At 42.9% G+C, this 71,482-nt stretch overlaps 3 protein-coding genes across 10 annotated transcripts; 1 reads left to right on the forward strand and 2 right to left on the reverse strand.

Annotated features, from left to right (window-relative positions):
- Positions 1-3,111: 3,111 nt before the first annotated feature.
- On the forward strand, positions 3,112-7,683 carry si:ch211-212d10.1 (granzyme-like protein 2). Its single transcript, XM_021603742.2, has 5 exons — positions 3,112-3,237; positions 5,692-5,854; positions 6,520-6,649; positions 6,869-7,096; positions 7,254-7,683. The coding sequence occupies exons 1-5, from the start codon at positions 3,180-3,182 to the stop codon at positions 7,383-7,385; spliced, it is 711 nt and encodes a 236-aa protein (XP_021459417.2). The 5' UTR covers positions 3,112-3,179; the 3' UTR covers positions 7,386-7,683.
- Positions 7,684-11,482: 3,799 nt separating this feature from the next.
- Positions 11,483-18,216, reverse strand: LOC110524260 (cold-inducible RNA-binding protein B). Of its 4 annotated transcripts, none has more exons than XR_002473567.2 (8): positions 18,092-18,216; positions 17,064-17,178; positions 16,837-16,943; positions 14,886-15,039; positions 14,130-14,220; positions 13,848-13,882; positions 13,046-13,152; positions 11,483-12,510 (listed from the first exon to the last, which is right to left on the reverse strand). XR_002473567.2 is itself a non-coding variant. In XM_021603747.2 (7 exons), exons 2-7 carry the CDS (start codon positions 17,161-17,163, stop codon positions 12,491-12,493), a joined length of 507 nt encoding a protein of 168 aa, XP_021459422.2. In that variant the 5' UTR covers positions 17,164-17,178; positions 18,092-18,215; the 3' UTR covers positions 11,483-12,490. The 4 variants fall into 4 exon arrangements, 2 of the variants coding, with proteins under 2 accessions (XP_021459422.2, XP_021459421.2); XR_002473566.2 differs by having other exon boundaries at positions 14,865-15,039; XM_021603747.2 differs by lacking the exon at positions 13,046-13,152 and having other exon boundaries at positions 18,092-18,215.
- Positions 18,217-19,366: 1,150 nt separating this feature from the next.
- cirbpb (cold inducible RNA binding protein b) lies at positions 19,367-26,938 on the reverse strand. Of its 5 annotated transcripts, none has more exons than XR_002473565.2 (8): positions 26,809-26,938; positions 25,750-25,859; positions 23,871-23,977; positions 23,648-23,783; positions 23,355-23,541; positions 23,127-23,194; positions 20,582-20,649; positions 19,367-19,789 (listed from the first exon to the last, which is right to left on the reverse strand). XR_002473565.2 is itself a non-coding variant. In XM_021603744.2 (7 exons), exons 2-7 carry the CDS (start codon positions 25,847-25,849, stop codon positions 22,679-22,681), a joined length of 612 nt encoding a protein of 203 aa, XP_021459419.2. In that variant the 5' UTR covers positions 25,850-25,859; positions 26,809-26,937; the 3' UTR covers positions 21,727-22,678. The 5 variants fall into 5 exon arrangements, 3 of the variants coding, with proteins under 3 accessions (XP_021459419.2, XP_036833914.1, XP_021459418.2); XR_002473564.2 differs by having other exon boundaries at positions 19,367-19,795; XM_021603744.2 differs by lacking the exons at positions 19,367-19,789; positions 20,582-20,649 and adding an exon at positions 21,727-22,692 and having other exon boundaries at positions 26,809-26,937.
- Between the last annotated feature and the right edge of the window lie 44,544 nt (positions 26,939-71,482).

Below are 71,482 nucleotides of genomic sequence, written 5' to 3' on the forward strand. Positions count from 1 at the left end.
AGAGAAATAATAGAAAAGTAAAACACGTAATAATAAAAGTACTAATAAATTCACAATGAGTAACGATAACTTGGCTGTATACACGGGGTACCAGTACTGTGTTGATGTGCAGGGGTACGAGGTCATTGAGGTAGATATGCAAATATAACTACGAATAAAGTAACAGATAATTAACAGTAGCAGCAGCGTATGCAATGAGTGCAAAAAAGGTCAATGCAGATGGTCCGGGTAGCTATTTGGTTACCTATTTAACTAACTATGTAGCAGTCTTATGGCTTGGGGGTAGAAACTGTTCCATGTCCCGTTGGTTCCAGACTTGGTGCTTCGGTACCGCTTGCCATGCGGTAACAAAGAAAACAGTCTATGAATTGGGTGGCTGGAGTTTTAGAAAAGGTTTAGGGCCTTCCTCTGACACTGCCTGATATAGAGGTCCTGGTGTACTGGGCCGTATGCACTACCGTCTGTAGCGCCTTGTGGTCGGATGCCAAGAAGTTGCGGGGATGCAGCCAGTCAAGATGCTCTCAATGCTGTGGAACTTTTTGAGGATCTGAGGGCCAATGCCCCAAAACAATTTTTTTCGGAGAGGGAAGAGGCGTTGTCGTGCCCTCTTCACGTCTGTGTTGCTGTGTGTGGACCATGTAAGAACTTAATGATGTGGACACAGAGGAAATTGAAGCTCTCGACCGGCTCCACTACAGCCCCGTCGATATGAACGGGAGCGGGCTCAGCCCTCCGTTTCCTGTAGTCCACAATCAGCTCCTTCGTCTTGCTGATATTGAGGGAGAGGTTGTTGTCCTGGCATCACACTGCCAGGTCTCTGACCTCCTCGCTATAGGCTGTCTCATCGTCTTCGGTGATCAACCACCGTCGTGTCGTCGGCACACAGATCCATGTGTTTCTGGGTGTAGCCCTCTTTATAACATGATCATACTACAGAGATAATGCCACATCCACAACTCTACAGTGGGTCAGGAATGAATCCCCTGCCTACCACATATGTGATTTCAATAAGAAATCAAGGAATGTCCGTTTTTTGGTCCTCATTTTAGTGTTGTTGTTTTGTTTTCTTCTTAATAAACATGTAATTTGCAACATGATTTATGGACTTTTTACGACTGTAACTACTTCCCCCCGCTTTCTACCTCAATGGCCAATGGCTAAACCAGGCGGAGCTCAACCCCCGCGGTTCCAATAAAACTGACAGACTGACGGTAAAGGCCTCTCCTGCTGGGCTGCCTCTTTGTCCAGCTCCTCTCTGCCTCCTCCTGTGATTCCCATTACGCCATCGCACAGCTCCCAGAGCCCATTCACTTCTCCCTGCCACTTTTCTCCTCACAAAATTCACTGTTGCACATTATTCCAAACAATTAAAATAAAAAGCTTGTGGCTCAGGTATGAAAGGGAGTATTATTCAGTCTAGACTCTGGAAGGTATGTAATAGACATACCTGGGGCTATGCGGTCAGTTTATTTGCATACCAGAAACAAATGGGTACCCTTTTCAGCCAAGGGAAATAGGTTGTTACCAAATCACATTTTTTTTATGCATTTCTGGTTGGTAGGTTTTATACATCCCATAAAGGTATCTGGAACAACTTAACAGGAGGGTCACTTAGGGAGAAAGGAGGTTCATGTGGTTTGAAAGTATCAGAAAACAGAACTTTGGTTTAGATTTGCATGGCAACCAGAAGCAGCTTCAGCATCCCTGTGTGTGGGTGTGAGAGACAGTACAATAATAGATATGTTCACATGGGTCACAGGGAGAAGAGGAGCCAACTGTTTCATTGCTTTTCTGGCAAATAGTAATACTAGTAATACCCTGCTATTATTATGTTATGAACTAAAATCAACTGAAGCAATTGGAAACAAATTGCACCATGCCAATGGGGAAAATGCAAAATGTGTAAGATTAATGGACATTCCTAAAAGTGATCTAGACTTAAATCCTTGAGGCAGCTCTGATACTTGTGTGACAGTCCGTGGTCCAATCATTGACCCTGAAGTTTAATTCCAATCTAAAATAATTTTCCCACTTGAATAAATGGAACATCCTTCAAATGTTATTTTCAAAGAGAATAACGATGTTGGGCGCTGGTATTTTACGACCGAGGGTACCCATACCTTTCAAGTCAGCTTCTCCTTTACTTTTCCCAAGATACATAATTAACTGCGTTTGATTTATGCCATCCATTAATATTTCTAATAGTGGTATCATTTTATTTGGATTTCTGGTTGGAAGTAGAATGACTGACCGTGATGCTCACTGTTGTCTGTGCATGTTAATATAATATACTGTAAGAGAGTCACTTGATCCTCTTGATTTCTTCCCAAAGGACTCTAATGCCTTCTTCATACCAGACAAATGACCCAGATCAGAAAGCACTTGGTATAAGTAACCCTTATATCAAACCAATCCTATTTCAATACACTCTCTTTTGACTGGGGTTACGTTGAAATAGCGTTACCTCTGGAGCCCGATGGCAGACAAAGAGGCTCTTACAAGAGCCATGACTTTGAACAGGGAATGGGAATCTTCAAAGCTGTCTGCTGCTTCTACCTCAGAGACATTGAATGGTAAATTATGACGGATGTATTTGGATCACAGTCGGCCAAATGGCCTGATTTATGCTAAAGGATGCACCAGTAGACTCAATTATAAGTCAGCCTTGGGTCACACACTAGAAGTGGCTTTTCACATCGTATAAACCTATCAAAACATAAATCATCATCATAGGATATGTGTTCAATGTCACCCACAAGGGTCTTCTCTCGTTACAGCAGACAATAGTTCTCAAAAATAATCCATGTGTCTGTGTTCTTTCCTTTCAGCCCCATGATATTCCCGAAAGACCCCTATAGTCCACAACAACTAGCTATAGTATCACCATTTCAAATATTTATGTCTTGCTTGTAGTGGTTCAGAGGCAGTAGGCTACATGCACAACCAATGTTAAATGAAAGATGCACACAACAGGAAAAATGACAGGCACACAACATAAAAGGGTTTAAGCTCTGTCATTCATCACTCTCAGTGTCAATCGCTCATAATATATGCATAGATGATTAGTTCCTGGTCTGTCTCCCCCAAGGCCTATTTAAAGTTGGAGTGTAGTAAGAGACTGAAGGACATTTCTCACAGGTCTCCAACCACATCAATTGCTCAACTGAACTCCATTCACTATGGGCATTCCACTGAACCTGGGTACTCTGGTCCTAATGCTCATTTTCTACAGCGAAGGTAAAGAAAGCAAATACCTAGACTTTAAATGTATGTATTGATTCAGGCTCTTGATGTACTTTTGCAGTCTACTACTACCAATCCAAACTTGTACTGAAGGGAATTCAAGGAATGTACAGTAAGAAAATGTGTTTGAAAAGTGTTGATAAAAGACAGCTGACTCGCTCGCCTCCATATGTATTTGGACAGAAAGTCAAAATGTTAAATATGGTTCTATACTCCAGCGTTTTGGATTTGAGACAAAATGTTTGGTATGAGGTGAAAGTACAGAATGTCATATTTTAAATAAGGATATTTTCTAACATATCTGTTTTACCATTTAGAAAATAAATGCATGTATCTACAGTTGAGGTTGGAAGTTTACATACACTTAGGTTGGAGTCATTAAAACTTGTTTTACAACAACTCCACAAATGTCTTGTTAACAAACTATAGTTTTGACAAGTAGGTTAGGACATCTACTTTGTGCATGACACAAGCAATTTTTCCAACAATTGTTTACAGACAGATTATTTCACTTATAATTCACTGTATTACAATTCCAGTGGTTCATAAGTTTGCATACACTAAGTAGACTGTGCCTTTAAACAGCTTGGAAAATTCCAGAAAATGATGTCATGGCTTTAGAAGCTTCTGATAGGCTAATTGACATAATTTGAGTAAATTGGAGGTGTACCTGTGGATGTATTTCAAGACCTATCTTCAAACTCAATGCTTCTTTGCTTTTCATTATGGGAAAATCAAAATAAATCAGCCAAGACCTCAGAAAAAAATGGTAGACCTCCGCAAGTGCAAAGTGCAAATCAATCTCAGAACAACAGCAAAGGACCTTCTGAAGATGCTGGAGGAAACAGGTACAAAAGTATCCTTATCCACAGCAAAATGAGTCCTATATCCACATAACCTGAAAGGCCGCTCAGCCAGGAAGAAGCCACTGCTCCAAAACGGCCATAAAAAAGCCAGACTACGGTTTGCAACTGCACATGGGGACAAAGATCGTACTTTTTGGAGAAATGTCCTCTGGTCTGATGAAACAAAAATAGAACTGTTTGGCCATAATGACCATCGTTATGTTTGTAGGAAAAAGGGGGAGGCTTGCAATCCGAAGAACACCATCGCAACCGTGACACATGGGGGTGACAACATCATGTTGTGGGGGTGCTTTGCTGCAGGAGGGACTGGTGCACTTCACAAAATAGATGGCATCATGAGGACGGAAATTGTGGATATATTGAAGCAACATATCAAGACATCAGTCAGGAAGTTAAAGCTAGGTCGCAAATGGGTCTTCCAAATGGACAATGACCCCAAGCATATTTCCAAAGATGTGGCAAAATGGCTTAAGGACAACAAAGTCAAGGTATTGGAGTGGCCATCACAAAGCCCTGACCTCAATCCTATAGATAATGTGTGGGCAGATCTGAAAAAGCGTGTGCGAGCAAGGAGGCCTACAAACCTGACTCAGTTACACCAGCTCTGTCAGGAGGAATGGGTCAAATGTCACCCAACTTATTGTGGGAAGCTTGGGGAAGGCTACCCAAAAAGTTTGACCCAAGTTAAACAATTTAAAGGCAATGCTACCAAATGCTAATTGAGTGTATGTAAACTTCTGACCCACTGAGAATGTGATGAAAGAAATAAAAGCTGAAAGAAATCATTTTCTCTACTATTATTTGGACATTTCACATTCTTAAAATAAAGTGGTGATCCTAACTGACCTAAGACAGGGATTTTTTTACTAGGATTAAATGTCAGGAATTGTGAAACTGAGTTTAAATGTATTTGGCTAAGGTGTATGTAAACCTTTGACTGTATCTAGTACCCCCATCAGTATTTGGACAAATTCACTTATAGTGTATTAAGTAGTTAAAAGTTTGGTAGGTCCCATATTCCTTGCACACAATGACTACATCAAGCTTTTGGCTTTACAACCTTTTTGGATGCTTTTACAGCTTTTACAGTTTTGGTTGTGTTTCGGATTATGTTTTGCTCAACAGGAAGTGAATGGTTAGTAATGTATAGAGTCATTTTGGAGTCACTTTTATTTGAAGTTAGAATAGTTTCTGAACACATCTACATTTATGTAGATGCTACCATGATTATGAGTAATCACAAATTAATTGTGAATGATAAAAAGTTAGAAAGTTACAGAGGGACAAAGATCATGGGGGACTAGATATATAAAGTTCTTTCATTTCTAAATGGTAAAACAGATATGTCTGAAAATACCCTCGAATAAAAGGTGACATTCTGGGCAGTCTCCTCATGTGAAACATTCTATCTTAAATCCAAAATGCTGGAGTATTAGAGCCAAATTTGAAATGTTAGCTTCAATGTCCAATTAGATATGGAGGGGGGTGTACATCAAGTATTGCATAACCTTTATGAGGGTAAGATGAAAAATGCACATCCATCGTTAAATATTGTGGGTCCTGATTTTTGGTGCTGTCACAGTGCATGCAGGGCGCATCTATGGGGGCAAGGAGGCCGTGCCTTACAGTAGACCCTACATGGTCCTCCTGGAGAGGGCTACCACCAACATCCTGAAGCCCAAAAACTGTGCTGGCTTTCTAGTGAGAGAGGACTTTGTGATGACTGCTGCCCACTGCAATGGGAGGTCAGTAATGTCCGCTTATCTAGTGAGAGAATACCAGGGGCAAACATATGGGAAGATATAAGCCATTGTCTGCCCTATAAATCATGCAACTGTTTCTCTTTCCTACCTTATATATGCAGGGAATTAGATTTCAGCCAAAACAAGTGCAAAATTATTGCTAGTCAAACACGGATATTTATTGCAATCCCACCTATTAAAAGGGCATTTTAATAGGCCACCATTTCAATGTCTCTAGGTTTTTCACACCTGAATATTTTTTACTGTTTTTAGGCTAGGGCTATCCTACGCTACCCCATGTTTCACACAGCTCTTCCTAATTTTGCATTTACACATTTTGACATCATGCATTTCTAACGTCCCCTTTGGAGAATTTAGATGTGAAACACAGCTTAGCCCAGGGCTAAGAGCTCCAATAGCCAAACAAAGGTCCAGTATGAAAAACCTACCAATACATTGGATCACGCACCATTAAGATGTATTGCAGACTGTTGAAATGTCAAGCCACATGCTAAACAAAGGGGAGTGCAAGAATATACTGTAGATTGACATGACATAGATTAACATTATGTTTTCAATCAGCCTCTGTGATTAACCCACTACTGCCTGCTGCAGATATGTGTAAGACCACAGTATATTGTATTACATTGTGTCTGTGTATGTTACAGATCCATTAAGGTCAAGCTGGGAGTCCACAACGTGCAACAGGAAAGCGCTCAGGAAATGTTTGTGAAACAGGCATTTCCACATCCACATTATGATAATGAAGAACATGATAATGATATCATGCTACTCAAGGTAAATCTCCTAGCTAGGACCTAAAGTTACACATACTGTTTTTATGTTTAATTGTGCAATGCATGTTGATGTGACTACAATGTCAAAGTATGCAATCTCTTTGTATCAGACATGTCACAACAAATAATAATTATTAGTTTACCACTATTAAGGTAGGTTATAGAACATCTAAGGTTGTAAGTTGTAACATTTGACATCCCCGCTCTTTCTGCCTCCCAGCTGGAGAAGAATGTGCTTGTCACCAACCGTGTGAGACCCATTGGCCTCCCGCAGACAGAAGATGAGGAGGTGCCCAAGGACTGTCTGGTGTCAGGCTGGGGCTTCAATATCAGGGGAGTAAACAAAGGATCCTCTGTGCTACTGGACCTCAACGTGACACTGGTTGCGCGTCAAGTATGCTCAGACAACCATGCGTTCTGCTCTGCAGGACTAAATGGACCTGCTCAGGTAAGTGGCGTCTTAAAGTATGTCATTTTGCAGGGGAAAGAACATGGGAGTAAAGAAAGAAAACAATACTTTCACCTTGATGGATGGCATGAATCATTCCAAGTGAAATGTGCCTGTTCATTTGGTCAGTATCGTGGTCACCATGTGTTATTTCCAGGGAGACTCCGGAAGTCCATTGGTCTGTAACGGTGTGGCCTATGGGGTGGTGTCCTGCTCTATAGACCAACTCTACATTTACACGCGCATCCCTGACTACCTGGACTGGATCACCAACACCATGAATAATTGATACGACACTGACCAGAAACCTATACAGTTTGTTCATTTGTTCACCCAAGTCCCTAGAAGCATGATTATGATACTGCAGAATCTGAATGTGTTTATGATGCTTTCTGATTGATTTAACGGTGCTGGTTAATGTCTGTGTGCCTTCATGCAGTAAGCCAAAGATTGTTAGTATAACCTCCTTGTTCTGTGTTGAAGCCTCTGAATTTCCATCTGTCAAACAATGCTTTCAAGTCCTGTTCTGTGCTGCAGCTGTTTTAAATCTTAAATTGTGAATCGTGGGATTAAATAAGTAGAGAGTTGATGTTATTGAACACATTTATTTTGTGAATATCAATATGAGCAAACTGAGAAGAGGTGCTTTGAACAAGTTGTCCCTTAAACAGTGAGGCAATCACACAATGCTTACTGCATTTTGGAGTAGGCTATATTGAAAATATATGAGCAGTAAAAGACATTGAGCATACCAAAAATCTTAACAAGACTGCCCCCTTGTGCACATCTGAATAACATACAGTCCATGTAAAATACATTAAAGGCCCAGTGCAGTCCAAAACGTGATTTATTGTGTTTTATATCTATTTCCACACTATGAGATTGGAATAATACTGTGAAATTGTGAAAATTATGATAATGCCCTTTTAGTGTGAGAGCTGTTTGAAAAGGCTGCCTGAAATTTCAGCCTGCCTGGTGACATCAGTTAGTTAATAGACCCATAAGAAAGAGTTCCAAACCTCTCTGCCAATAACAGTTCGTTTTCAGTTTTCCCCTCCCCACTCAGACTCCCAGACAGTCCTAGTAAAATTCTTGCTTGAGAAACTGTTATTTGCTAAGATGCTATTTTTGTTATTTTTTGACAATTTTCATTGAAAACAGGTACTTAAAGGGTATCCACCCCAAACCACAAATGCCCATGATTAACAGTGTTAAATAACACTAATATGTGAAAACAATATTTTTGGTGAACAAATGTTTCGTTTTCTCATTATAATAAGCTTGGTAGCAACATGAGAAAATCGGTGTTGAAATCTGTTGAAGCTAAAAAATTGACTACAAAACCCACAATGCAATACTCTCTCTGGGCTGTCTAGGTAGCTAAGCTAGCAAACGTATAATACCAAAGTCAATATCAGCATGTGAATTAACTAGCTAGCTGTAAAATCGCTTAAACTGCACTATCAATTTAGGAGTCTATTTCACCGAATTCAACCTGCAATTATCTCTGACTAGAGCACTGAGGCACAATAAAAATGGACCAGAGCAAGGGCAGATGACGTTGCTATGGCAACAATTGCCTTTCCCATGTTTCCCACAGACACACAAGGCGCATTGCGAGAAGGAAAAACTGAGTTTAATAATTGATTGAGCACATCTAAGCGAAATATACACTTTGTCATAATGATATAAACGGATGGATGTGTTATAGACACATATGCCAATGCCATATATTGGCTGATTTGGCGATCTGGAGTGCAGGTAATTGTTTTAAAAGCTTTATGAAATGTGATAGCATGTTATCCTCTATTTCCAGTGAAGAGAACCATGTATCTATGACGCATTCCTACAAGATTTCCTGATTTCAGTTTTTTTTTTAAATGTGTACTTTTTTGCATTTGTTAATATATATATTTAGATGTTTTATTTATTTTTTACATTTTGAACACATAAAAAAACAAAAATATACAAACAAGAGCACATAAATACATTTAATAAATTTGTCAAACACTTTTATGGTGCATATTGCTTTTTTGCTTTTACATTTACTGATCATTTAAAAAAATATTTAAATTCTATCTTAAATAATGTGAAGAGGGGTTTGTTCTCTGCCCACTTCATTTTATGGATAAAGAATCCTCCATGAAAAATAAACAAATTAACAATGAAAGTTAAATCAGGGTCCATATAATTTGGATCAAAACAAAACATAATATCAGTCTCTCAGATTAACATTAATAGTCGTTCCTTTTCAAATAAAATCTAACTCTCTCCTAAATCTTCTGACATAAGAACAGTCCCAAAATAAATGGTCAAGAGTTTCTGGGTCAGAACCACAAAATACACACTTGTTATCAATAGCTATTTTGAATCTGTGTATAATAAAGGTCTTTACAGGGTAGATTCTATGAATGAGTTTGTAGGATACTTCTTTCACCTTATTAGATGTAATGGAATGCAGCCCTAGGACAAGTGAACTGGAACAAAGTCTTGTTGTCTGGCAAATATAGTATATCTAATAAAATGCCATTTGATACTCCTCAGGAGTAAATGTAACATTGTGTGTTCTCATGAATCCTGGATAATCATATAGAATAAAATCATCATTATTCAATAATTGTTTAACCCAGATAATGTTGTCAAACCAGTTCTGGAAAAACAAAGACTTGTTTTTGTATTTTATGTCTTTATTACTCCAGATTGCATAACTATGTGGGGAACAATTGTGTAGGTACATGAGTTTCCAAGTTAGAAGTACTTGTTTATGAAAGTTTGCAAGCTTAATAGGGATTTTACCCACATCAAAGTTGCATTTGTGTAAAAATTTTAGACCACCAATCTGTTGGAATATTAAATAAGGGATTATATTCCAAATGCAATCCTTATTTTTAAATAGTTTTGTATCCATTTGATCTTAAAGATTATATTAGATGTTTTATAATACACCTGATTTCACAGATGGACCACAAGTTAAATCATGGGGAAAATGTGTATTTTACCCAATGATAGAACATAGGCTTTCACCAAATTGACAGGGGTTTTGTGATTTGTATTTCTGGAGGTGGATTATCCCTTTAATTGTTACCCAGAAATTATTTGATTTTGAGATTTTAAAAAACATATTGGACCTTCAAAACAGTCTGGGATGTATTCCAAGGGCAAAATTAATTGCAATAAATGAAGCAACTTCTCTCGTGACTTGTTTACATAGCCTAACGATAAGATCGCTAATACTGTGGCAAACAGAAGCGATACAACAGAAGAAAAGTCATATATCAATGTGGTTCAATGGAGTATGATAGCATTCCAACCGACCTACAAAATATTGTCCCCGTTATCAGCCCTGGCATGCCAGGCTAGATCTGTTGAATACTGGTGAATCATTGGTTTGATCGGGACCTCAGGTCGACAGAATACTCTTGAGTTCCAGGGTAGTTTTGTCTACACATGGAATAGATTACAGGACAACAGCCCCCTCTGCTGGAATTATTTTATACATGCATGGCCTATAAACCCTCCAACAGTGAAATACTACATTTCACGTGACTTTCCAGAAAATAATTAACTCTTGCCTGGATGTTCCAATAGCCTATTTATTCCTTAGCATGTGAGTACCTTTAAAAATGTATTTATATATATATATATATATATATATATATATATATATATTCACACACACTTCTACCCAGATACTCCTTTCAATAGAATCTCAAGTACTCAGTGGTAAGTTTATTAGGTACACGCATCTAGTACCGGTCATCCAGAACAGCCTGAATTCTTTGGGGCATGGAAACATGCTCAATTGTTATCAAGGGACTTAACGTATGCCAGGAAAACATCCACACCAGCCTGTACCGTTGAGGTCATCTGCTGCAATAGCCCATCAGTGACCAGGACCGACGAGTTGTGTTCCGAGACGCTGTTCTGCGGCATTATTTGCGGCCCTCCTGTTAGCTTGCACGGTTCTGGCCATTCACCTCTCATCATCAAGCTGTTTTCCTCCACAGGACTGCATGTTTTTAGTTTGTCACACCATTCTCAGTAAATCCTAGACATGCGTGAATAGGCCAGATGTTTGAGATACTGGAAACAGCACACCTGGCACCGATGATCATACCACACTCAGGTCACTCGTTTTGCCCATTCTAACTTTCAATTGAACAGTAACTGAATGCCTCGATGCCTGCTTTATATAGCAAGCCGCAGCCACATGACTCACTATATGTAAGAGCGAACCATTTTCGTGAATGGGGTGGTTTACCTAATGAACCAGCCACTGAGTGTATAGCTAGCTATTAAGTCACCTTTTTTTAAAACACTTGCAGATGACTAGATTATGGATATGCCTATGTAATGAAACCTGACCAAACCAGCAACAGATTTATAAATGTTTTTTAAATTTTTTATTTAGGAAAAATACAACCATGAAGATACAGAACGCTTAAAAAAATCTAATACAAAACCAATCTGATGCTATGACGAGAACAGTTGTGAAATCACTATTTGTATCCTCATAGAAAGTATGTTTGTTGAAAAGAGCTTGCAAGTAGTAGAACTGTCCCGCTTCACATTAATTCAGCGCTGTGTGTACTTGAAACCATTGTGTGACTCAGATACACAAAAAAAAAAAACATTCCTTATTTAAAATGTGCAGCTAATAAAATAAAAACCATTCTCAGTAGAAACCAAAATAAATTAGACAAGAACCTGCCATAGACAGGACAGTCAAGCAACAGGTCAGTGCTCCAGAAAACCAATGAGTAAGTTCTCATTTACCGGAACCCACAGCGATCCTAGCAAGCCCAGTCGATTAGAGAACGTCTCTACTCATACTCTCCTCTCTCAGTCAGGAAGAACAGCGCAGACATGGTGGTGATGGTTTCAGACCTTTGTGTGCATTTACCTCATTCAGGCTCATCACCATTATCAGTTGGCAAAACAGTCAATCATAAACAAAATAAGTGCAAGCATTTTTGTACTTTGTTACAAAGCAGAGTTAAAACTACAAAAGCGTTAACATTATCTATCCAAGATATATTCCTTGTCTTTTAGGTTGTGCCTCTTTGCGTGCACGGCCCAAAGTGAGGCAACGGCCTACAGCACGAGCCTTGCTCTTTCGAGCTACCCACAAAAACTGTAAATTAAAAAGTAGTTCTCTGCAGTTTTCAATAACAAATAAGGAGAACCAGAAAGTTAAAAAACAAAAACTTGGAATAGACCAGTGGTGGGAGGCTCGGAGTGCGAGCCAGCCCTCCCCGCACTTATCCAGGACTGCTCTTATCTACATGGTCGGTTTCAGAAGATTTAAAGTGTTGCGGAGCAGCAAGCCCTGGGCTGGGACCAGGCCTTGCCAGGGGCCGTGCCCAGACGACAGACAGTCCGGTCGTCTCCGTCCTACCAGCCGCCCTCGTCACCTGTAGAGGAAGTCGGAAAACACACAGGTTACCATGATTCTGTGGAAGGTATGAGGCTCGTCTTTCGAAAGGGGCCCTGCTGCTACTGAACACTAATCCCTTTTGAAGATACTTAAGATTTGGTAGCAATTTATGCTGGTGTGAACGGCACTGTGACAAAAACATCTGAAGGCAGGCCATCCGAGTATAAACTCATTGTTTCCATTCAGAAAACACAGTCGCTCCACAAAAGCAATATTACCTTGGTATATTCCATGGACAGATTTTTTTTCTGAAGAACTAAACAAAAGCAGACAGATAGGACAACTGACCTCCTACTCTTGCAAATAACAGATTACATCAACCAGAAAGGTGACTGACTCCACTGTGTATGCAGATCCTAGTACTGCAAGGTAAAGAAGAAAAGTAAAATATACCTCTACAAACAAGCTGCTGCAAGACAGAAAAAGCTTATGACAAGAAAAGCAGGAAGTAGAGAGCTAATGCTATAACCCCTGACAGCTCGCGCCAAGACGGTTGCAGACCGAGAGCCTACCTTGGCATTTTGCAGTGCTAAACTGGGGCATCAACATATTGTTTCTTCAGTTCAACATATTTCAACTACAGGAGGCAGCCTCACTGTGCACCAGAGAACAGCACCGCCTGTTCAGAGAAGAGAAAGCCCAGTGGTTAATGACGAAGTCCCAGACTCTCCAACAAGGAGGGAAACAAGTACACTAAGGCCCATCTGCAGACCCTCTCTTCCACTGCTACTCCCTAAAGGAATGGATGCTGAGCTGAAGTGGCATCTTGGGTCTTTCATATACTACATACCTTTAATGAGCACCAATGACTCATTTTACAATACTAACCAGGTAAGGCATTTGTATGTTGGAAATGCCCAGTGAACCCACCACTGGGTTCATTTGCAACCCTTCTTTAAGATGAATTATATGGCGCATATTGTGAAAGACAAAAGTGTAACTTGGGAGGGTGTATTTCTTAATACAGTGAGGCAAGAATGGGAATAGGGAACCCGTTTCTCCATTACATATGACTAAAGGAAAGCTTCATACATTGAGAAAATTACTTATTTCATTACTTTAATGGATATTTTCATCCATCGGTTGGCCCCAACACCAGAGGGGGCGAACCCAGTCCGATTGAAGTCCATCCAGCTGCTATACAGGTCAAGGACCTGCCAAAGCTCTGGTGTCGATTGGCCGAATACATATCTATGGCAGCTTGCAGTGATGTGGCTGTCCAGGCACCGGATTGGCCGCCTATCCTGACTCCCTACACTTGTGTAAGCTTTTAAGAAGCCTCGCCATAGCTATCGTAGCCGTCTCTATACGAACCTCCAGAACGATCTCCGTATCCTCCTCCTTGCGCTCTGTGGGCAGAAGAAGAAATGTACATCAGTAAACAAGAATTGGATGAGCATTTGAGTAGTATCAAATTGAAAAAACGTTATTCCTAAAAAGTGCTTGCTTATTATCAAAAGTGGGCACATAAGCTTCTTGAAATGTGTTAAGATTAATTTATAGAATCTATCCTGTCTTTTCAAATTCCAGCGATTGTCTAACAGGTATGTATATGCAAATATAGCGTCTATGTATCCGAGGTGGTGTATCATTCACCTGTCTTTGTTGTAGTAGCCTCGGTCTGATCCGTATGAGCCACCACTTCTGTTGTCGTAACGTCCACCGCCATATCCCCGCTCCCCACCACCTGTAATAGAACTTGTGGTCAACAGCTGCCTCAAGGTGGACTCAACATGTACGGTATTCATATTATGGTTCAATTAGTTGATAAGAGAATATTGGACACTTTAGTGTTGACATGCTATCACTAGGCTAAGAGATGGTTCAATCAAACCTCTACAGCTACCAGACAACGGCAAGTCACTGCAAAACAAAAACAAGACACGAGGACAACCCACTGGGCACAGGCATCAGTTCAACTTTTAGTTTCGACTTATAGTAGGTTGAGTTGTTAACTGATATAAAATCAACAACAAAAGATTCACCATGTCATTGGATTTTTTATGACAAAATCCAGGCTGATTACTTTTCAAATCCAATCAATTTTCTACATTGATTCAACAATTATTATTTGATGTGGAAACATTAATTCAATCCATTTTTGCCCAGTGGGATAGGAGTGGTTATTAAGGATGAGGGACCAGAGGGGAGGGTCAGAGCACGGGGTGCACACACTGACTACTTCTGGTTAGTTCTGCAAGTCACAGAATCCCAGGCTAGCGAAGGTGTGAGGACATCTTTGTAGGGTTGGGACTGGGGTGTCTGTCAGTCACTCCAAGGCAAACATGGGAGGGAAACTGGACGCTGGAGGATAGAAAACAACAAACTTGCCTCGTGAGAAGCCACGCCCACCTCTTCCACCACCACCACCACCTCTGCCTCCACGGAAAAATCCTCCTCCACCACCTCTGCCACCCGACGAGCCCCCTCGGAATCCGCCCCCGGACCTGCCACCACCGCCAGACTTGCCAGCCTGGTCGACACGGATCTGTCTGCCGTCAAGTGACTGACACAGATAAGGTTGGGTGAGAAGATAATACACCATTAAGATCATCATTGAACAGTCAAAGAGTTGTGTTCCAGGGCAGAGTTTAGGTTATTTATTTATTTCACCTTTATTTAACCAGGTAGGCAAGTTGAGAACAAGTTCTCGTTTACAATAGCGACCTGGCCAAGATAAAGCAAAGCAGTTCGACACATACAACAGAGTTACACATCGAGTAAAACAAAGATACAGTAGAAAAATAAGTATATACACAATGTGAGCAAGTGAGGTGAGATAAGGGAGGTGAAGGCAAAAAAAAGTCCATGGTGGCGAAGTAAATACTATATAGCAAGTAAAACACTGGAATGGTTGATTTGCAATGGAAGAATGTACAAAGTAGAGATAGAAATAATGTGGTGCAAAGGAGCAAAAATAAATAAATACAGTAGGGTGGTTTGGGCTAAATTATAGATGGGCTATGTACAGGTGCAGTAATCTGTGAGCTGCTCTGACAGCTGGTGCTTAAAGCTAGTGAGGGAGACAAGGGTTTCCAATTTCAGAGATTTTTGTAGTTCGTTCCAGTCATTGGCAGCAGAGAACTGGAAGGAGAGGCGGCCAAAGGAAGAATTGGTTTTGGGGGTGACCAGAGAGATACACCTGCTGGAGTGCGTGCTACAGGTGGGTGCTGCTATGGTGACCCGCGAGCTGAGATAAGGGGGGACTTTACCAAGCAGGGTCTTGTAGATGACCTGGAGCCAGTGGGTTTGGCGACAAGTATGAAGCGAGGGCCAGCCAACGAGAGCGTACAGGTCGCAGTGGTGGGTAGTATATGGGGCTTTGGTGACAAAACGGATGGCACTGTGATAGACTGCATCCAATTTATTGATTAAGGTATTAGAGGCTATTTTGTAAAAGACATTGCCAAAGTCAAGGGTTGGTAGGATGGTCAGTTTTACAAGGGTATGTTTGGCAGCATGAGTGAAGGATGCTTTGTTGTGAAATAGGAAGCCAATTCTAGATTTAACTTAGGATTGGAGATGTTTGATGTGAGTCTGGAAGGAGAGTTTACAGTCTAACAAGACACCTAGTTATTTGTAGTTGTCCACATATTCTAAGTCAGAGCCGTCCAGAGTAGTGATGTTGGACAGGGCAGGTAGCAATTGGTTGAAGAAAATGCATTTAGTTTTACTTGTATTTAAGAGCAATTGGAGGCCACAGAAGGAGAGTTGTATGGCATTGAAGCTCACCTGGAGGGTTGTTAAGTGTCCAAAGAAGGGCCAGAAGTATACAGAATGGTGTCGTCTGCGTAGAGGTGGATCAGAGACTCACCAGCAGCAAGACCGACATCATTGATGTATACAGAGAAGGGAGTCGGTCCAAGAATTGAACCCTGTGGCACCCCCATAGAGACTGCCAGAGGCCCGGACAACAGACCCTCCGATTTGACACACTGAACTCTATCAGAGAATTAGTTGGTGAACCAGGCGAGGCAATCATTTGAGAAACCAAGGCTGTCGAGTCTGCCGATGAGGATGTGGTGATTGACAGAGTCGAAAGCCCTGGCCAGGTCAATGAATACGGCTGCACAGTATTGTTTCTTATCAATGGCGGTTAAGATATCGTTTAGGACCATGCGTGGCTGAGGTGCCCATGACCAGCTCTGAAACCAGATTGCTTTAGCGGAGGAGGTATAGTGGGATTCGAAATGGTCGGTAATCTGTTTGTTGACTTGGCTTTCGAAGACCTTAGAAAGGCAGGGTAGGATATAGATCTGTAGCAGTTTGGGTCAAGAGTGTCACCCCCCGTTTAATTTGTCACCTTGCCGTTCATGGCCAGCATAGCATCCTTGGCCTCATCCGGGTTCTCAAAGGTGACGAAACCAAAGCCCCTGGACCTCTGAGTTTCCCTGTCTTTAATTACAACAACTAGACAGAGGAAGAACCATTTTAAAAGTTAGACCATAGACATTCAAACCATTTTCAAATAGCAGACCACATGCCCAAATAAAGAATTACGGTGCACCAGTAATAGTAACAGTTAGTTACCTTCAGATATTTGCCCATATTTGGAGAACACATCTTCTAATGACTGTTCATTAGTGTCAAAGCTCAGGCCACCCACAAAAAGCTTCCCTTCGTCAGACATCCTTCCTTTTAACCACTGTAGAAGGGAATAACAAGTTTATTATGTGGTTCAGATTGTTAACTAGTAGCAGGTTATTTTTGGATTCAAACACCTGTTCATGTTCTATTCTTGCAAATACACGCAGTAATAAAATGTAATTCTATCTAACAGTTGATGGCTTGATTTAATAAAGTATTTAGTATTGCGAAAATAAAATAAATAAAAGTCAGCGAGATCCTAGCAGAGTTTGAGATGGTCGAGCGAGAGAAGCACAAACGCGTATGGGGGTTTACGTAGGAGAGGCCCAAGATCATCCTGCCCCCGGTAACTAGCTAGTTCTGTCGTCTTCCCTTTCCAATAGACCGTAGTTAGAGCGCAACATTACGCTTGCTAGCGAGCTACCTAGCCAATGAAATGTGCGTTCTCACAAAAAGCACGCCTCGCTGGACAAGCGGATGACCGTGGTGCTATTTTGTTTATTTGAATCAGTAAACTAGCCAACTCGTGTATGTACACAATGCAATTCCCGCCCCCATGTGTACTATGCCTAGCTAGATTCAACTGCCTTTGTTCAACATTGTCCAGCTAAACCACAACGGCCTTTACAATAGTGCTATAGTAATGTAATGGAAGCCCCTGGTAGCCAGCCATCACTGCGTCATTGCATCGACTAGTGAGCGCGCTCGCAGAGTAAAATGGTTGGCATTGCCTTACTTTAACGACGAATGCAAGAAAGGGGGACTTTCGCATGCCACCACAATATAATTGTCCATACATTGACTGAATTAAATTTACAATCACGAGAATGTTATCGTAGACTAACTACTAGTTACATATATATATAGCCACGTTCAGACTTCTCGGGTGTCAGACCCTAATTTACCGCGACACCATCTTGTTACTGTCCCCAACTTAAAAGTTTAAACAAAAGGCTATTACAAGCGCTTACCGCCGACAAACACCGTGAGACTCTTCCGACGAACCTGCAGTAGATGGGAACGAATGAGTTGCGGGGCCTCCTGGTTTATGTATTGATGAGACCTTTGCGGTTACGCCCATCTTATTAATATTAAGTAGGTACACGCCATCTGACCCAGCATATCAATTCAACTCGACTTACTTTTAATCAGTCAATGGTCGCGAAATCATGCATGTTAAATTGTAGCATCAACTAGACGGATAAGTAAACTCAAGTATAAATGCCCGTGCCGTGGTCTCATTTAAGTCGATGCCTTTTTTGGGGTCAATATGAAAGTCAAATGATTTAGTTGTTCCCAACATCAACTCCTCTAAATAAAAACTAAGTGTTACATCTTAGTGTCCTGTACTACAGATAAATGTTGACATTAAAGGAATGTCCTATAAACTACTATACCAGAGAAGCAAAAACTTAAATTAATGGACCACTCAGTTAATTTGATGACTTAACACCAAAAAATGTCAGTTATGTATACTGGTAATATAGGTATTTCATGTTGCATCTTGTGACAGTCAGTAGCAGTGCGTGGTTAAAACCACAACCTGTGTTGTGATAAGTGTGTTTACGTGATAACCAGTTAATTCATATGCCTTGCCTAAAGGCTGAGAAGACTGTCGCAGAATAAATTACACTACATCTTTGTTCAATCACAAAACCACAGAGCAACCTGTCCAGTGAAGTCCAGAGCATATTGCATGTACACTAACGCGACCTACAGCATGGTCAAGCAACTTCATTTCAGACAGATTTAGAACGAGTTCAGCAAGACGCAAAGAAAACAGGCACTGCCTCCACTATTCCAGCACCATTTTTATAATCAAAGGACCTCTGCCTAGTCTAATAGTGACAACTAAAATATCAAACAAAAGTTAGTCCAATCAACGTAAGCTAAATGTGGCTGTCCATGGTTCCGATTGGTTCGATTCCGTGTGTTCATGCAAGTAAAAATACGTGTAAATTCACCCTACTTGTAGAGCAACGACAGTGCCATCCTTTACTATGTTGACGAAACAGTCTCACCATGTCATGTAGTACACACTTATTTGTTTGGGCTACCTGGCTAAAATTCTTGCTCTCCTAACTCCCATTCATGGCCAACGTTGGCTAGTTACAGGCAGCAACGTCACTCGTTTGGACCAGACAGCATCAGATAACCTACGCATAGAGGCAGTGTTTAGCTCCCGCGGACGCTTTCTTCTGTAATAGTCGCCTTCTGAGGAATTGAAGAAACAATTTGAAACAGACTAACGTGTTTTGAATTTTATTTCTTGAAGCCTGGCTTCCTTTGGCATCCATGAATACACATCACTGCATACAGCATTTAATTAGCATGCAAAAATGACAGTATTGTGCATGTTAGTACCAGATTTGATTTCCAATCCCATTTTAAGGCTGGTCTTGACAGAGTCAGGGCCACGTTCAGGTGCCAAATGTCTAACAAAGCAGATAGAAATGCCATGAATAAAGCAGACAGGATTCCTTACTATACTTGTCAGAGTAATGTTTGTTCTACATGGCATATTTCCATCGCATCTTTCAAAGACGCTGCATCCTGCTGAATTACACCCCAGGTCCAGTTCAGCTGCTCATCTAATTCAGCCTTCAAGATCTCTCCTGGTAGCGACCTCCCAAGGAGCAGTTTGCCGTTTCAGGGCAAGCCATCCTGTGCTGAATCTGGAATAGAAGCCACAATTAGCATGAGAAGAAACAGTAAAGTGACATGATTGTACATAGCACTGCTATATTTGTAAACCAAGTCAGTTTTACCATGCAGAGTATATGCTACTGCTAATAGTTGAGGCTGGTCCACAAAATGAAAAGTCGGTGCTTCTGAACTACAACTAATGGCAAACGTATTATATTACTATTATTAATAATCTCATAACATGTGGTCCATATACAAAAACATTTAAAACAGCCATTTATTTAAAAGCATATTCTATTATTCAAGGTGATTTATAGATCAGCCAGTCTTGACTAGTCTGCTGCAAGGTTTCTCTTTAATGGGAGTCACCCATTGCCGGATGAATGGCAAGATTCGGTGGTCTGACCTAAAGCCCCTTAAACAGTCCATCTCTTGACAGACGCAACTGTCTGAAAAGTTGACCCGAGGACAATGTAGGTTGTAAACAATTCAATACGCATTCATGCATCCACCAATGGTTGCATGCCACACTGGCGACTGACAGTTAACTGAAACGCAAAATCCAGGCATAGTTCTGGCAGGCATTAGCCACACCTGTGCAGAGGAACACACCCTCCATACTTCAATTCATGTGGGGGCCATAGAGCAGTGATAAAGCCACCTGCCTAAAGGACCGATGAAAGTAGGGTTCCACAACACTGCTTTCACCAATCCATTCACGTCAGATCAGTGATTTCATAATGAAGGGGGAACACAAAACAGGGCCTATGACTTCAGCGGCAAGGCATTCAGTACACATGCCATAGGACACCCACCTAGAAAGCATCGGCAGGAACCAGTTGCAGTCAGGCCTCGAGTTAGTTGTTCACATCCAACGCTTAACCTAATTGTGTAACGAGAAGGGTAATTAGTTTGTAGTACAGTCTGAGGGCAACAATGACAAGGCATGCATTTGCTTATCAATATCAAGCTAGCAAAGAACTACAGATGTGTTGAACAGCATTAACTTTTAGCATTAGACAATATCAAGTTTTGAAAGCTGGACATTTACTAAACTGTACATAGTGATACTTGACAAGAAAAAGGTGAGTCTAGAATTTAAGATGAAGACAACTTTGCAATCACTGGGAGAACAGTACAAAACACTGGTTTCACAGATGGATCAAACTTAGAATATTGTGATTTACACTAGGGATACTTTAGCAATGACTGCTCATGGAATTTGCAAAAGCTCAATGTTGATTTTCAGAGGCTCTAGCAGTCCCCTCGGTCTAATGGGGGACAGGGTGAAACGTTTCTCCAAAAACTGGATACTTTACTGGACGTTCTCATGCAACTCTGGGTATTGAACAGTAACGTCTAGGGCCTGAGGAAGTGACAGCGGTGCTTGGGCAAAGTTGAAGGTAGATAAGATGGACATCAAAATGAGAACTGTTTGAGGGATGCGAACAGGAGAGCAAAAGTCGTTACCTCACATTACTGGCCTATATCCACTTATGAACTAGCCAAGAGAGCAGCATTCACCAGAGAGGATTCACATGTCGGTAGGCACAACACTTCATTCTCCAAGGACTTTGTTGATTTCCAAAACGATAGTAGAGCTCTTGGGCGCAATGAAGCGTTATAAAAGAACCAGTGCCAGCACCAGGATGACATTTCATTTCTATTCTGCTTTCAACACCCCCAGCCCCCCTGTACATTGACTAGCTTCAGCATCAGGGTAGACCCTTTAGCATGTTTTGAGTATTAATTCAGAGGACCTCCCAATATTCCTAAATGAGACTTACACCCAGCCACCCCTTCATAATGAAATCCTGCTTTGCAGAATACCCTTTCCAGCAGACTATGCCATCATTTCACTCAACCCACTTACTAAATCCCTCGCTACCACTCACATTACATAACATTCAGCTGGCTTAGTGAACAGGCTATAGTTCTTTGAAGGCACAATAAATCAGAGCATTTTCAACGGGGTTGTTTAATAGGCTTCATGAAGCCAGGATATACAAAAAAATCTTAGGTGTTGGTTAACAGAACAGAGAGCACATATCCTTGAAGTAACATTGAGAGTGAACGTTCAGTCCATCAGCATATTATGCACATGTTTGCAAAGAGCAAAGTACCTTAGGCCAACTGCAGAAGGCTGCAACTAACACCTAGAATACAGCCCAAAGAGCCGAAGTAGGTTCACCAGTCAAAGTAATTCACTCTTTGGATACCGAGTATTGACAAATCTTTAGCAATATCAAGGTGGTCTGCTGGAAACCAGTGCTCCCACTTAGCATTCCTACCTTGCTACACTAAAGGAATGCATTACAGAACTGAAGGAGCAACATGTCTTTAGAGCACAATCACAGCTTTTCCAGCTTCTAGTGTAAATTTCATAGATTTCATTTTTTCTTTTAAGACCAGATTTCACTACAACTCCAGTTAAAAATGAGATTAAATGGAAACATGTCGCTACTGATATTTGAGTCTTTCGATTGAGCAGGAACATCGTCAAGATTGAATTTGTCTTAGAAGCTATCAGGCTGTGTTGAACAGGTTACGATTCAACAGTAGAAACAGGTTTAATTGCAAACAAAGGCATTTATAAAATTATCAAATTTGATTTTCTCCCAGTGCATTCTCCCTGCAACAGGAGGGCATATTGAGCTTAAGGTACTCAGACCCTTACTGAGCATCAAGGCTTACAGTAATTAAATGCTACAGGATTTCAGTTACTGCCACGAGGACAGAGATCCTGAAGAATACTTTCAACACGATAAAAAAGGACTAAAGATGCTGATTTGTTAAAGAAAACACTAGAACCAGATACCACAAACAGAAAAAAAAAAGTCTTCGAAGAGCGCATCTTTAAAAAAACAGCCAGCGATGGGACGATCTTGCAATCAGGAAGTTTGTTTTTGTTTTTACTCGTGTGTAGCTGAGGACAAGAAGTAGGCACAAGTGTAAAGGCACTGCAGCATTCTGACATTTCTCACAGTAGACTAGAGCCCATTTATATTTTGTGCCACAGTTATCATTGCAACAGGAAAGCACCAGGACAAGGGCATTGAAAGAACCTATGCCTCTTCAAAAGAAACTGAGTGAAAAAATCTAGGAATGTCTTTCTGCTTTTGGATAGGGTGGTAGAGGGCTGGATATCCATCGTTTCAAAGAAATGTTTGATTCTTTGAGCAGACATGAGTATTTTAACATACTAATCCAAGAGGGCACAAGCTTTCGGCTTCTGAGCAACAAAGTCTTACAGGGGTCGTTCTGGGAGTCTATGCAATCATGTCCAGTTCCTCCTAAACATTTCTAGTTCGTACTAACAGTGAGATCATGGCAACAACTAGGCTACATCTTTATACTTACCATAGCTGTCATAGCTGTCTCGGTAGGATCCCCCGGAGCGGCCACCATATCCACCTTCTCCTCCACTCCTAAAAAGGGGGACAAATGAACTGGTTAACAGACACCAAGGAAAATACATGTCGGCGCAGGTACATGATTATCCTAGAAATAACTTAGGTAGCTTAAATACTATGTTATTAAAACTAGGAGACTGATAACTTAGAGAACTAAACCATGCAACATTCTTACCTGGCCTCTCTGTAACCTCCGCTGCCACCCCCAGAGGAGTATCCTCCTCCACCACCACTCCTGTAGCCACCTCCATAGCTGCGGTCCCCGCCACCCCCATAGCTGCGGTCCCCGCCATAGCTGCGATCCCCGCCATAGCTGCGATCCCCACCATAGCTTCTTTCTCCCCCACCATAACCTCCACCACCTAGGACAACATTAAGAGGATTTCAGTCAAAGGACCTTCACTTTGGAGCAAGTTAAACACTAAAAAGGAGGGGTGTGACGTGGAGCAATTGACGCTAACCACTTACCTCTTCCTCTGCCTCCCCTGAAGCCACCAGAACCGCCCCTGAAACCACCAGAACCGCCCCTGAAGCCACCCCCGCGGTCAGATCTTCCTCCTGACTTGCCAGCTTCATCCACACGAATCATCCTGCCATCGACCGACTAAACAGGAGGGCGAAAAAAAATCTATAATACCAATGATTCACGTCAGTCAAAGATATGCATGTGTCTGGGAAACCATCCCCTCACCTTGCCATTCATTGCAGCCATTGCGTCTTTGGCATCTTCTGGGTTTTCAAAAGTCACAAAGCCGAAACCCCTGGATCTCTGCGTCTCACGATCTCTGACAACGTCGACTGAAACAAAACATCAACCACGCACTCTAAATATTGACACAATATGGCCAAAGTCCACTAGACTGCACAAGTAGAAACCGATGGGTTTTTTCTGGCCCAAAAGGGGAGTGGTCAGCAACAATTCAACTTTTGTTGTTACATTTAAACCAATAATTTTTTGCCATAAGGAGAGATTCTCAACTTGTTTACTGCAATTATATACATTCTGTTATGGCGCTGAGAGAATTTGTGTAAATGTTAGGTGACGAGACACTGACGTTATGCAAGAATTCTACAAACAGCAGTAAACAAATCCATTCTCACTAAATGCCAATTAGGCATCAAAATGCATAAATCATTTGAACACATGCAGTAGTTACCCATGACTAAAAGTATCAATACTGTACTTCATGAAATGTATGTTATATGAGCCCAAATGAATAGCAAGTGACTTGCCAAGGTTGAACTGTGGGACAGCCCTTTTGGTGAAACCTGCAAAATTGGTACTAATAACTCGCCATTGGCGGAAGGTATTCCTCAACCTACCAGACTAAGCTCAATGTGACATATTGCTAAATAGTACTGGGGAAGTCCTGAGCGCATTTGTCATCCTTGGATTGAAATCATTTCAAACGTTTATTTCGTTCATTGAATTAAGTGTCTGGAGATAAGATGATCCATAAGATGGATCAGGAAGATCTATTTTTACACGCATTTATCCCTTTTACACCCCATTTATCTTATGACTGATAGCAGGGACTTTCAGACTAGGCTTGTAGGCATCAGAGCAAAACGGAGAGCACCATTGTGTTCGTGAGAGTCTCAGCTTTCCAATAAGGTATATTAGTGTGCATCTAAAACCAGAGACACTACAGACAAAAGTGAGCAAAAAAGAGGCTGTACCAACTTCAGACGAGTCTTGTGGGTGTCCTAGAGCATGAAAACCAATGTGGTCAAACAAAAATGTTTGACGTTACCACTATTTGCCCATTCAAACACATTGAATAATAGATTCACTACGAGGAACAGGTAGTCCCCCCAAAAAAAATTATACAAGGAAATGTGTTCTGGAGTGTCACCTATATCTGATAAGACCAGAAAATATTTGTTTTTACATGCATTTAACACCAATTATTTCATGCATTAAACAAACATTGGGTGGATTTATTCTTATTCTTCAAACAGTACACAAATTGCAGAAATTGTTAAATCATTTTGCATTAAGATTTGTGAACATGACCAGCATAACTTAAAATTGAGCTTAATTACATTACTGTAATTCCTCATGTACTGCTAATATGCATATTAATTTCATAAAAGTATATTTTATTTGAATTATGTGTTCTATCACCTTGAATTTCATTATATGCACAACCAAATCTTAAGATATTGGACAAAATGTGATGGGGGGGAATTGTCATTCAACTGTCCACAACCTTTTCGTCACTTGAAAATAAGATCAATGGTAAATCCTGAACATATTCATTAAAAGCTGTTCTATAACATTGAATACAAAGTATAACACCAGAACCAAAGTCACCTTTGAACCATTAACGCCACATTTTTGGCTATTAAGTGTATTTCCCCATGGCTAATGCGTCATTGTGGTTTTGGATTTAAATTCACTGACTAGATATATTGGTGATTGTTATCAGATTGAAAAATATATAGGTCCAGTTTAGTCATTTCATTTCCACACGTTTCCCCACCCGGGTTGTAATTCTTTTTTTTTTTTATCCGGCTGGCCCAAAGATTACAATGGCTGAAAAATCCCTGATCTAGATGCAACATACCTTTAGCAATGTTTCCATATTTTGAAAACGCCTCTTCCAGTGAAGTTTCATCGGTGTCAAAACACAATCCTCCAACAAAAAGCTTCCCCTCGTCAGACATCTTGGATTATCTAGAAGGGAAAAATTAAGAGTATGACCAAGTCCTGTAAGAAAAGGTTAGAAAAGCACCAACTGGCTTTCACATGCGGATGGCACCACGAGATGCCATACATTTTAAGCGATGGCACGCCATTTTCTTCCACCCATCGGTTCGTTTTCAAATGCGTGGAGTAGCCATGTTTTAACCCGTGCAGCAAAGTTGACTTAGCTATGCATAATGTATAATTTAGCTGGCCAATTTAACTAGCTAGCTACACGGGAATGTTGAAATTCTCAAAGATGGCGATTAACTAGATAGCGACGCTAGACAAACACCCACAGCTCCGTCTCAAACAAAGCCAGACCATCTAACGTTAACTAGCCAACGTTAGCAGGCCAAACCAGTCAAATTAGCCATTTCAAGCCACTCGGTACACATGGCCTGGGCCAGATATTGCCCACCCTGCAACGTAAACTAGCGTATTAAAAGTTAGCGGCAGTAAGCCAAATTACTTGCCACGCAGTGTAAAAATCGTAGCCAGCTAACGTAGGCGACGGGATTGCTAGCTAGCAGCGTGCATTACCGTACTGTAGCGAACGGCCATTTTGTAGGGAATGTAGTAACTGACGTTTGCTAGTTAACGTTGCTTTTATACTTTGGAATAACATCCAGTTGTAACGTCAAATAGTGAAAATACGAGTAAAATTGTCACTCAAAATAGAGTACGGTTGAAGGGCAAGTTACATGCGAACTGGGGTCGAGTAAGGTTAATCAAAGGCTAACGTTAATCTATTCTCCATCGACTAGTAAACGTTAGCTTGTCTAAATTGCAGCGCTAGCTAACGTTGGCTAGCAAGTAATTTGTCAAAGACAATAACTTCCCATAGGAACGCAAACTGCAAGGTCGAAATGAACAATGCAATTTTAGTAGGCCTATGTTTCCCCCGCTAATTGTTAGAATTGGGTGGCTCTCTACTCACCTCTGTGTAGTTTGGCGCCGTCTGAGAAAGATGTTAAAATGGCTCCTGTTTATGAGCTCTTCTTCTTCTTCGTGTGGTCTTCCGGTATACTAGACGCTTTGTTGGGTATTGCTGCTGTTCACAGGTCAGAGTGTGAATTGCACATTTTGTTCACAAAAAAAGGATCTACCTGCAGACCGCTGTTATTACCGCGCCCACTGCCAAACACACCAAGACAGTTCAGGAGACTGAAAAGATTTGGGGCGGCAGGGTAGCCTAGTGGTTAGAGCGTTGGACTAGTAACAAATCTGTCGTTTTGCCCCTGAACAGGCAGTTAAACCCACTGTTCCTAGGCCGTCATTGAAAATAATAATTTGTTCTTAACTGACTTGCCTAGTTAAATAAAGATACAAATTTGGCATGGGTCCCCAGATCCTCAAAAAGTTATACAGCTGCACCATCGAGATCGAGATGGCAACTGCTCGGCATCTGACCGTAAGGCGCTACAGAGTGCGTACGGCCCAATACATCACTAGGGCCAAGCTTCCTGATATCCAGGATTTATATACTAGGCGGTGTCAGAGGAAGGCCCAAAAAATTATCAAAGACTCCAGTCTGTTCTCTCTGCTACGGCACGGCAAGCGGTACCGGAGCGCCAAGTCTAGGACCAAAAGGCTCCTTAATTAACTTCTACCCAAGCCACTGCTGAACAATTAATCAAATCCAGCCTTTTTATATTGACCTCACTTTAGTTTATTTAGTAAATATTTTCTTAACTCTATTTCTTGAACTGCATTGTTTGCATGCAAGTAAGCATTTCACGGCGCATGTGACAAATACGATTTGACTAGATAGACACTGCACCGGATGTACAAATGTGAAGCATCCGTTTGGCGTTTCCACTCACTACCAAATATGGTGATGAGAGGAAGCCCATTGGCCGGCAGTGGGAGAAGACGGAGCAAGATGGATTTTGGACGACATTTTGCAAAAATAAATGATTGATGAAACATTTGATAGCCATAGTCTTCTTTTTCCAAAACTAGAATCTGTAACAGAGTGTTTTGTAGACTTTACCCTTTGCCAAAGTTTCCAAAAAATTGTGTAATTTTTTATTTTATAGTGCCACGCAGAGTTGGATTGGCTACGCTAGCTAGCTACTTCCCTCGCCGTAACGTTACCAGAACTGTGGGAAAGCTGTGTTAAGGCGGGGGAAAATGACGCTAGGGTTTTCTCATTTGGAAAATGTCCATCCTCCGTTCTCATTAGTAGGCAAACGGACGATTGTCTTCCCCTCCACGATAGCCTCATTTTGACAAGGAAGTGTCCTTTGTGGAAAAGTTTTTAAGTCTACCACACCCCCTGTGAATCAGCGACTGTTTTCTCTAAGGAGAAAAAGCATGCAAACATTTAAAAACGATTACCTTTGACCTTTTTCAAAAGGATGACGGAGCAGTTGTGAAAATAATTCTGTACCGGTGTCCCCTAGCTGGCGGCCTCCTTTAATGTTTTTTTTTTGTTTTTTGTGCGGTGCATTACCGCAACTGTGCGTAGTGTGGGCCAGAGGAACCACATATAGTGCGTGAGGCATGTACTAAAGGACATCTAAATTGACTGGGGAGGGGGTCAGTGGTCCGAAATATGTATATTTTATTGGGCACAGGGGAGGGTAGTGTGTTTTGACCCTGGTTTACATTCACCTTTCTACTAATTGTTTCCCTATAAACAATGGCTTGACTTACTTTTTATATTACCATAATAAACGTTTGTGAAGGCTTGGTATGGTGTGGCTATTATTAAACTTTAGCTACTGCAGGACTATGATATGAAGGCAGTGTTCCCCAGCGCTCCAACTGGCTCAACACTTGAACCTGAGGTGAGGAAGTCTGTTTCAGGTCTACCAGAGTTACTCTTATAATCTAACAATATAACGCTCGTCTTTATAAAAAAAACATTTAGATATAATTTTTATGAATTAGCGTCCTTCTGTACGTCTATATCTAAATCGCAGACTCAGTAGCCATCTGGCATAAAGACATCTCGGTGTTGAAGCATGCCCCTGGCATATCTCTCTGGGGTTAGGCCTAAGCTTCTCTTCCTTTATATAGGATATATACAGTGCATTCGGAAAGTATTCAGTTTTTCCACATTTTGTTACGTTACAGCCTTATTCTAAAACATCAGTCTCAATGTCAACAGTGAAGAGGCAACTCTGGAATGCTGGCCTTCTAGGCAGAGTTGCAAAGAAAACGCCATATCTCAGACTGGCCAATGAAAAGATTAAGATGGGCAATAGAACACAGACACTGGACAGAGGACCTCTGCCTAGAAGGCCAGCATCCCGGAGCTGACGCTGAGACTGGTGTTTTGCTGGTACTAGTTAATGAAGCTGCCAGTTGAAGACTTGTGAGGCGTTTGTTTCTCAAACTAGATACTCTAATGTACTTGTCCTCTTGCTCAGTTGTGCACTGGGGCCACCCACTCTTCTTTCTATTCTGTTTAGAGCCACTTTGAGCTGTTCTGTGAAGGGAGTAGTACACAGCGTTGTACAGGATCTTCAGTGTCTTGGCAATTTCTCACATGTAATAGCCTTCATTTCTCAGAACAGAAATAGACTTTCAGAAGAAAGTCCTTTGTTTCTGGCCATTTTGAGCCTGTAATCGAACCCACAAATGATGATGCTCCAAATACTCAACTAGTCTAAAGAAGGCCCGTTTTATTGCTTCTTTAATCAGCACCACAGTTTTAAGCTGTGCTAACAATTGCAAAAGGGTTTTCTAATTATCAATTAGCCTTTTAAAATGATAAACTTGGATTAGCTAACACAACGTGCCATTGGAACACAGGAGTGATGGTTGCTGGTAATGGGCCTCTGTACACCAATGTAGATATTCCATTAAAAATCAGCTGTTTCCAGCTACAATATACATTTATTATGTTAAAAATGTCTACACTGTATTTCTGATCAATTTGATGTTATTTTAATGGACAAAAAAAATGGTTTTCTTTCACAAACAAGGACATTTCTAAGTGACGCCAAAATTTCAAACAGTAGTGTACGTAAATAAGGTATTTCTGTTTTTTTTTTTTTTTATATACATTTGCAAACATTTCTAAAACCCTTGTTTTCGCATTGGCATTATGGGGTTTTGTGTGTAGATTGATGAGGAAAAAAAAATATTTGAATCAATTTTGAACAAGACTGTGACGTAACAAAATGTGAAAAAAGTCCCACGGGTCTGAATGCTTTTCCGAATGCATACAGTGGACGCCTAAGCCTATAGGCCTATGTATGCTATGCCCTGATACATTTAGTACTCGAATCTCTTACAGCTGAACCGCGAGGTGGACCATTATTATTTTAAGAATAGTGTTTTTTGTCATTGTTATAGCTGTTTTTAAGGACACGTTAATGTGGCTCATTTGGCCAACATCCCTCGTTTATTGATGGAGCTGTCTGCTCCAGGTCCGATCTGAATGCATATGGATGTCCGGTCAATTTCTCAAATGTCTTAAAATCAGCGCTTCATTTTCATAAATGAAACTCTGAAATGCTTTTATGAAGATTTTAGAATATTCCCATGAAAATCTGTCGCGAATTGGATGGAAACTTAGCTATAGACACCCTAAAGACTCTGGCAAGTGAGCTAGTCCAATGTCACTTCGATTATGCACATCATGGTTCACCAGGATTCCCAAACATCTAAAGAATAAGTTACCAACCCAACAAGCTTGTAAGAATTGTACTTAAACTCCCCCCTCAAACTTATCTGGAGGTTGAGCATCTTTTTCTCTGTATCTTTGTAATGTGTCTGCATTTCTGAAATTGAATATGTATTTGAGTAAAAAACAGGGACCACAATGGAAGTAAGTCCCAACTTTATTGTGCAATCCCTGTCACTTTTAAAAATCTTTGTGTATAAATGTATTTTTTAAGCTTATAAATAAAGTCAATCAATTCATCCAAATTGTGCAGTGGCCAACTGATGAATGGAAAGAGACATCTGATACAAAACACCAAAAAGTTTGACATTTGGAGATGATCAATCCAAGCCTTCGATATTGGGTAAACCTACAAGGTAGGGAGGGATCTATTTTCTGTTTGTCGATATTGACATAGTCTCTTTATTTTGGTGTTGCAAATGTAAACTGTGATATTAAAGTGACCGAAGTCGGTATGCTTTGTTTAGTGGTTATGTGGTGCATTGGCACAGAAACCTGTTGGTGGAAAATTAGTTGCATATATTTTATGTCATTGTAAATATTGAATCAAAATGTAAAAAATCTGATTCCCCCTAGCTGATCATTGTCTGCAGTCGGCTCTGATAGTGAAGTAATGAAACAGGCTGGGAGGGTGAGCTTGTCTGTGGAGGACCACAAACTCTCAATATTCTGGCCCGTAGCCCTGTGTGGCATCGACGGTGCCACAAAAGCATACTGAAGTGGCCATATCCACATTGTTAAACACAGGGTCGCTACAGTTATTGTTGTTTTTGGTCACAAACATCATTTTGAGTTCATTCTAAGCAGGGAGAGGATGTTCAATTTATTTTACAGTACAAGGGGAGAATATGTTTAAATTGTTTAATATTGGGGAATGGAATTGCATTTTGTTTTATGACTCTTTGAGTCACTCTGTACTGGCCTACTACTACTTACAGGGACCCTCACAGTCTCCCTCACCCTTTGCACATCATCCATCTACTTTCCTCACTGCCTCAGCATGACACTTTCTACACTGCTCGAACCCTGGCAACCTCAAACTATCTCTCTCGCACCAGACATTTCTGATCAGCAACATGAGCACCCCCACAATTGACATACAGCTTTTTCTACTGAAACGAAACACTCCTTTGGCCTTTGCCCTCCTGCACACTTAAATCTCAGAATCTCCCTCCTACACACTTCTGCAACATTACCATAAGTTTGACAGCTAAAATACTGTAGTGGGTCAGGAACAAAAGCTCTCACTGGATAACATATCCTAGCATGAAGCGCTAATTCTTTCTGGGCGGAGGACACACAGAACATCAACACTAATTATTTCTGGGCGGAGGACACACAGAACATCAACACTAATTCTTTCTGGGCGGAGGACACACAGAACATCAACACTAATTATTTCTGGGCGGAGGACACACAGAACATCAACACTAATTATTTCTGGGCGGAGGACACACAGAACATCAACACTAATTCTTTCTGGGCGGAGGACACACAGAACATCAACACTAATTCTTTCTGGGCGGAGGACACACAGAACATCAACACTAATTATTTCTGGGCGGAGGACACACAGAACATCAACACAAGTCCACTTTTGGTTTCTTTGACTGAGTTAAAAGTGCCCAGCTTCTTGTTGCTGATGATGTGGACATTTCGAGCTCTTCACTAACCAATTCCTTCTTGAGTTCTTTTTGAGAGGAGCATGTAAACATCACTCCCATTGTTGATTCATACGTGAGATTAGTAGGCTTGTATTCGGGAGACTAAGGTTTTTACAGGTTTGCACTTGGCGCCGTTCTTTCTGCATTGCGTCATCCTCCCTTCTCCTCCCTGTTTATGAGCATCTGTGTGAGTCATGAATAAATAACTAAAGTTGTGTGTGTGCATGCCTCGAGTAGTTTCTCCGCAGTCCAGTGGGTGGCGGTAAAGCAACAGTATAGTTCACATCATAACCACCCTGTTGTGGACAAGTAGGTCAAATAAAATAAAATCTTGTGGGTAGGCTAGGTCTACTGTATTTTCAATCATTCTCTTAAGACGTGTGGTATTATTGTCATGTTATTTTGACAACACTTGGTGTAAGAGTTAGACTGACAGTTGCAGGAACCTGAGTTCGAGCAAATATTAAACTAACCCAAGAAAGGACATCTGCTTTGTTTCAAATGAGAGATAGGACGCACTGTGGGCAGAACAAGCCAGTTTCCCCTTTCATTTATTTGTGATTTGAGTCAGGGCGCTACTTCTCAATTCGCTGCATTGTGGTCTGGGATGGCACCATGAGGTGCACATGGACGTGAGAAAATGGAGGTATACCTGGGGGGCATGTTTCCTGAAGATAGGGATTTTACATTTTCACTTGTTCTCTGAAATAAGCCAAAGCTACTGTATGTAGGCTACATTAAGTCTACAAACCAAAGGCAAGGGACCAAACAGAATAAAACATGCCAGAGATAAGCATGCCATTCAAAACACCTATTCACCAGACCTGTCTGATCAGATTGACAGTTTTGCAGCCCCTCCAATGTTGCTGTTCTTGCACTACACAAGACAGAGGAGCATATTGGTGCCGACCACAGCCAGGCTATAAATACCAGAGCTGCCGGGCCAACGTGAGTGCTGCTATCCTCTGCCTTACCTCCTACACGCTCTGCGGCTTCCTGTTCGTTACCACGGTTTTCCACCCAATGCTGACTGCTTCACCGCCTCCTCATACTCTCTCAGCTATAGGCTGGTTCACAATGTCCCATTATTCACTCAGGACCATAAAACATTAGTAATAAATCAACTAATGTGAGAGAAGAGTGATGAATGCCACAAAACGTGCACATTTAAACGTATGTATTAGTATGTGTGTCTGTGCAACCTCAATTAATGGTAGCATATGGAATGCAGATGAAATTAACAGAATGTTTATTTCTGGTATAGCTGCACTAACATACAGTCAGATGAAGGGGGTTGCTGTAAGTTCCAGCTGCCTGGACCAGTTCTTCCAGAAGTTTATTGACTGCAGCAGATAGTGCTGTGTCCTGGCAGTGGATTCTCTGTTATATGTTGATTGCTATTATGTGAATGCAGCATTGCAGAGGCTGTGTGAACCTGGATGTGTTCAGGCTTAGCTGCCATACGTGTTGCTTAACTCATACTGATTATCCCACACAACAGAACTGTCTGCTCTGGTTCTGAGCACCACTGCCAAGTCAAAACGGATGACGAAAGAAAAAACAAGACCTCTGCTAAAATAGGATCGCAGTGGTCATTCTTGAATTGCGGTGGCATTTGGGCATGGCATTTTGGGAAAAATTAACATCATTTATGTGTGTCTAAATCAACTAATACGGCAGAATCATTTCTACCATTATGATACCATTGTGCCACCAAGTATGATGGTAACACCAATTCAAATGTTTAGGTTATCAAGGATTTTCTTAAACGGAGGCCACATATTCTCTAATATAAGGTATTTAAACCCTTTAAAAATAATTTACTGAAGTGATATGATTAATCATGTTTGCTAACAATGTAATTAACGTTCATTAAAATTGACTAACACCAAGTGACACTTTGATTTAGACACACCAATAAGGAATCCTCAAATTTATGACGTACTAAAAGGGTGTGATTAGCCAATAACAGTTTGCCACGGGAAGGAATGGTCAAGATCATTGTATGTCTTTGTAATGAGTGATTAACAAGGCTTTAACATTTACCTATGACATAAAACTGAGGGACAAAAATAGTTATTTTAATTAATAGCCTCCTTTGTTTTTATACATTCTTACAATATATTCAATATTTTTGTTCACTTAACTGCATTCAAAATAATATATCTCTTAATCCCTTGTCACTTGTCACTACAACTCTACACATCACTACTGGGACATGCCAATTTGCTTACCCCCAGTACTTTAATCAAACAATGAATAAACATAACATTTACAGATATGCATCTGTTGGTCACACAAAAAGGTAGGGACGTGGATCGGAAAACAAGTCAGTATCTGGTGTGACCACTATTTGCCTCATGCAGTGCGACACATCTCCTTCCGCATAGAGTTGATCAGGCCGTTGATTGTGGCCTGTTGAATGTTATCCCACTCTTCCTCAATGGCTTTGCGAAGTTGCTGGATATTGGCGGGAACTTGAACACGCTGTCATACACGCCGATCCAGAGCATCCCAAACATGCTCAATGGATGACATGTCTGGTGAGTATGCAAGCCATGGAAGAACTTGGACATTTTCAGATCCTTGCTACATGGGGCTGTGCATTATCATGCTGTAACATGAGGTGATGGCGGAAAATTAATGGCACTACAACGGGCCTCAGGATCTCATCACGGTATCTTTTTGCATTTAAATTGCTATCGATACAATGCAATTGTGTTGTTGTGGATATCTTATGCCTGCCAATACCATAACCCCACCTCCACCATGGGGCACTCTGCTCACAATGTCAATGTCAACATCAGCAAACTGCTCACCTACACGACGCCATACAGGCTGTCTGCCACCAGTTGTAATCGGAAGATGTAATCGGATTCATCCGTGAGAGCACACTTTGCCAGCGTGCCAGTGGCCATCGAATGTAAGCATTTGCCCACTAAAGTCGGTTACTACGCCGAACTGCAGTCAGGTCAAGACCCTGGTGAGGACAACAAGCACGCAGATGAGCTTTCCTAAGACGGTTTTCTGACAGTTTCCTCAGCTGTCCACGTGGCTGGTCTCTGCAGGTGAAGAAGCCGGATGTGGAGGTCCGGGGCTGGCGTGGTTACACGTGGCCTGCGATTGTGAGGCCGGTTGGACGTACTGCCAAGTTCTCTAAAACAACGTTGGAGGTCGGCTTATGATAGAGAAATTAACATTAAATTATCTGGCAACAGCTGTGGTGGACATTCCTGCAGTCAGCATGCCAATTGCATGCTCCCTCTGTGGTAATGTGTTGTGTGACAAAACTGCACATTTTAGATTGGCCGTTTATTGTCCCCAGCTGTTTAATCAGCTTCTTGATATGCCACACCTGTCAGGTGGATGGATTATCTTGGAAAGGGAGAAATGCTCGCTAACAGGGATGTAAACAAATTTGTGCACAAAATTTGAGAGAAATACGATTTTTTTGTGAGTATGGAACATTTCTGGGATCTTTTATTTCAGCTCATGAAACATGGGACCAACACTTTACATGTTGTGTTTACATTTTTGTTCAGTGTATTTGTCAATTTTAAAGTTTTTCACGGTTGCAAAGGGATACAATTGCCACTGCAATTCAAGAACGTTGTACAATCAGAAGTCACTGTATGTAACAAAAGTACAAGCACCAATCACATAAATAGCAAGCCTTTCCCATTTGCTCCCCCTTTAAGCTGTATTATACTGACCACACCTCCCAGAAGAGAAGAATACATCTATCAACGTTGAAAACGTTATACAGCTGATATTATACAGCTGACGTTATACAGATATACAGCTGAAATAGCAGCTCCTGACGCAAACCATGGCCATGTCTCTTTAAGAGGCAAAATAAGATCACATTGTTATTCTGGGTTTGTCCACATGCTGCTTGTGGAGGTGGGCGGATAGTGGTGGTGATGGTGGTGTGGAGATGTGTAGGAGTCTCGAAACATGTGTCTCCGGGGGGCAATATGGATTAGGGAGGGAGAGGGGGGGTCCTTTCAGTGTCCTCTCTGCTTTATAGATCTTCCATGGTGGAAATTGGATAATTTCCCCAAAGATTCTCCCAAGTGGTGCTGTGCCGTGACTAGTCAAAGCTATTAGTAGACCTCTAATTCTGTCATTATGTGGAGACCACAGCTGATGCCTTGGATGCTACACTTCCCCAATTTCAACACTGCACTGGTCATTTTCCCTTGTCATTATAAGCTAACTTCATCCATTGTTTTTGAGATGTAGGCATATCCTGGAAAAGGCTTTGCATTTTTTCCCCACTCACCTTAGAAAGCCCATTCACAGCAGGCTCCATGCAATAAATCAATGTATTAAGTGTGTTGAAGTATGTCCAGGGACATGCTGCGGTCCCTACCCCTAAGTGTAAGACTAGTGATTAAAGCTAATAGTAATTATTGAAATTCTCTACAGTGGAGCTGGAGTGAATTGAAGGGCTCACGCAAATTAAGGGGGTGGAGGCTGGAGAGGGTTGGCAGTACTCCAGGTGAAGAGGAGGTGAGTCATGCTTAACTCAGACAGACTATCCGTGTTTGTGTGTGTGTGTGCGGTGTGTGAAATCTGTGCATGGCTCTGTGTATGTGTGTGCTTGTGCCCATTTGCGTGAGGATGTGTGTGTGAGCATGTGCAAGAAATAGTCATGGTCCATGTGACCTATATCAAACTGCTAAGGGACGGAAGAACCTGTAAGTACACACACACACACGCACACACACACACACACACACACACACACACACACACACACACATACACACACACACACACACACACACACACACACACACACACACACACACACACACACACACACACACAGCTAATAAAAATGTGTATCTGTCTGAGGGGGACAGAGAGGTGACTTGGAGTTGGGAGGCCAAATCTGTTCCTTGTCACTTACAGATTTACCACTCACCCCAGGTGCTGTGTAGAGAAGGTCTGTCTGGAACCTGCTACTGGGAGATAGAAAACAGTGGGTACTGCCATAGGCCCACTTGTCTACCGCCGCTCAATAGTAGTACTGGGAATGTACCTGGACCACAGTGCAGGAACTCTGTCCTTCTTCAACATCTGACAGAATGATCTTCCTCCACAGAGTCCAGACCCCGTTCACTGAGCCCCTCTATCCTGTGTACTTTGTCTGGGATGCATCTGTCTGTGAAGATACTGACACCCGTACAGTGAGGAATTTGCATGCAGTATGACATGCTCAAACCCCTAAATCAATTGATTTGAATATTTCACAATGTTGAAATAAACGTTTACATGGATACTCAAGATTGTGTTGTCCTTGTGAATTATTGCAAAAAGGTTTATTTTGAAACTCCAAAGTCCACCAAGTCTTCCATGGTCAGCATCAACCCTCTATCAGAGAGGAACAAAAATGCAGGTTAAAATATTGGCCCCATGTCGCCTGCCCACTTTGGGGCAATGTGCCCTACTCATCCACTCCACATTAGCGCCAAGGCATTGGCCCAGGGCAGCCCACTCTATGCCAATTCAGCAGTTTTCTCTATTATTTAATAGGATTTGTATTTATCACAATTTAACTCAGTGCATAAATTGCATAATTTTCATGTCTTGACCTATTTAGGAAATGTGTTACAATGCATCAGAAAGACAACCAAGTTGTTGTTATCACATACTGTATATGTTTTTTTATAAGATAAACACTTTTTGAGCGTTACACAACAGAACACTTAAAGGGAAATTTCACCTTAATATGATTCTGGGTTTATTTTGATCGTGTTCGAGGCACTACTAAGTCAGTGAGATGTGTTTCACACATAATTGGCTACCAAGAAGGTGTGTCTGGGTTTGATACACCCACTGACCGCATCAGGTGTATTGACGGGGTGGACGAGATCTGAAAATGAATGTAGTCCTGCTTTGTGGCATTTCGCGAAGCCTCTATGTTATACTGATTGCAGTATATGTTAGTGTGCGTGCAGATATGCTTGTCCTTTTTCGATAGAGCAATTGGACATCTTTCAGCAATGTTAAATGTAAATGCTCCTATTAGGGGCGCAACTTTGGTTTTAGAAGTGGGAAGGACAACTTAAAAAAATAAATAATAATAATAGTAATCCAGTCGGATAAGCACTCCAAACAGCCTCCCCGGCCACTCGGTGGTGTCCACATGGTCCTAAAGCACACCGTTGCCTCGTTTTGTACAGCTTGGTGTGGGGCGGTGCTTCCTTCTCTGGCCCCGCCGTGCGTCGTGCATTCACTATGAGTGCGGGAATACACAGGAAGTTGAAACTCTTCTGGTGAAATTCAAATTCACTTCTTCTAGCTTGTGGTGTGGTGATTTTTTATGTTTATGACAAAACATAATGTTGTTAATATAGTAATGACTATATACAGTGCCAGAGCCAAGGTGAAATTTCCCTTTAAACTGGAACAACACTCTCAGTAACGGTTACACAAAAAGAACTGTATGCAACCCACGCACAAATATTCTAATGAGTCCCCGCTTCTACATTATGAAGTAGTTGACAAGCTGGGCTTGGTGTTAGCTAGCCTGTGCTGGGCTAGCCCATGTTGGTCTGGTCTGGACTAGGCTTGGTGTTAGCTAGCCTGTGCTGGACTAGCCCATGTTGGTCTGGTCTGGACTAGGCTTGGTGTGAACTAGCCAGTGTTGGGTTTCGTGTGAGCTAGCCCATTTTGGGCTTGTGTGGGCTTGGTGTGGGCTTGCCCTTGCTGGGTTAGCCCATGTTGGGCTGGTGTGGGACAAACAGTCCCAATTTGGTTTGCTGGGATATTAGTGTTGGAAAACAAGCAGCGAGTTGGTAAGTTGGCTGACAGGGAGGGGTGTGTACAAAGAGGACATTCTGTTCTAGACAAAGCCAGCTTCCAGCGAGCTGGCTTCCACCCCCGCCTGCCCACCCCGGCCCACCAGCCTGTCTCTCTGCCTAATATCTCTGCCAGACCCTTTCCTCTCCACCAACGCCATGGAGGAAGAGCAAATAAAAAGCTGTTGTCATGGAAACCTGCCGTGCCTTCCTCCTCATCCCCTCATCCCTCCTATCTGCACTCAAGAGAATGGAGGACATCAAGAGGAAAAACAGTGGAAGCAAAAAGGTCTGCAGATATAGGAGAGAGTGCTGCTCATAGGCAGTGAACTCCTCAAGTACAAGCACATGCATTCAGGTGTCCTACTTATGTCTTAGCCATTCTAATCTGCTTGGTTTCCACCTGCCTCTATTCATGCCCCTATCAAGGTGTCACAAAAGCAGCATGGATCCGGATAACTGCATTTCAATACCTACTTTTCCAAACAAGGCTTTGCACAGAGACAAACATTCCTTGATAGAGGTTACAGGAAATATAGTCCTCCAGCTCCAGAGGTGTCTCTACACAGAACAGGGAGGAGTTGCTATGTTGTTGTTGTTGTTATGGTGTCCCTCCGGTGAGAACATAAGAGTCTTGTAGGAAGCCAGCCAGCCAGCGTCAACGTCATCATATCCTGGCATGGAGGATACAAACAAACAGCCCTGGTTGCCGTGGGTGTGTCCTGGCTGCCTGGCTGCCTGACGCACTACCACTCCGCCCCATGCTCCTGGGGGAGGGCCTTCACATGTCACTCAGGTTTCCATTCATTCAAGATGAGACACAGCTGACATGACAAGATGGTTGCCATGGCAACAGTTGTGGGTACAGCAGCACCGCATGCTCTTACATGTCGGATAATGAAGTCACTCAGATCATCCTCCTTAGGCTTTTACCTCTTACCTCTTACCAGCCTTGTCTCTTGAGCTTGTTCCTGTTGTTGTAATTTTCCACATTTCTGTTCTACCAGATTCAACAATTCCATGTTTGTTATTTTGTAGGAGTTGTGTTGTGAGGGAGTTTGAATACATGAGGATGCAGTTCAATGCTGAACAATGTTATATGCAGTTTAATGCTGATCAATGCTATAGGCAGTTCAATGCTGATCAATGCTATAGGCAGTTCAATGCTGATCAATGCTATAGGCAGTTCAATGCTGATCAATGCTATAGGCAGTTCAATGCTGATCAATGCTATAGGCAGTTCAATGCTGATCAATGCTATAGGTAGTTCAATGCTGATCAATGCTATAGGCAGTTCAATGCTGATCAATGCTATAGGCAGTTCAATGCTGATCAATGCTATAGGCAGTTCAATGCTGATCAATGCTATAGGCAGTTCAATGCTGATCAATGCTATAGGCAGTTCAATGCTGATCAATGCTATCGGCAGTTTAATGCTGAACAATGCTATATGCAGTTCAATGCTGATCAATGCTATGTGCTGGTCAATGCTGATCAAACCTATATGCTGGTCAATGCTGATCAATCCTATATGCTGGTCAATGCTGGTCAATCCTATATGCTGGTCAATGCTAGTCAATCCTATATGCTGGTCAATGCTAGTCAAGCCTATATGCTGGTCAATGCTGGTCAATCCTATATGCTGACCAATGCTGATCAATCCTATATGCTGATCAAACCTATATGCTGGTCAATGCTGATCAATCCTATATGCTGGTCAATGCTGGTCAATCCTATATGCTGGTCAATGCTAGTCAAGCCTATATGCTGGTCAATGCTGATCAATCCTATATGCTGGTCAATGCTGGTCAATCCTATATGCTGGTCAATGCTGGTCAATCCTATATGCTGGTCAATGCTGATCAATCCTATATGCTGGTCAATGCTGGTCAATCCTATATGCTGACCAATGCTGATCAATCCTATATGCTGGTCAATCCTATATGCTGGTCAATGCTGGTCAATCCTATATGCCGGTCAATGCTGGTCAATCCTATATGCTGGTCAATCCTATATGCTGGTCAATGCTGGTCAATGCTGGTCAATGCAAAAAATCAATGGCATTTGTGATGATGGTTTGAGAATGCTGCTTTATTCAGCACAGTTTATTCAAAATGAGGCAGCTACACTTAAATACAGAATCATTGCCACAAACAACAGATGTATTTAAATTCTGAATTTAACTAGGGTAGATGAGGCAGCAATTCTCCACACTTCCCTCTGATGCATGGAGCAGCATGATTGGCACGTGGGAAAAAAAGCTTTAATGAAAACCAGAAGAACAAAGTGTTTGTCAAATGAGTCTATCATCCCCAACAGCTAATGTATTTGATATGATAATTATGTTGGTGTTTATTTGTTTTCCTGCAACTTGTTAGACTAATTAGAGTTTAACAAGCCAATTAAGCAGAATTTTGTTAAGGTAAAGAGAATCATTCTTTTTTTCCAGAGTTTGCCTTCCATGGTTGGGAGGTTGGTTAATATATTCATATTTATTTGATGCTACCCACCACAGCTTTATATGATATTAATTGATATTCTATCCTGAAATTGCCACGGTTGATCTCAGATGTAGGACTGTTGGTGATATACGTAATGTAGCATTGACTTCATGTCGGTGACAGTTGCTTTTTCACTATTTCCATATGACTTTGTTTTGGCCTGTTGAAACAAGATGGAACAGAAACATGTCTCTTCAGTGCAAATTGAGCCTCCATATCAACCACCGTCTCAACCCCCTCTACTACTCTCATTTCCCAGTGTACCAACCAGTACAACACCAATGGTTTTCAACACCCCCTTCTATTCCTTCCTTCTAATATATAATAATGATATTAATAACAATACTGTATGTGCCATTTAGCAGAGGCTTTTGTTCAAAGCAACTTACAATCATGCGTGCATACATTTTACGTATAGGGGGTCCAGGGCCTCTCTGTCTCCTTCTAAAATGGTCCTCTAGTGGTGTTTTCAATAGACCCGCCGCAGCCATTTAGATAAGAGGATACCTTCCCTGTGACATTCAAAACCAGTCCCTACCCCTCATCCACCCTTCCATTGTGACCATCTTCTGTGCCCTATAATGAGTGTGTGCACGCCCATGCCATTATAAATAGCCAGTGTCCTGGTTAAAAGCAACACCTCTCTCTGCGTGCCGTATAATTGGCCTGTGTGATTCACCATGATAAATCATGCCAGTACGTGTTCTGTTCTCTGAGCTGGACGGGGGGGAGGTAACTGTACAATGTACTGGAACATCTGTCATGTGTGTGTGTTTTCAGGGGGGGGGGGGGGGCTTGTTTGTGTCTGTGACTGTGACTTCAGAAAGTATTCACACCCCTTGACTTTTTCCACATTTTGTTGTGTTACAGCCTGAATTTAAAATGGATTACATTGAGATTTTGTTTTGTCACTGGCCTACACACAATAGCCAATAATGTCCAAGTGGAATTATGTTTTTTTTTTAAATGTTTACCCCACACATACAATTATCTGCAAGGTCCCTCAGTCGAGCAGTGAATTTCAAGCACAGATTCAACCACAATGACTAGGGAGGTTTTCCAATGCCTCACAAAGAAGGGCACCTACTGGTAGATGGGTAAAAATGAAAAAGTCTGACATTGAATATCCCTTTGAGCATGGGGATGTAATTAATTACCCTTTGGACGGCGTATCAATACACCCAGTCACTACAAAGATACAGGCGTCCTTCCTAACTCTGTTGCCGGAGAGGAAGGAAACCGCTCAGGGATTTCACCATGAAACCAATTCTAACTATAAAACTGTTACAGAGTTTAATGGCTGTGATAGGAGATAACTGAGGATGGATCAACAACATTGTAGTTACTCCACAATACTAACCTAAATGACAGAGTGAAAAGAAGGAAGCCTGTACAAAATAAATAATATTCCAAAACATGCATCCTGTTTACAACAAGGCACTAAAGTAATACTGCAAAAAATGTGGCAAAGCAACTTATTGTTCTGAATACAAAGTATTATGTTTGGGGCAAATCCAGCAAAACACATTACTGAGTACCATTCCACATATTTTCAGTGGTGACTGCATCATGTTATGGGAATGCTTGTAATCGGCAAGGAGAGGGGAGTTTCAGAACAAAAAAGAAACAGAATGGAGGAAAAATCCTAGTGGAAAACCTTGTTCAGTCTACTTGATGGCACAAGGCCAAATCTACACTGAAGTTGCTTTCCAAGAAGACACTGAATGTTCCTGAGTGGCCGAGTTACAGTTTTGACTTACATCTAATAGAAAATCTATGCCAAGACCTCAAAATGATTGTCTAGCACTGCTCTTAGAAACTTGCCCAGAAAGACTCACAGGTGCATTCGCTTCCAAAGGTGCTTCTACAAAGTATTGACTCAGGGGTATGAATACTTATGTAAATTAGATATTTCTGTATTTCATTTTCAACAAATGTGCAAATATTTCTAAAAACATGTTTTCACTTTGTCATTATGGGGTATTGTGTGTGTTTAATCAATTTAGAATGCAGGCTGTGTGTATTAAAGTGTGTATTAAGTAAAGGAGTATGAATATTCTCAAGGCACTGTGTGTGTGTGTGTGTGTGTGTGTGTGTGTGTGTGTGTGTGTGTGTGTGTGTGTGTGTGTGTGTGTATGTGTGTGTGTATGTGTGTGTGTGTGTGTGTGTGTGTGTGTGTGTGTGTGTGTGTGTGTGTGTCCATGCATGTGCGTATATTTGTGGTTCAGGTGCAGGCAGTAGAGGTGTGACAGGCCACATTATCACTGTGTTTGGTATTTTCCTGCCTTGCATTCCCTCCCTCGTTAATGGTGATAGACAGAGTGATTGAGTGATGGACACCCACTTAATTGCCACCTGCTGTCTCTGGCCTATGAGCCAGCTAGGTAGGTGGGGAGGGTAATGGCTGAAGAGGAGGATAAATATGATGCATCTCCTAGAGGACAAAAATACATGCCTCTGAACAGCTAATGTACTGAATGCTTATTAAGCTATAATTATACGTGGACATCATTTGGCATCAGTAAGTGTGTGTGTGTGTGTGTGTTTATACACCTATGCGTGTGTATGTGTGTTTATGCGTGTGTGCTCCCAAAAGCACATGTGGGTGTATGGTGGGTAGCTGAGATTTGCAGTAATAACCCGGGATAGGGAGTGAGGAGACAGGAAGAGGAAATACAGTTCACTGGCCGCCCACTACTTCCTGTGTCTCTGTCGCCTACTCATTCAGCCCACGGACCAGCACTGCATCTAAAACCAGTTTGTTTGGAGGCACTGAGATAGAGATACGATAGAAGCTCTAAGACAAACATAGTGAGAGAAGGCTTTGGAATGCTCCTTCTGAGGAAACAATGGCTCTGTCTGTCATGTCACTGCAGCAAGATTATGCAAGAAAAAACGATCCATTCCAGATCAGATGATCTCTGGCTAGATCTGTACGCTGAGTCACTAGGATTCATAAATACTGTTATGAGCAACATTACAGATAAGTTAAAGTCATGTAACCTGAATGTTTTTTATCTGTCACTTGTCTCAAGCTTGTCTCAAAGTACATCCCAATAAAACAGTCTGGACTTCCAAGGAAAAAGCGAAGATCTATTTTATGGCAGAGCTGGAGTAGCGCTTAGTGTCCACCAGGGGTCCTCCACTCATTAGCTGATGATTGTGACTGTCCTCTCTATCCCGAGAGAGAGAGCAGCTGATCTGTTCACTGTGACTGAACTGCAGCACATCTCTATCCAGTGACCCCAGTATAGAGCAGCTGTCTGAGGCACATTTCAAACCCTCTGCCCCCTTCAAGGCTCCAGACAACCATGCAGTCCAGTGACCCACTTACACTTACTGGAGCGGAGTAGCCGCTCCAGTAAGATGGGAATGGCTGATAAAACATATCTCTCTGGCAGAGTCTAACGAATAGCGAACCCTTGCCCTTTCGGGCTCCCACATCCCCATTGAACCTTCCGCCCACTCACTGAGGAATGTGGAGAGAGCAGGGAGGGGATACAGGGAGGAGGGGAGGGAGGCGGCAGGGGAGAAAGGGATACAGAAAATGGGAGGAGAGGAATAGCGATGGGAAAGAGAGGGGGGAGAAAGCTAGAGGGAAGGAAGAAAGAAAGAAAGGGAGGCAAATTATGAAATATGTTCATGTTATGCCAAGCTCTGATGCCTGAGCCATCTCATCTCATGGTATCTGCTTGCTGGGTCATGTTATGTCAGCCCAGGGCCTGTATGTTTTACTGTGTGTCCCCCAACAGAGATTTCTGTAGGCCTACATGGCCATATTTGGGTTGAGAGCATCCCCTGGTGTTTACTGAACAGGTGGACATTACAGAAGAAAATGGTCGCCCAGGATGTCAAACACCCACGCTGACAAACACCCTGTTGTGAATCATAGGCCTGTACAATGTGTCACTGTCTGTGTGGAATGATGTTTACCTGGAATACAACAATGGAATGCCCACTGAGCACAACACATCATTTCAATGTGAAGAATTGGGTTATATTTGATAGATACGTTGATGAGATTCTAACCTATTTTCACCTACTCAAAAACAGCCAAAAGTTTGTTGAATTTCCCTATGCTTTCAACCATCTTAAAGCATAACCAAATTCCAATGGAAATTGAAAAGCACACCAAAGATTAAATAAGAATACTATGTCAGATATTTTGTTTATTTATTCAACTTAATGTGTTATCACTGTACCTCATCTAATAGCACAAACAAATGACCTGGATTGCAGTTGAGATGACATTAAAAGTACATGGTCCAAGTGATCAAGACGTTTTGCAGATTATTATAGCAATTGACCTGTGACCCTGAATATGCACACTTTCTATGGTTACGTAAGAAGACATTTATTGTTATCGTAACCTCAAGATGTGGCCATGAATGTGTTGCTCGTTTTAATGGTTCGATAAATACTGTTACATTATTTTGTAAGATAGCCTTAACTTTAGGCTATTGACTCCCTTACAAAAGTAATATTGAATTGTGTTTGGTTGACAACGCAAACAAATATGAACATTTAAAGGAGCTGTATCTGTTGCTTGGATAGTTCCATCAGGGCCACTGACTTAATCGTATTCTTTGACTTTTATTTTTAGTTGAGATGTAGATGTGAATCCAACATATCATTTGTTAACTTGTCGACAATGATGCTACCATGATGACATAATCCTGTGGATATAACCCTCAAAACAACAGTTTACGTTGATAACTTTTTTCCAAATCCAACATATTTTCCACATAGATTCCATGTCACAATACGTTGACAAATTACGTTGAAACTACGTTGATTCAACCCGTTTGTACCCAGTGGGAGGTGACACCTGTGAAGAGGTTACAAAGCTTTGGGAATGAGGATAGTGGAGAAACACAGAGACTGTGGGTTGTGAGAGGAGGTGTGTTAATGACCAAAGTTGAACTAGCCTTATATATCACAGGGCAGCCTCATCTGAACGGCCTCGCTGTGTTGTAACTAGCAGCAAAACAAACCTTTTTTTATGACTCATGACATCATACACACCCTGAAGTGTTTGATTAACTTTGTTTTTCTCACCTCTTGTCAACAAGGCGCTTATATCCACTCTCTCTTTGCCAACTGGGCAACAGTTCTTCAAAGCACATTGGGAATGCTGAAAAAAGGGCTTGGTATGGGCAGAACGGCGCTCATTGAATGTGGAATTCCACTGCCGTCACGGCGTAAAGTGTGGTATTGTTGATAAAAGGTTAGCTGAAAAGAGCTCCTCTCCAGTGGACGCGCTGAACGAGTGGTGACATTTTGGTTGCATCAGCTCTATCTGATCAAAGCCAAATCTACAGAACTCTACACAATGACCTCCTATGCTGCCTTTTTTTTTATTTCCACAACAAAACTTCAATTGAAAATCCCCAAAATAACAATTCCATGATCATCAGAATGAACGATAAACAATAACATAACAAAAATGAATCTAGCACATTTATTCACTTTTAGGATGTATCTCTGGTTGTGGAGGTCTTTAAGGACATTTTGGAGGAGTGGAAACTCAGTGGGTGGAACATGAAGAGGTTTCACAAGTGGAGTCAGATGGTGGTAACACAGATCGTTAAAGCCACACACACACACACACACAGATGGCCACTGCCAGAGGGTCTCCCCTTTGAGAGATGCCCCCTGGAAAGAAATGAAGGAAAATATCACCGTTTCAAAGGTGCTGTTAAATGGCAGGACATGAGTATGTCTCTCCCTTGACCTTCATTGTCCCAGCCATCCATGCAGGTCAGGCCTGTGAATGTCACCTCTTTATTTTTCATTGTGAGGAGGAACAGGCAGTCTGCACTTAGAACTTGCCTGACTCCTCTATGCCTAAAGGCGTCCACATGCGAATCACTTTCACAGTTTGTGCGTATATTATGACGATAGGTTGTGACGTTTGTTCGTTTGGTCTTTGGTTCGTTTGGTTTTTTCGGCTGTCCGTGCATGTAAAACATTTTCTCGAGGCAAGCCGAAATTAAGTAGCCAAAGTCTACGCCCCTTTGATTGGTCAACAGTAGGGATTCTTCAATGAAGTGCTATTCATTCAACAAATGTTTTCACTTGAGAAATACTGCACCAAACATCTTAGTTAGATGTAAAATTGCGCGACTAAGACCTCCTCGGCAAAAATGTGAAAATGAATGACCGATTTCTTAATTTATCTTAGATGAATTCAGACTATTTTGAAGAAGTGGCTAAGGCGTCTCAAAAGGGTCAAACTACTATTGCCATTTTTGTCTAGTTTTTTAAGCGAATGTTTTTTAAGGGAGTCTGCGAGGCACAGACGTTTACGTCGCCTAGCCGAGTTCTGCTAGGAGCAAACCGAACCTAGTATGCAGACTCCTTTAGTCCCAGTGACTCACTGCCTCTTAATGCCTCTTTCAACCAACACCTCTCTGACAGACTAACTGGGAGTATCCAGTTTAGCTTTAAGTCCTAACCCAATTTTCATTTCACCTCATTTAACACCTGATTTACTTGTCAAGAGGCACATCTTAATAGGTATCCTCATGATATGGCACAAGTAAGGGGGGAGGCCGATGACAACCCAAAGTCACCATCAGACCAACTCCCTGAATGCCCTACACCTTGAAGTTTGCAGTTGTGTCAAAGAAAAAACACTATTCTGCTCAAAACATACACTCCTGTTCAAAGTTTGGGGTCACATAGAATTGTCCTTATTTTGAAAGAAAAAAAGCTGTTAATGTTGTAAATGCCTATTGTAGCTGGAAAAGGCTGATTTTTTATGGGACATGTACATAGGCGTACAGAGGCCCATTATCAGCAAACATCACTTTTGTGTTTCAATGGCACGTTGTGTTAGTTAATCCTAGTTTATAATTTTAAAAGGCTAATTGATCAAAAGAAAATACTTTTGCAGTTATGTTAGCACAGCTTAAAACTGTTGTGCTGATTAAAGAAGCAATAAAACTGGCCTTCTTTAGACTAGCTGACTATCTGGAGCATCAGAAACTCAGCATCAGGACTTTTTTTCTGAAAATCTTATACTATTCTTGAGCAAGAGGTGAAGTACATTAGAGTGTCTAGATTGAGAAACAGACGCCTCACTGTCCTCAACTGGCAGCTTCATTAAATAGTACCCACAAAACACCCGTCTCAATGTCAACAGTGAAGAGGTGACTCCGTGTTGCTGGCCTTCTAGGCTTGCAAGTGAAAGAACACCATCCCAACCGTGAAACACGAGGGTGGCAGCATCATGTTGTGGGGGTGCTTTGCTGCAGGAGGGACTGGTGCACTTCACAAAATAGATGGCATCATGAGTAAGGAAAATATGTAGATATATTGAAGCAACATCTCAAGACATCAGTCAGGAAGTTAAAGCTTGGTCGCAAGTGGGTCTTCCAAATGGACAATGACCCCAAGCATACTTCCAAAGTTGTGGCAAAATGGCTTAAGGACAACAAAGTCAAGGTATTGGAGTGGCCATCACAAAGCCCTGACCTCAATCCTATAGATAATGTGTGGGCAGAACTGAAAAAGCATGTGCGAGCAAGGAGTCTTTTATCGATGGCGGTTATGATATCGTTTAGGACCTTGAGCGTGGCTGAGGTAAATCCATGACCAGCTCAGAAATCAGATTACATAGAGGAGAAGGTACGGTGGGATTCGAAATGGTCGGTGATCTGTTTGTTCACTTGGCTTTCAAAGACTCTAGAAAGGCAGAGCAGGATAGATATGGGTCTGTAACAGTTTGGGTCTAGAGTGATGACCGCGGCAGCTTTCCAATCTTTAGGGATCTCAGACAATACGAAAGAGAGGTTGAACAGGCTAGTAATAGGGGTTGCAACAAATGCGGCAGATAATTTTAGAAAGAGAGGGTCCAGATTGTCTAGCCCAGCTGATTTGTAGGGGTCCATATTGTCTAGCCCAGCTGATTTGTAGGGGTCCAGATTTTGCAGCTCTTTCAGAACATCAGTTATCTGGATTTGGGTGAAGGAGAAGTGAGGTGGGTTTGGGCAAGTTGCTGCGAGGGGTGCAGAGCTGTTGGCCGGGGTAAGGGTAGCCAGGTGGAAAGCATGGCCAGCCGTTGAAAAATGCTTATTGCAATTATCGATTATCATACATTTATCAGTGGTGACAGTGTTTCCTATCCTCAGTGCAGTGGGCAGCAGGAAGGAGGTGCAATTATTCTCCATGGACAGTAGAAGGCAAGTTGGTCAGAATGATATCTATGAGGGTGCCCATGTTTACGGATTTAGGGTTGTACCAGGTAGGTTCCTTCATCATTTGTGTGAGATTGAGGACATCTAGCTTAGATTGTAGGATGGCCGGGGTGTTAAGCATATCCCAGTTTAGGTCACCTAACAAACTCTGTTTAGGTCACAGTACGAACTCTGAAGATAAATGGGGGGCAATAAATTCACATATGGTGTCCAGGGAACAGCTAGGGGCTGAGGGGGTCTATTTGCACCCCATTATTTTTATTTCTACTTTGCACATTCTTCCACTGCAAATCTACCATTCCAGTGTTTTACTTGCTATATTGTATTTTCTTTGCCACCATGGCCTTTTTTTTTGCCTTTACCTCCCTTATCTCACCTCATTTGCTCACATCGTATATAGACTTGTTTCTACTGTATTATTGACTGTATGTTTGTTTTACTCCATGTGTAACTCTGTGTCCTTGTATGTGTCGAACTGCATTGCTTTATCTTGGCCAGGTCGCAATTGTAAATGAGAACTTGTTCTCAACTTGTCTACCTGGTTAAAGAAAGGTGAAATAAAAAATAAAAAAATAAAATAACAAGCGGCAACAGTGAGAGACTTATTTCTGGAAAGGTGGATTTTTAAAAGTAGAAGCTCAAACGTTTTGGGCACAGACCTGGATAGTATGACAGAACTCTGCAGACTATCTCTGCAGTAGATTGCAACTCCGCCCCCTTTGGCAGTTCTAACTTTTTGGAAAATGTTGTAGTTGGGACATGATGTCCAAGGCAAACTTGTCTGACCCACAAGGGTTCCAGAGCAAACAGAGTGGATGTATTTGCTCTTCATCTGGAAATCAATGTGCCCAGAAAAAGATGGCTGTTTGTTTCCTTAGTATATCTCAGGCTCCATGATCCGTCATTTTAGATTAAAATGTTATTTTTTTTGTCATTTAGCAGACATTCTTAACCAGAGTGACTTACAGTTACATTCAACTTGGTGAGACAACCACATATCACAGTCCATGGAGAATAAGAGCACCTCCTCCCAGCTGCCCACTGCACTTCCTGTGTAAGGAAAGGTTGTACTCTACAAATGTTGTAGAGCATGAAACTGCAGGACCTAGTCACTGCTTTGATGTTTGCAGAGAATGACAGGATGTTGTCCAGGGTCACGCCAAGGTTATTTTCACTCTGGGAGGGGGACACTGTGGAATTGTCAACTGTGATAGAGAGGTCTTGGAGCGGGCAGGCCTTCCCCAGGCGGAAGAGCAGCTCCGTCTTGTCGAGGTTGAGGTGGTGGGCCGACATCCAAGCTGAGATGTCTGGCAGGCACGAAGAAATGAAGAGCCACCTGGGTGTCAGATGGGGGAAGGAGAAAATAAGTTGAGTTGTCATCCGCATAGCAATGATAGGAGAGAACATGTGAAGATATGACGGTGCAGAGTGACTTGGTGTATACAGAAAAGAGGAGAGAGCTTAGGACTGAGCCCTGGAGGACAACTGTAGTGAGAGCACGTGGTGAAGACACAGATCATCTCGATGTCACCTGGTAGGAGCGACCTGCCAGGTAGAATGCAATCCAGGAATGTGCAAAGCCTGAGACGCCCAGCACTGAGAGGGTGGAGAAGGGGATCTGATGGTTTATGGTGTCGAAGCCAGTGGATAGATCTAGGAGGAGGAGAACAGAGGAGAGTGGGTCAGCCTTGGCAGAGCCTCTGTGACACAGAGGAGAGAGGGTCAGCTTTGGAGAGCCTCTGTGACACAGAGGAGAGAGGGTCAGCTTTGGCAGAGCGGAGAGCCTCTGTGACACAGAGGAGAGAGGGTCAGCTTTGGCAGAGCCTCTGTGACACAGAGGAAAGAGGGTCAGCTTTGGCAGAGCGGAGAGCCTCTGTGACACAGAGGAGAGAGGATCAGCTTTGGCAGAGCGGAGAGCCTCTGTGACACAGAGGAGAGAGGGTCAGCTTTGGCAGAGCCTCTGTGACACAGAGGAGACAGGGTCAGCTTTGGCAGAGCGGAGAGCCTCTGTGACACAGAGGAGAGTGGTGTCTTTTTAGTGAGCCATCTTAAAGCCTGACTGTTAGGGTCAAATCAAAACAAAGTTTATTGGTCGTGTACACAGATGTGCAGATGTTATCATAGGTACAGCAAAACGCTTATGTTTCTAGCTCCAAAAGAGCAGTAACATGATGCAGCCACCACTATGCTTGAAAATATAGAGAGTGATGCTCAGGGATATATTGTGTTGGATTTGCCCCAAACACACCACTTCAGGACAAGAAGTTCATTACTTGCAGTATTACTTTAGTGCCTTGTTGCAAACAGGATGCATGTTTTGGAATACCTGTTGTCAATGTTGTTGAGCCATCCTCAGTTTTCTCCTATCAAAGCCACTGAACTCCGTAACTGTTTTAAAGTCACCATTGGCCTCATGGTGAAATCCTTTCCTTCCTCTCCGGCAACTGAGTTAGTAAGGACGTCTGTATCTTTGTAGTAACTGGGTGTATTGATACATCATTCAAAGTGTCTGATAACTTCACCATGCTCAAAGGGATATTAATCTACCAATACGTGCCCTTTGTGAGGCATTGGTAAACCTCATTGGTCTTTGTGATTAAATCTGTGTATGAAATTCACTGCTCGACTGAGAGACCTTATGGATAATTGTATGTGTGGGGTACAGAGATGAGCTAGTCATTCAAAAATCATGTTAAACACTATTACTGCACACAGAGTGAGTCCATGCAACTTATTATGTGACTTGTTAAGCACATTTTGAACTTATTTAGGCTTACTATAAGAAAGGGGTTTGACATTTTTACAAAACAATTATAATAATACATAATTCCACTATGACATTATCGGGCAAAAAAAATAAAAATAATTCAGGCTATAACACAACAACATTTGGAAAAAAATCATACTTCCTGAAGTCACTTAAAATGGGATAAACAATATGTTAACATTTTGAAAGTGATCAGTGTTCAATGTCTCTATATACATGGGGCAGCAGTCGCTAAGGGGCAGCGGTGGTAGCTGGCTAGTGTCAGTGTCTAAGGTGCCAGGCAGAGTATCGACGGTAGCTGGCTAGTGTCAGTGTCTAAGGTGCCAGGCAGAGTACCTGCGGTAGCTGGCTAGTGTCAGTGTCTAAGGTGCCAGGCAGAGTATCGACGGTAGCTGGCTAGTGTCAGTGTCTAAGGTGCCAGGCAGAGTACCGGCGGTAGCTGGCTAGTGTCAGTGTCTAAGGTGCCAGGCAGAGTATCGACGGTAGCTGGCTAGTGTCAGTGTCTAAGGTGCCAGGCAGAGTATCGACGGTAGCTGGCTAGTGTCAGTGTCTAAGGTGCCAGGCAGAGTATCGACGGTAGCTGGCTAGTGTCAGTGTCTAAGGTGCCAGGCAGAGTACCTGCGGTAGCTGGCTAGTGTCAGTGTCTAAGGTGCCAGGCAGAGCACCTGCGGTAGCTGGCTAGTGTCAGTGTCTAAGGTGCCAGGCAGAGTACCGGCGGTAGCTGGCTAGTGTCAGTGTCTAAGGTGCCAGGCAGAGTACCGGCGGTAGCTGGCTAGTGTCAGTGTCTAAGGTGCCAGGCAGAGTACCGGCGGGATCTGGCTAGTGTCAGTGTCTAAGGTGCCAGGCAGAGTACCTGCGGTAGCTGGCTAGTCAAGATTGTTCCGAGAGAGGGAGTCGGTCATAGACAGCACACTCAAGTGTTTTGAAAAGAAAAGAAAGAAGGGATGTTGATCTGTAGTTTTGGACGTCAGAGGGGTCGAGTGTTGGTTTCTTGAGGAGGGGAGAGACTCTGGCAATCTTTTCTACCCTCTTTCCCTCCTGTGGGAGGAAAACCAGCATCCTTTACACCTAACTGGATGACAGACGTCCCCCCCCCCCCCCCCCCTGCACTCTCTCTCGCTGTTCTTTCTCTAACGCCTTAATCACACCGACAGCTTTATTGTGCAAAATGTTACTGCATGGAAAAGCATCACTTCTGTTATGTTGGAACATAAAGTATTAGCAAATAGCATTATCGCACATTGAACCTATCATGGCTCAGGCTAAGACCCAGATGCAGACACAGGAGGTGGATAGTACGAGTCTCAGAGTTTATTTCAGTACAAGGGGCAGACAATCTGTAGGTCAAGGCAGACAAAGAGTCGTAATCCAAATCAGAGTCAGGCAGGACAGGCGGAAAGGTCAGAACTGGAAAGACTAGGAAAAGCAAACACTAGTGCACAGGGACACGCTGGTAGGACTTGACGAGACAAGACGAATTGGCAACAGACAAACAGAAAACACAGAAAACACATGAGGTAACGGGAGACACCTGGTGGGGGTAGGGGACAATCACAAGACAGGTGAAACAGATCAGGGTGTGACAGAAGCAAAGTGTTTGAATTGAAAATGTCATGACTAGCAATAATCACCAGGGGGTTTATTCATAGTCATAGATAATTCATAGAGAACATCGGTAGACAGTCTGTACTGTCCAGCTCTGAGACAGCACCAGACAGACAGTAATGAATAAAGGGATGGGTACTTATTCTAGCAGTACCTGATGTGTTGCCATCTGTCTCATGCCTTCAAAAGGTTAACTTGACTCAGCTCATTCAAGAACATGGGCTGCTGATGGGCACCTTGTGCTGAGGAGAAAACAGTCTAACAGTCTTATTCCATCCTGAATCACAGACAGAGAGTTTCCATTCTGACTCACAGAGACATGACAATAGACAAACACTGTGTCTGTGGTTCTACCAGCACACCACTAGCTTAGTATTAGCATCAGAGTTTGCTGCGTCTGTGGGTTAATTATGAACTTAAAATTCCAATGGATCAGGCTTTTCCTCCTCCTGCTGCTTTCGGGGATATTTTTAGTCCATGGTTCTTTATGCTGCGGCGTATTTGAGGAGCACAGACACGAATCTGGGTTGCTCTATTTTTTTCCTGTGGCCTCAAAGTGAGAGTGGTTTTTGGATGGAACTGTTATGCTGCAGCCGTCTGAGCTCCTTTTTGAGGCCGGAGGGTGGGCGAGAGGGGCGAGGGAGCCAGGGAGAGGAGGGGGAGAGTGGAGAGGGGCGAGAGCCGGCATTCCAGGCAGAGCAGAGGGCGTGAGGTGTGGGTGGAGTGGTGTTGCAGGGGCGTACTAGAGCAAAGAGCAACGTCTGTGCACTTCTGATTCCATGGCCCTGAGCTCATCACCTTTGAGCCAGCCGCTCCCTCCCTCTCCTCCCACTCCTCCCCCTCTCCGTCTCAGGCGTTTTTAACTTCTTGCTAGAGCCTTTCTTTCCAAGAGGGACTGCTCCAGTATTACTGTACTGTCCCACTGGTGGCAGGCAGGAGACTCAGAGAGGCAGACACAGCTTGGGAGTTGAGTTTTCTGGGAAACTAACACAATATGAAAGTAGAAGATGAATAGACTGCAAATGTTTCTTCCCATCAAAGGTTCATTTACCTAGGAATTTGCCATCATGTGACCTAACCTGAAGGACATGCCCTGGCCACACACTGGTTGTGTGTCAATGTGGGTAGACAGAAAGACAAACAAACAAGAGAGGGTAGGGCATCAGTAGGTCACTCCTCTGTTTACCTCAATGTTACTGGGTTTACTGGAATTGAGATGAAACATGGAAGGTGCCAACAAACACATTACCCAAGCCTCACCTGCAGCAGGAGATCAAAGGATAAGATTACCATTGTTGCCGCCTCTATTATTCCAAATAGTTCACAATGGGCTATTATACTAAGTATGGAGACATATTAACATGGCAAATTGCCAAGCGAGTACAGGCACAATGAACAGTAGTGCAACCAGGAAATGGTCGTACAAGTGTCACACTAATAATATCCTAATATGGGAGGGTTAGGGGAGAGGATGCAGGGTGGGGGGTTGGAATGTAGTTCACAAGACGAGGAATTGTCTGGGAACTAGGGTGAATAAGAACATTGAAATCAGAAACCTGCACCACTGTTTTCCAAAGACTGAATTATGCAACAGCAGCAGACAATGATATTTGAATGTGCTGACTGTTTTGTCATAGGTAACGCAGTGCAAGTGACGCATAGCCAGTGGTACAATGATGATAGAGGAACTGCTAATGCACTCAGTCGTGTTTGTCAAGATCTTATTGACCACCGTCTTTCCCACACCCCCTCTCTTTCTGTTTCCTTAATGAGATGTCCTTAATAAACCAAAGTCAGGTGGCTGCTGAATTGTCCACGAACGAGCGCTATAAGAATATTAACTTGACCTACCATTTCTTTATCAATGAATCTGGCACACGCCATTGGCCCACTTACAGTTTTCCCGTATGAAATGACAAATGAGTACAGGCTCTGCTCACGACATTTGTTCAACCACTGCAGCCTCCATGCTATATTATAACAACTTCCATTTGAACTTTGAATTTCTCCATGACAATGTCCTCTCCAATACAATTCAAATCAAGGCTTCTGGCATTTTCACAGTTTTCACACAGCGGTACTGTAACAGCAAGTGACGTGTGTGAGAAGAAGTCGTAGGGGCCAGTGGTGTAGAACAGAGGGGGGGGGGGGTTACTGAACGTGTCTCAGTGTTCTGGTGGAGTGGCAGCCCTGCTGCAGCCTGCCGCCCTTGCGGTACTGCAGCCCGGGTCCACACTGGAGAGAAAGAGGGGGTCTATGTAAACACAGCCAGTCAGCGCTGAGGAATGTGTGAGGCACGCAGCGCCCTGGGGACAGGGCCAGGGGAGAGGCAGAGAGGGGTAAAGGGGGAAAGAGGGGGAGGAATGGAAAGAGGAATGGGAGTGGGAGGAAGTCAGGGGCGAAACACGAGGGTGGAGTACAAGGCCCGAGGGCAGAGCGATGGAGGGAGGGATAGAGAGAAAGGGAGGAGTGAAGAAACCTTGGCGTGTGAGGAGGAGGTTGTGGTGAGGATGGGGGTGACAGCGTTGAAGTGGTTTGGGGGCAAGGAAGGAAAGTCATAAGGCACTTCAAAGGCAGGGAGGCTTTGAGAGGCCTTGAGTCAGGAGGTTCATAGGGGTTAGCCTGCTAACATCCTAACTCAGGTTCCTGGTGCTGTCCGCAGAGCTGCTGAAACCAATTTAGGCGAGGCCTCGGAGGCCTCTGGAGATGCAGGGTCGTAACCGGAGGAGCTGTGAGTGACAAAGAGCAGGGGGCTAGTAAGGGAGCAGGTCCACAGAGCCTGGGAACACAACACAGAAAGAAAGAGAACAACCCCACAGTGACTGACCCGGACTACACTGCACACACAGCAGCTCAAAAAACCCACTGCTGCTAAGATACAGTGCCTTTTACGGTTCTATTCTCAATTAGCAATGAATCTTTTCAGATAGCTCATACCTAATAACTTCATCAGTCTATCATCATAAACATGTCTGAGTAAAATCTAACACTCCTCATATCTGTGGTATGAAATGTGTTGACAAGCACATGTCTGAGATGGTGCAGAATGGTTTAAAATGACCCCATTGGAGCCATTCGAATATCTTGCTTGGTACATGTGAGCACACTGTACTGTGACGGTGGAGAACATTTTGTTACAACCCGTCATCATGGCCAAGGCAGGGGACATAACCATATTTAGAAAAAGACGAGGTTCAACCAGTCATCATGGCCAAGGCAGGGGACATAACCATATTTAGAAAAAGACGAGGTTCAACCAGTCATCATGGCCAAGGCAGGGGACATAACCATATTTAGAAAAAGACGAGGTTCAACCAGTCATCATGGCCAAGGCAGGGGACATAACCATATTTAGAAAAAGACGAGGTTCAACCAGTCATCATGGCCAAGGCAGGGGACATAACCATATTTAGAAAAAGACGAGGTTCAACCAGTCATCATGGCCAAGGCAGGGGACATAACCATATTTAGAAAAAGATGAGGTTCAACCCGTCATCATGGCCAAGGCAGGGGACATAACCATATTTAGAAAAAGATGAGGTTCAACCCATCATCATGGCCAAGGCAGGGGACATAACCATATTTAGAAAAAGATGAGGTTCAACCAGGATACAATCATGTTTCACAATCTCACTCATCCATGCTTCAAATAATAGTTTCACTGCTGACGTGTATGGAATCCAACCCACCCAAACCTTTCTAGTGAATGTCTCAGAAAAGTTTCAAATGTGAGCGACTCTGGTGAAATAAAACACTATTGTGACATCTGTGTGCCTTTTACTGAACGGGACTGAAGGGAGGGAAGGTGGATGACTGACCCAATAGTAGGTGAATAACACAAACTGTACATTTAGAAAGCAGATCACATGAAACAGGAACAATAGTATGTGTGGACCGGGTGGGTGTGGAGAGTGAAGCTATGCGGTTATGTTGTTTTATACATGGTTTGGGGATAGTTGTGTGAGTGACGGCAGGGGAGGGTGTGAGAGAGAGTGTGAGTCACTCTCGGGGTCCTCTTTTGTGAGTCATAGAGTTAACAGTTCCATGTCCTTGCCTTGACCAGCCATATGTACTGGAGTGGGCCATACATGTGAGTAGTGGGGCGACGGTAATGGGGTAAGAGTTTTCCCCACCGCATGACCAGGAAAAACTCATAGGGTATAACAGCATGGGCTAGGATGACTGCTGTTGTTTGTCTCCCTGGCCTCATTATGGGGAAAAGGAATGGCTTCACAAGGAGAGAAAAGGAGAACAAATACTGTAATGTGTGGGTGGCTGAAGTGTGCAATGGGTGCAGAGGAAGTGCTGTGCAAGCAGCAGGTACATACTTATAGGTGTGTGTGTATGTGTGTGAGAGAGTTTATGCCTGTGGTTGGTCTTAACGTCCTGCCTGTGAGACCGGATGTGCATTCAGTGTATGTGGGTGTGAGTCAATGTGTGTGTACGTGTGTGTGTGGGGTGTGTGTGTGTGTGGGGGGGGGGGGGGAGTGCATGGGCGGGCTTCACTGCACCGTGTGGATTATGGGTGTGGGTTTTGATTACAGGCTGCTGAGCCAAGAACTCACAGCACTTCTGTCTGACACAACAAGCCAAATCACAGCAGATGTGCACACACTGATATCAGTTTAAGAGTCATACAATCACGTGCACACACACACACACACACACACACACACACACACACAAAAAAAAGAAAGTGTACAGGTGATACAATCACCTGTACACACTGACACACACACACACACATCCTGTCCCTTTTCCCTCTTTCTCACCTCATTTCAGTTGTTCTCTTTCTTCCCTCAAACTACCTCCTCTCCATCTTTTACTCATCTGTTCTCATCTCTCTCTCCTCTGTGACAGTGTAGTTTCCCTCCACCCATCCCCAGTAGGCAGGCCTTCATCACACCTGCTAAGTCTCACATGCTTTTAATTAGACAAAGGCCCCAACTTCTCCCTTCTTCTCTGACATCTCTCTTGCTTTTACTCTCTCAGATCATTTGAACTCCCTTAGTGTGAGAAACCCATACTGATCCTATCATTTCTCCAATCACATCACAGGAGAAGTATGGACCCTTAAAGAAAAATCTCCAGATTACCTCTGATTAGACAGGTGTGTGCGGTATGATACGAGGAGGAAATATGTGATCATGTTTAGAGGTCGACCGATTAATCGGAATGGCTGATTAATTAGGGCCGATTTCACGTTTTCGTTACAATCGGAAATCGGTATTTTTGGGCGCCGATTTCAGATTATTACATTTTACAAATTTAACTTGAAAAAAAATATCTACTTTTTATTTAACTAGGCAAGTCAGTTAAGAACACATTCTTATTTTCAATGACGGCCTAGGAACTGTGGGTTAACTGCCTTGTTCAGGGGCAGAACAACAGATTTTCACCTTGTCAGCTCAGGGGTTTCCAATATAGTGCTATTTAATGCACACACGGTGAACAACGGCCACCCCACGAAACACTGGGTGCTCAAAACAAATGCCCCAAACACGGGGGACGAAAACAGTCCAGCAAAATCCACGACCATGAACAAACACGTTCGTCTAATACATACACAAAGGTTACAACAATTAATCCCGCACAAAGAAACGGGCGGGCCGGCTGACTAATAAAGCCCAACTAATTACCACAAACTCATAATAGGTGTAACCAATAAACACATAAGGAGGGGGAGGAAAGAATCAGTGGTAGCTAGTAGGCCGGCGACGACGACCGCTGAGCGCCACCCGAACGGGAAGGGGAGCCACCTTCAGTCGGAGTCGTGACAGATAGTTTCCGGTTTCGACCATATTAATGACCAAAGGCTCTTATTTCTGTGTGTTATTATGTTATAATTAAGTCTGATTTGATAGAGCAGTCTGACTGAGCAGCAGCAGGCCCGTAATCATTCATTCAAACAGCACTTTTGTGCGTTTTGCCAGCAGCTCTTCGCAAGCACAGCGCTGTTTATGACTTCAAGCCTATCAGCCTAATGGCTGGTGTAAACAATGTGAAATGGCTAGCTAGTTAGCAGGCTGTGCGCTAATACTGTTTCAAACTTCACTCGCTTTTAGATTTGGAGTAGTTATTCCCCTAGCGCTGCAAGGGCCGCGGCTTTTGTGGAGCGATGGGTAACGATGCTTCGAGTGTGGCTGTTGTCGATGTGTTCCTGGTTTGAGCCCAGTTATGGGCAAGGAGGGGGACGGAAGCTATACTGTTACACTGGCAATACTATAGTGCCTATAAGAACATCCAATAGTCAAAGGTATGTGAAATACAAATGGTATAGAGAGAAATAGTCCTATAAATACTATATTAACTACAACCTAAAACCTCTTACCTTGGAATATTGAAGTCTCATGTTAAAAGGAACCACCAACATTCATATGTTCTCATGTTCTGAGCAAGGAACTGAAACGTTAGCTTTTTTACATGGCACATATTTTACATGGCACATATTTTTACATGGCACTTATTTTACATGGCACATATTTTTACATGGCACATATTTTACATGGCACACATTTTTACATGGCACATATTACTTTCTTCTCCAACACTTTGTTTTTGCATTATTTAAACCAAATTGAACATGTTTATTTATTTGAGGCTAAATTGATTTTATTGATGTTTTATATTAAGTTAAAATAAGTGTTAATTCAGTATTGTTGTAATTGTCATTATTACAAATAAAAGAAAAATCAGATTAATCGGTATCGGCTTTTTTGGTCCTCCAATAATCGGTATCAGCGTTGAAAAATCATAATCGGTCGACCTCTAATCATGTTATTCCATAGAAAGGGGGATACCTAGTCAGTTGTACAACTGAATGCATTCAACTGAAATGTGTCATCCGCATTTAACCCTCTGAATCAGAGAGGTGCGGGGGGCTGCCTTAATTGACATCCACGTCTTCGGCGCCTGGAGAACAATGGGTTTAACTGCCTTGCTCAGGGGCAGAATGACAGATCTTTACCTTGTCAGCTCGGGGATTCGATCAAGCAACCTTTCGGGTTACTGGCCCAATGCTCCTACCTACCAGGCTACATGCCACCCCAATGGTTGAGATACTGCAACCATTTCTCCTCACTAGTATGATAAGAATATTTTATACTGTCAGGACAAATGGCGAGAGAGCCCCTATGGAGAGAAAGATGGTTGGTTTTCTCACCTAAATGAGCCCATATTTTAAGAGCGCTCTGCTCTGCGATCATTCCTATGAGTGTATACCTTGTAAAGAAATCAATAGATTGATGTTGGCCTCATTCTAGTGATGCACCGACAGCGCAGAAGAGACCGGAGGCAGACGCATAAAATAAGTGTTTATCAGGGGAAATGCTAAAAAATGATCTGGGTGGCTGTTAGACTTTAATAGGCATTCCCTAGTTGGAAATTAGGCTGGACAAGTTGAATCACAACTCTCTATTCTACTTAGGGAGATAAGTCACCCTCCTCTCGTAAAAAAAGTGCAGCGCATTCAAAGACACCCAAAGGTCCTGAATGACCTAGTTAGCCAGTCCCCGTGGTGGGTCCTCACTGTGCGTACAAATAACAGGCCTGTCTGCTCTTTTTAGCTCTTTCTATCTCTCTACTCTTTACTCTCTTTCTCTCTTTTAACTCTGCAGTGTCTTTCCGCTGCCTCCCACCATTTTCTATCATCCCCTGTTCACTCTTGATATTCCACGACCAGAGGTATAGTACAATATGCCTGTGTAGCTTCAAGTTCCTTGGTGTCCACATCAACAAACTAACATGGTCCAAACACACCAAGACAGTCGTGAAGAGGGCACGACAAAAAAAAAGATTTTGAATGTGTCCCCATATCCTCAAAACGATTTACAACTGCACCATCGAGAGCATCCTGATGGGTTGCATCACTGCCTGGTATGGCAACTGCTCGGCCTCCGACCGCAAGGCACTACAGAGGGTAGTGCGAACGGCCCAGTACATCACCTCGGCTTCCTGTAATCCAGGACCTCTATACCAGGAGGTGTCAGAGGAAGGCCTTAAAAATTGTCAATGACTCCAGCCACTCTAGTCATAGACTGTTCTCTCTGCTACCGCACAGGAAGAGGTACCGGAGCCCCGGAAGATTTTACCCCCAAGCCATAAGACTCCTGAACAGCTAATCCAATGGCTACCCAGACTATTTGCATTGCCCCCCCCCCCCCCCCCCCCCCCTCCCGCTGCTGCTACTCTGTTATTATCTATGCATAGCCACTTTAATAACTCTGCCTACATGTACATAATTACCTCAATTACCTCGACACCGGTGCCCCCCGCACATTGATACATTGACTCTGTAACGGTACCCCCTGTATGTAGCCCTGCCATTGTCATTTACTGCTGCTCTTTAATGATTTGTTATTCTTATCTGTTATTTTTGGGGGGATTTTCTTAAAACTGCATTGTTGGTTAAAGGCATACAAGGGCTTGTAGTAAGGAAGCACTTCACTGTAAGGTCTGTTGCATTCGGCGCATGTGACAAATAACATTCGATTTGATTTAATAAACCTGAAGATCTCTCTTTACGTTCAGGCTTTTTTGTTCCTTTATTTCACCTGGAAGCAAAGCTCCCATTAGGCCTCCATATGCATCACAGGTTTCCTCGGAAGGTAAACGGTTCTGAGAAGCGGCGCTTCTGGAGTATTGAGGTCACAACTGTCTGCCTGGATGTCTGTGTGTGTTCTCATTGCCAGCCACTGTTCTCTCCACATGCTGTAACTTGTTCCCCCATCTAATCACTAGGGAACATCCTGTTATGCCAGAGTGTCAGAGAGAGAGAGAGAGTGAGAGGGGAGGTGAGGTGAGGTGAGAAACAGAAACATGGAAGAGGACATAGCCTCAAGCATGGGCCTTTTGGTCCATTACTACACTGGTTTTTCTATGGATCGCTCTCATCTGAAAGTGTGGTTGCCGAACTTTGAGAAGTTCAAAAGTGACTCTGGCTCTCCGAGCCTTCAGAATGAAAGACTTTACTGATAGAAACTGAAGTGTGTGAATAGAAACAGTAGGTTAGAGACACTATTGTGCACTACAAGTCTCTGAGATGTAAAACATTGTCTCAGTCCTTCCACCCCTCTCGTCTCTGGTCCAGGGGGGCTGATAATAGGCCTGTGCTCTATCAGAACATTCCTCTGTCCCTACAGCTGATTGGTGTAATTAACAGTGAACCACACACAGCCTGCCTAATGAAGAAACCTCACTGTGAATAATGGCCAGGGGTCTCACCATGCACACACACACGTACCCTGCCTGGTGTGACATGGTCACAGAGAGACAGATTCTGTCGGTGGAAGCTAGTCCCTCCCTCAGCTATGTTCTACTCAACTGCAAATCTCAATTGACACTTTATTCCTCTATAGACCAGGGCCACGAAAGGATGTGGTCAAGTGCACTACATAGGGAATGGCTTTAGTCTAATGTAATACACCATGTAGGGTATAGGGCACAGAGTGTCATTTGAGAAGCGCAGCCTACAATGTGTGATTACACCTGCTGGTGATGACTGCGTTATGAGCTGAGCCAATTGGGTTGTGTAGTGGGTGTGTGTGTGTGTGTGTGTGTGTGTGTGTGTGTGTGTGTGTGTGTGTGTGTGTGTGTGTGTGTGTGTGTGTGTGGGTGTGATTTCAGCTCGTATATGAAAGAGGCACCGTGGAACACTTATATGGGTTGGCAAGCACAAACGGAAGAGGCTACAGAACCTGCTTGATTGAGGTAATGTATGGGAGTGATTAGGATAATGTGGTATTATGATAATGATGATTATGATATGCATTATTAATGGTGTCATTACAATAATACCTCCAAAAAACATCAAATGTTACAACATAAAATATTCACATAGAAGACTAAATACAGTACATGGAAATCAATGAAGTTCATTTGGTCTTCCGTGAGAAATGGAGAACTGATAGGAGAGTGGGCCGACAGCTGCTGTCAGTTGTAGGAAGTGATGGATGAATGAAAGTGAGGAGGGGGAGGGAGGAGGAGTTTGGGGGGGGGTGTTCCAAAGAGCCAGTGGTGACTCCTGACCTACACAATGGGCAGGTGTGGGAGGGAAAGGGAGGGAGAAAGAGAGAGAGGGAAGCAGACCGATGGAGAGAAAGGAAAGACGTGGGTCGACCTGTTTCTTTCACAGCAGCAACGGTTGGACCGAGGGCCCAGCAGGATGGGGAGGTGGGAGGCAGAGTGGGATTGGAACATCATCCATCTGTCATCTTTCTGCTTTTTTCCCACTTTCTCTCACCCTGTCTCTCTTTTTCTCCATCTCCCCCCAAACGCCCTCCCTCTCTCTCTCTCTCTCTCTCTCTCTCTCTCTCTCTCTCTCTCTCTCTCTCTCTCTCTCTGTCTCTCTCTCTCTCTCTCTCTCTCTGTCTCTCTCTCTCTCTCTCTGTCTCTCTCTCTCTCTCTCTCGTTCTCTCCCTGTCTGCCTTTGTCCTACTTCTTCTCTCATCTCGTGGGAGTAGAAAAAGGCAAATAAACAGAGGAGATTGTTTACTTCTGCCAGTGGGAAATAACAGCACATTATTAACCTTGTATTACCTTGCCTTGGGTTACTTCAACTGACTAATTTATTATTGTGAAAAAACATTAATGATTTTTTTCTACCCTGGATATGTCTGTATGACACAGTGCCCATCTCAGAGGTGCACAGCATCCCCATCTTTCAAACACACACACACACACACACACACACACACACACACACACACACACACACACACACACACACACACACACACACACACACACACACACACACACACACACACTCATATCCCGGTGCCAGATGCTCACGCCGCACAAGGCTTCCCCTCCACAATCCCAGGAAGTCCATGTTGACTGTTATCTGCCTCTGGAGGCCTATGTACCACCAAATAAGACCAACAGCCTTCATCTGTCATCGATGCTTTCTCTCTCTCCCAACAACATCAAGCCCTTCTACACAAAGTGCTCTATTCAGTCTGTAATGCTGAAACATTACAGATTGAGAGATAGAAATGTAAAGGTAATTTCTGATTGAGTCGACATATGCGACATTTACCGGAAATGTCGTCTCCACTAAAGCGGAAACATTGTCTTTAAATTTCAATCACGCTGTTACGCTGAACTTCTGAGATGCGGATTGAATTAGAGCCTCTCTTCTCTATAAAGAAGTGAACTAGAACCAGAGGGCAACAGCCTTCCTCCCACAGATCTCCCTGTCCTACATCTCCACCTCACGTCAAAGCCTCACGTCACAAAAATCCTCCTAACCAAGAATTGAAGTGTTCTGAAACCATTTATGAGCGTTGATGCCCACATGCTCTTTTAGCATCTGTTTAAACTCCCATCCGTCAATTACTGTGGAGGACAAGTGACAACAACCCAGCGCAGTGGGAGCAGTGAGTAAGCTGGGAGAGAGAGAAGAGACCAGGCAGTGTGCAGGGCTCAGATAATACGGATTGTTAATAAAATGTAGTTCCCTGTGGGTTCAGTAGGAGTCGGGCAGGGTCAGTATATCGAAACCTTGAAGAGCTGGCAATAAAACTAGACCATGCACCAGTAGCATGTCTGCCTGGCTGTCTTTCCAATCTCCCATGTCTCTTTGACAGGAGTGATAATCCGCTTCTTTGTCTATTCAGCTAATGCATCGACCTCAAAATAGCTTTTGATCGTCAAGAGAAGCTCATTCTGAATGGGAGTCAATGTGCAGCCTGTTTTTCTCTGCACGTGCTCCCTTTTGTTTTGTTCGTCTTTGTCCTGAACCACTGAATCTTTCTCCCCTGACCCTTTCTGTCAGTGGTGAGGCTGAAGCTTGCGTGGGGAAGGGAATCATGTCAAACGTCTCAACCTCGATGATAGCTCAGCCATCACAGCCATCTTGAGACATGAGTAGAGTACCTTCGTAAACACTTGAGACATAAAGTAGAGTACCGTTGTAAACACTTGAGACATAAAGTAGAGTACCTTCGTAAACACTTGAGACATAAAGTAGAGTACCGTTGTAAACACTTGAGACATAAAGTAGAGTACCTTTGTAAACACTTGAGACATAAAGTAGAGTACCTTTGTAAACACTTGAGACATAAAGTAGAGTACCTTCGTAAACACTTGAGACATAAAGTAGAGTACCTTTGTAAACACTTGAGACATAAAGTGGAGTACCTTCGTAAACACTTGAGACATAAAGTAGAGTACCTTTGTAAACACTTGAGACATAAAGTAGAGTACCTTCGTAAACACTTGAGACATAAAGTAGAGTACCTTTGTAAACACTTGAGACATAAAGTAGAGTACCTTCGTAAACACTTGAGACATAAAGTAGAGTACCTTTGTAAACACTTGAGACATAAAGTGGAGTACCTTCGTAAACACTTGAGACATAAAGTAGAGTACCTTAGTTAACAGGTGACTGCAATTTTGGTACTTTCTGCACAGTTTTATTAAATAGAGAATACATTGAAATGTTACATCAACTATAGCCCCAAAATAAATGATAGATAAATGGCTCGAGCATTTATTTATTTTGTTTTGTTTTGTTTTATTGATCAGGGACACTAACCTCTCATGCTGCAGAGTAGACTGGACGTATCTGAGTGCTGACCTCTAGACATGGGTACGCTGAGGAGGTTTGTTACGATTGGATGCTGGAATGCTTTGATAGTTATTGTGTAATTGAACATGGCCTATTTCTCTCGTGTCAGGATACGAGAATGGAAGACACGTCAGCAACTCAACTCAATCAAGGTAAACTGTCATCCAGCGTATACAAGTGTCACCCGGCAAATACAAGTTACAACACTGCATTGCAAAAAAAGGAACATGACACATGTTCATTTCTTCTATGAGAACACACAGCGCTTAACCGATTCGTTCTATTTTCAGACTGGGTACGTAATAAATCTGGTGTCAAACATTAAGCCCTCATGGACAGCAGGGCTTTGTTCTTTCAAATTAAAGTACAGGAAAATAGCAAGGTAGATATGGTATTGTTGTTGATGTTGCTATACGTATGATATGATACCTAATGGCATTCCCCCCCCCCCCCCCCTGGAGATTAAGAAGAGCTGCTCTAAGATCTGAGATACCCAAAAAGACATGACTATCTGTTTGTAAAGACTTGAAGATAGCAGTTGTTTGGAGCTCTAAACCGCCGTTACCAAAAGTTATTTTGTTGCATCTGAAATTGTTATTTTGGTTAATAAATCTTGATTACTTTGATTGGGTGTGAAATACAATTTGTGCTTTTGGATGTGCACGAGAGTTCTATAGTGAGTGATAAGTATTAATAACTAATAAAACATGAAAACAACAATAAATGATCAATTATCTGGAGATATAATCTTGTTCTACACCTGCATTGCTTGCTCTTTGGGGTTTTAGGCTAGGTTTCTGTACAGCTCTTTGTGACATCTGTTGATGTTAAAAGGGCTTTAAAAATACATTTGATTGATTGATACTTAACTATACTTTTTATACATTAGTTCTGAAAGTACTGCTCACGAGCCAAAAGTGGTCCCGGAAAATGGCATACTACGTCACATATGTGCAAATATTTGCACTAAGTCATTACTCTCTCTCTCTCTCTCTCTCTCTCTCTCTCGCTCTCTCTTTCTCTTTCTCTTTCTCTCTCACTCTCTCTCTCTCTCTCTCTGTCTGTCTGTCTGTCTGTCTGTCTGTCTGTCTGTCTGTCTGTCTGTCTGTCTGTCTGTCTCTCTCTCTCTCTCTCTCTCTCTCTCTCTCTCTCTCTCTCTCTCTGTCTATCTCTCTCTCTCTCTCTCTCTCTCTCTCTCTCTCTCTCTCTCTCCCTCGCTCTGCTGTGTGTGCATCATGTGTGTGCATCTTGCTTACTGTCACTCATATGGTGAGGGGCTGAAGTTCATTGGTTGAACTCAAATTGCTAGGGTGCTGGCCCACGTGGGGGAAAATGTAGGGAAAATGGCGCAGCACAGCTTCCAGAAAAACAGTCTCAGAAATTCTGTTAATAGATTATGCATGTTTGAACAACACATTGACACATCCATCCCAAAGCGGGAGGTTTAAAAAATAGTTAATTCAATCAGATGCGCTTTAGCCGAAATCTGGACTCTAGTCAAAAATTGATGACTTGAGACTTTACTTGGACTTAGAGCCTCAAGACTCGGGACTCGACTTTGACTTGAGACTGAGGTTTTTTAATGTTTTGTCTCTCATTTTGTAGCACATAGTCTTTGTGGATTACTCTCCACACAGCCAGAGAGAGTAGCCGTAGCATCACCCTTGCAAAAAAAAAAAAACATGCAACAGATTGGCTAGTGAGATCCACACTCGGCCTCTGATTGGGCCAGCAAACTGTCAATCACCACAGGTCGGGTGAGCTAGCGAACAGATATCTGATTTGCTGTACAGCTATAGGATCGGTTGCAGCGCAAACGCCAAATTGTAGGGAAAGGATTGTCATAAATAAATGCGCTGTTCCAAAAAAATGTGGGTGATCAAGAACGTTAACTGTTTACTTTGCAAGCTCACCAGCAATGGGTCACCAAGCAACAATTACTAGCATACTGATCTTTTGCCATGGAGATAATTGCTGGAAATTGAGGATTTATTTATGAAGCATAGATTTGGAATTTGTTGTTAAAATCCATTATTACTGTGGCAAAGACGCACCTAAGGCGTGTCTATCCACTTGGGATCTCCAAAGTCCCGCCAGTGGAGATCGCTTTGTTCTCTTGTTGAAATGTTTGCTGTTGCTTTCCCAAGTTTTAATTGCTAGTGTTTAATCAGTACATCCCGCACAGTTTATTGCACCACTTTTCTGTTTCATGTTACAGACGATACATTTTTATTGACCATTTCTTGCCTTCTGAGTGGTCGCAATGTTTAAATGAACATTCACAAATCTAATGAAGTAGAAGTTCTGCTTATTTCATTCAATGTATGGTTCCTGGGTTTTCTCTGGTTTCCATTTGTCTGTGTCATTCTGGTTGTGCATAATGGGTAAGTGAATGTAATTGCCAATTGGGTAATTGTCTGGCCCTGCAAGGTGTCAACCCAGCAAACATGCCTACATTGGCACAATGTGGGTCCAATGCGGGCTAGAATATTGGCCCAACATGTAGGCTACCAACATTGGGCCAATGTGCCTTTGCTCATCGGTTCCACGTTGGCCCCCCAACGCCTTTGCCCAGTGTGGCCCGGTGTGGGTAGCCCATGTCAGGTGGGGGCAGCCCTCACTTTACCTGAAATAATCCAATCTTTTCCCAGCAAACATGCCCACATTGGCACGCAGGTTGGCATATGTTGTCAAGACTCATGTACTTGGAGGCAGTTCTGCAGATTGGTCATAAAATCTGATGTTAAACTTAACCCTAACCTTAACCCTAACCTTAACCACACTGCTAACCCTAATGCCTAACCCAACCTTGAATTAAGAACAAAAATGTTTACAATATAGCCAATTTTGACTTTGCAGCTGGCGCAGTGCTGCCTCAGGGGCAAGATTCATGACCATAAAGTCAACCTGTCATTGACACGATGTGGGCCCAATGCGGCCTAAAGTATTGGCCCCATGTAGGCTGCCCACATAGAGCCGATGCGCATTGATAAAATGCATAAATTGCATAATTTTCAAGCCTTATAGCTATTTAGGTAACGTGATACATTGTATCGTGTTGGGCTGGTGTGGGCTAGCTTGTTGTGTGCTGGTGTGGGCTAGCATGTGTTGGGCTGGTGTGGGCCAGCCTGTGTTGGGCTGGTGTGGGATAGCTTGTTTTGTGCTGGTGTGGGCTAGCCTGTGTTGGGCTGGTGAGGGCCAGCCTGTGTTGGGCTGGTGTGGCCGAGCCTGTGTTGGGCTGGTGTGGGCCAGCCTGTGTTGGGCTAGTGTGGGCCAGCCTGTGTTGGGCTGGTGTGGGCCAGCCTGTGTTGGGCTGGTGTGGGCCAGCCTGTGTTGGGCTGGTGTGGGCTAGCTTGTTTTGTGCTGGTGTGGGCTAGCCTGTGTTGGGCTGGTGAGGGCCAGCCTGTGTTGGGCTGGTGTGGCCGAGCCTGTGTTGGGCTGGTGTGGGCCAGCCTGTGTTGGGCTGGTGAGGGCCAGCCTGTGTTGGGCTGGTGTGGCCGAGCCTGTGTTGGGCTGGTGTGGGCCAGCCTGTGTTGGGCTGGTGTGGCCGAGCCTGTGTTGGGCTGGTGTGGCCGAGCCTGTGTTGGGCTGGTGTGGGCCAGCCTGTGTTGGGCTGGTGTGGGCCAGCCTGTGTCGGGCTGGTGTGGGCCAGCCTGTGTTGGGCTGGTGTGGGCCAGCCTGTGTTGGGCTGGTGTGGGCCAGCCTGTGTTGGGCTGGTGTGGGCCAGCCTGTGTTGGGCTGGTGTGGCGTTAGTGTGGGCTAGCCCGTACCCACCTTGCCCACTGAATACCCACATGGGGCCAATGGGGTCATGTTAGCTGGGAAGTACTTATAACAGTGTATTCGGAAAGTTTTCAGACCCCTTCACTTTTTCCACATTTTGTTACGTTACAGCCTTATTGTAAAATTGATTCAATTGTTTTTCTCCCTCATCAATCTATACACAATACCCCATAATGAAAAAGCAAAAACAGGTTTTTAGACATTTTGACAAATGTATAAAAAAAACTACTGAAATATCACATTTACATAAGTATTCAGATCCTTTACTCAGGACTTTGTTGAAGAACCTTTGGCAGCAATTACAGCCCAGAGTCTTCTTGGGTATGATGCTACAAGCTTGGCACACCTGTATTTGGAGAGTTTCTCCCATTCCTCTCCGCAGATCCTCTCATGCTCTGTAAGGTTGGGTGGAGAGCGTTGCTGCACAGCTATTTTCAGGTCTCTCCAGAGATGTTCGATCGTGTTCAAGTCCGTGCTCTGGCTGCCACTCTGAAGGACATTCAGAGACTTGTCCCGAAGCCACTCCTGTTTTGTCTTGGCTGTGTGCTTAGGGTCATTGTCCTGTTGGAATGTGAACCTTCGCCCCAAGTCCTGAGCGCTTTGGGTAGGTTTGCATCAAGGGTAGGTTTGCATCAAGGATCTCTCTGTACTTTGCTCCGTTCATCTTTCCCTCGATCCTGACTAGTCTCCATGTCCCTGCTGCTGGAAAACATCCTCACAGCATGCTGGAGCGGCAGGTAGCCTAGTGTTTAGAGTGTTGGACTAGTAACCCGAAAGGTTGCGAGATCGAATCCCTGAGCTGACAAGGAAAAATCTGTTGTTCTGCCTCTGAACAAGGCAGTTAACCCACTGTTCCTAGGCCATCATTGAACATAAGAATTTGTTCTTAACTGACTTGCTTAGTTAAATAAATAAAAACAAATTTAAATGATGCTGCCACCACCATGCTTCACCGTAGGGATGGTGCCAGGTTTCCTCCAGATGTGAAGCTTGGAATTCAGACCAAAGAGTTCAATCTTGGTTTCATCAGACCAGAGAATCTTGTTTTTCATGGTCTGAGAGTCCTTT

This window comes from Oncorhynchus mykiss, chromosome 5 (genome assembly GCF_013265735.2).
Source record: "Oncorhynchus mykiss isolate Arlee chromosome 5, USDA_OmykA_1.1, whole genome shotgun sequence".
Taxonomy (NCBI): Eukaryota; Metazoa; Chordata; class Actinopteri; order Salmoniformes; family Salmonidae; genus Oncorhynchus; species Oncorhynchus mykiss.

What these genes read in the sequence shown, in the direction of transcription:
- si:ch211-212d10.1 (XM_021603742.2), top strand. Translation starts at nt 3,180, where the DNA reads ATGGGCATTCCACTGAACCTGGGTACTCTGGTCCTAATGCTCATTTTC. An exon ending in GCTCATTTTCTACAGCGAAG is followed by an intron (nt 3,238 to 5,691) that starts GTAAAGAAAGCA and finishes GTGCTGTCACAG; the next exon opens with TGCATGCAGGGCGCATCTAT. An exon ending in GACTAAATGGACCTGCTCAG is followed by an intron (nt 7,097 to 7,253) that starts GTAAGTGGCGTC and finishes TGTTATTTCCAG; the next exon opens with GGAGACTCCGGAAGTCCATT.
- cirbpb (XM_036978019.1), bottom strand. Translation starts at nt 25,849, where the DNA reads ATGTCTGACGAGGGGAAGCTTTTTGTTGGAGGATTGTGTTTTGACACC. An exon ending in CAGGGGAGGCAGAGGAAGAG is followed by an intron (nt 23,542 to 23,647) that starts GTAAGTGGTTAG and finishes ATGTTGTCCTAG; the next exon opens with GTGGTGGAGGTTATGGTGGG. An exon ending in GGAGGTTACAGAGAGGCCAG is followed by an intron (nt 23,195 to 23,354) that starts GTAAGAATGTTG and finishes CCCCCTTTTTAG; the next exon opens with GAGTGGAGGAGAAGGTGGAT.
- LOC110524260 (XM_021603746.2), bottom strand. Translation starts at nt 17,163, where the DNA reads ATGTCTGACGAAGGGAAGCTTTTTGTGGGTGGCCTGAGCTTTGACACT. An exon ending in ATATGGGCAAATATCTGAAG is followed by an intron (nt 16,944 to 17,063) that starts GTAACTAACTGT and finishes TCCTCTGTCTAG; the next exon opens with TTGTTGTAATTAAAGACAGG. An exon ending in GGCTACTACAACAAAGACAG is followed by an intron (nt 13,883 to 14,129) that starts GTGAATGATACA and finishes TTCTGCCCACAG; the next exon opens with AGCGCAAGGAGGAGGATACG.